Source organism: Microchirus variegatus, assembly GCF_963457635.1.
Source record: "Microchirus variegatus genome assembly, chromosome: 3".
NCBI lineage: Eukaryota > Metazoa > Chordata > Actinopteri > Pleuronectiformes > Soleidae > Microchirus > Microchirus variegatus.
Genome location: NC_139804.1, coordinates 23,802,663 through 23,871,459, shown reverse-complemented (window position 1 = coordinate 23,871,459; position 68,797 = coordinate 23,802,663). Strand labels below are relative to the sequence as shown.

General features: G+C 39.8%; 2 protein-coding genes across 2 annotated transcripts; both read left to right on the top strand.

Moving 5' to 3' along the window:
• The first annotated feature begins 18,539 nt into the window (after positions 1–18,539).
• Positions 18,540–22,885, top strand: rbm7 (RNA binding motif protein 7). The gene is made up of 5 exons (XM_083886230.1): positions 18,540–18,690; positions 18,958–19,120; positions 20,010–20,085; positions 21,767–21,860; positions 21,993–22,885. The coding sequence occupies exons 1-5, from the start codon at positions 18,598–18,600 to the stop codon at positions 22,347–22,349; spliced, it is 783 nt and encodes a 260-aa protein (XP_083742356.1). The 5' UTR covers positions 18,540–18,597; the 3' UTR covers positions 22,350–22,885.
• A 3,528-nt stretch (positions 22,886–26,413) lies between these two features.
• barx2 (BARX homeobox 2) lies at positions 26,414–37,557 on the top strand (the record flags this gene model as incomplete). The annotated part of the gene is made up of 4 exons (XM_083886677.1): positions 26,414–26,600; positions 31,359–31,674; positions 35,950–36,034; positions 37,270–37,557. 4 exons carry the CDS (start codon positions 26,414–26,416, stop codon positions 37,555–37,557), a joined length of 876 nt encoding a protein of 291 aa, XP_083742803.1.
• Positions 37,558–68,797: the final 31,240 nt, after the last annotated feature.

Below are 68,797 nucleotides of genomic sequence, written 5' to 3'. Positions count from 1 at the left end.
GTCCAGTGTTTATGTATGCAGTAGTAATTGGACTATGAATCAAGTGATTTTAGTCAGACTTGTGTGTTTACATGACATTAAGAAAAAAGAATCACTGTATGCACTGGGGTAGAGATAGGTGTGGACACAAAAATCAGAATGACTGCCAGATTTGGATCAATTTGACTGATACTCTACCTGGCTCAGGTTAGGTTTGGACAGGAAAATGTGACACAAGCTATGGTCACAGTAGCTTTGCATTTGGTCATTCTGACCAAGTGGCACAGTCATTACATCACCCTGAAGATTCTGATTTTAAAGCCTCCAGAATATTGATTTGGCCAGTAGCATTTTGACGTTTTATGGGCCGTCTATGGGCCCAACGGTGTGGATGATGGTCAGTTGTTTGTCTTTGTGTGTGAATTAACTTAACGCGAGAACACTATCGCTCAAATTCAAAAAATCATCACTAACTCCGGGTGATTTTTACCCGCGATAATAAATACACCCAATAAAAAGTAGCTGTCATCAAAATATATCAAATCACACTACTACAAATTTGAGTAGTGTTCTTTTATTTTAAACTGTGTCTAACAAAATGACAGAAAAGCATCATGAGGGGACCATATAAAAATACTCCAAAATTACTGAAAAATTAGGAATTTGGGAACAAAGAAATTCTAAAAAAAAAATAATAATAATGAAGATGAAAACTTGGTTTTCATGAAAATCACATAAATGTATTTGCTCCCGGCATTGGTGTTCTATGGTTAAATGTGATATTTCTCTCTCGCTATTACAAATGTGTATCACGTTCAGTAACTTTATGGGAAAGGTTTAAAAACACTTAAGATAACTTGTAGGAAAATTCCTGTGCTGTTTGCAAGAGCCTTATTATGCAGTCACTGGGCTTGTTTTGGCAGAGATGCACATAGAGGCAACATCAATTTGCTAGACTCCAGCCTGCATAAGCAAGAGTTTGAGTCTCTCCATCGAAGTGACATGTATTGTTATCTCCATAGTCAAGTAATGGGGGATTTACTGGCAAAGGCATATTATTTGGGGGATTTTTCTCTTCCTGGACAGCTTGCTGTCTCTTTTGCTGACAATGACTGACATTACTTGTATAATTCCTACTGTTCATTCCTCTTGAGTGAAAGTGAGTGGAGTGAGACGACAGTGGCTACAGTACAGTATTTTAGTACATGTATGGTTTTGGCTATAATTCTATTTTACCACTGTATATAACATTTTTTGAAATGTGAATTGAGATAAATATTGCACGTAAAATGTGATGTATTCCATTGACACCGTCTTTATTTCCCTTTTAGCATTACACTAAACAGACATGCATGTCTTGTTTTGTACCATCTTCCATCTGGTTCCTGTCAAACTCTCACTCCCTCTCCCTCTCTCCTTCCAGTTTGACATATCCCACTTGCCTCCTGTCTCCACACTGCACTCTCTGCAATGCATTTGACAAGCTCTCGCAAAACATTCTTTCCATCCATCTGTATCCTGCTCTAAATCCCACCTTCCATTAAAATACAGATCACCGAGGTTATAAATAGATATGAACAGTAGATATATGTGCACATACTGCACAATGGGGTCCAAAAGCCTGAGATCACTTCCCCATTCACTATAGGTTTAGTCTCGACTATACCAGGGCTACTGCTGAATTGAAATAAGCAGTTGATTAAATTCGACTGGCATGTGTCAGACATTGAGTTCTCATACTGGGGAACATTCACTGCTGACTGGACTGACACAATCAGTTAGTCATGTTTAATAATGACAGGATCAGCCAAACATCTAATTTACAAATGTGTGCTGGTTTCATGACCAAATGTGATAAATAAATAATAAATAAGGGCTGGTATAGGTAACTGGTGTTTCACTGTACCTGTAAACTGTATTATAGCCAATTAGCTTGTTGCAATAGAAAAATGTAGCTGAGTAATACCACAGCGTGCAGCTTATTACTAAACTCACAACTTATAAATTAAGTAAATGTGTGAATAATTGGCTTGTTTAACGTCCATATACAGGGAGGTGTACAGTAAAAACACAATAACCTTAACACATATGCTGGTTCTGCAGTTACCATGGTGTTAGCTTGGGGTTAGCATTGTAGTTCAAACTAAACCTCCCAGTTTTGCCATTTTAAGACAATTCATACAATATTTCTTGTCATTATTTTTTAAAAGCAGTACTAAGACGTCAATGAACAAAGAAGTGTGATGCTCTCACATAGTTTTAAAGGATACAGAGATCTATAGTGAGAGAACTAAAGGAGACCAAAAACAGTAAGAAACAGCAGAGAAGAGCTAGCTTCTTGCTACCCAACCAAAGGCTAGGTGGAATACGTGTGGGTGAACAGGCAGTCTCTGCTGGGGTAACAGAAGCGAGAGACTAGGGGTAACATTGCATGTCGCTTATAGTAGGAGGTGGAAACTGGGTGTATGGAATATGAAAAGCCCTAACAATGTTATCGTTGACTGTCTGCGTGTGCGAGATGCGATGTGACAGCTGAACAAGACTGTGAGGCAGAGATGAATTCACAAATGGTAGCCCCAGGGACCTGTGGGATGGGGGGGGGGAGGAGGAGGAAGAGGTGGGGGAGGTGGGGGAGCATGCTGCGGAAGGGAGACATGGTTATCACGGCCTATAAGGGGTAAGCTATCTGCAGTGCAGACAGAGCTGTCCCTCTGACCTCTGTTGTTATGTCTAAACAGGACCGTCGTAATGAACATTGACAAATAACCATTCATTATGAAAAACAGCTGTGTGAAGCCTTCATAGCATAAGAGTAACACTCAAGGTCAACAGCAAGGTCAGTCATTAATGGTCCTGCCAAGTTTCTCAGCTTAGTGTAGTCGTCGTACATATTGAAATAACAAATAAAGTATAACAGTAGATGTGGTTTTCTGTTTGTCCACAGACATCACCTGCAACCAAGCAGCACTCATTTAACAGTACCAGCTGTCAATCACAAGAGTGTCCACTCATAAATGCCATCATCTATTTTCTTCTTAATGGGAACATCATTTACAAAATTGACACAATCTACGATTGAAGACCTGAAACTAGTTATTGAGACCATTAACTCCTCAGGACAGTGTTTACTGACCTTATTATTAGTAAGAGGTCGGTTCATTTTCCCATAGACTTTCAGTATTTTCTTTCCAACCTGCAGAGTTACTCCAGAATTAATAATCCTGGGGAAGGAAAGGGAAATAAAGAAAGAAAATAAAAGTTATCATAAAGAAAACAACTTAGTGGCTTTATCGCATAACATTTCAGACCCCCGGCGACATTTGTTTTTCTTCTTCAAAATAGTGATTAGTGACCAATCTAGCTTCTGTGAAAGTAGGTTTTGATTTCTCCTCCCCTTTTACAATTCAGTTTCGCTGTTAATCTTCAACACTTTTTCTTTGCTCCTGTGTCTCATCTTCCTGAGGACAGAATATTACGTTCTAGTGATATTTAGCTTATTTTTGATGTTTATTTTGTCCACAGAGAATCCCTATCGACATGTACGTCAGCTTCATGTGCTATTATTACAACAGGAAACAGTAGAATACAGAGCTTTATACACGTTCATAGACATAATGAACTTTCATGAAGTTTCCACACTTCAAAAGTTCTCATTTACATTTGTTATCACATTATTACCTCTGCCAAAAAGGTCTATTGAACAAGAAAGAGGAAAACCAGACAAACCATTTACCATTTATGCACCATCTCCAACTCAACCTAGACCCATTAATTAAAAGGACATCTTCTGTCATTGAAGCTCGAATAAAATCTAACTCTTATTCACTGTGGAGGACGTCCGTGTGTCATAATTGGATGAGGATGATTTATGTCAGGTAGAGAGAAATGATCAAAATACCTACACCACCACTTCACTCCAGTTTCTTCCACACTTGCATACATAATTTAGCTTTGGAGGATGGTGTTTACTACTGTATACACTCAGAGCTCTTTGCAGCAATCATACTGAGGGAGGCAGACATATTTTTGAGTGACATTTTCATCTCATTGGGAGATTTGTCGTCACTCTTTTTTTTTGGCATATCTGTGTAATTTCAGTGGGCTCACTTTGCACGCCACTTGTCAAGTTGGAAATGAACTTGGTCACCAATCTTCAACTGCATTTGATGATTGCACAGCCATATCAATCAGGGATAGAATTTCAGTCTATACCCTACATGTGTAGGTCCTTTAAAGCTCCTATAGAGTGGTCCTAACGCACATATATGTGACTTATGGAGGTCTACTTACATACATTAACTTGTTTTTATGGTCAAAACCTCCAAGTTGCTGTAAATGAATGAATGAATGAATGAATGGTTTATTTCGGGCATGACAAGTAATCAACATCTGCATACATCATCATTTATATTCATACACATGACCGAAAGGGACAGCGGGAGAAGCAAAGCTTATCTAGTCCCGCCCCCATTACCCATACAATTTTATTACTTCTTTATTTTTTTCTTCCTTTTTTTTTTTTTTTCATGTTAACTTTCGACATTTTGGACGACGCAGCAACAATAGCATAAGGCTGCAGTTCATCTCAAGGCAGTCAACAGGCTACATGCACGGCCGTACATGTGTCCCTGTCGAACCATCACGAGCGATCACAGTCTCAAGTTGTTGCCTCGGTTCCGCCGATTTATTCATCCCTCTCTCGCATAGCTCTCACCACGCTTAGTTTCACCAGCTCATCTCGTTTGGCTGCATCCACTCCCATCTCAAATGAGCCGATAGAAATCTCTCCTCACTGAAGCTCTCGTCAGTCGCACTGTTTCAGACTGAAATCTCACTCCCAGAAGACAGACTGTGTTGTGATTGGCCAGCCAGCTAAGAGATTTCCCAACTGTCTTGTGATTGGCCAATACCTGGAAGTGACGTAATTAGCACACCAGCTCTCAGAAGCGCAGCTCCCCCCTCTGGGACGGTGGAGGCACTGCTACTCGTTATCAAAACATTGTTTTAACAATGTTTAAAAATGGCTCCCCGCTGTAGTCTCTTTTACGCCTTTGACCCGGAGTCGGAAGACACTGTCGCTCGTGAAACACCTCCACAACGGACGTTCTTCTTCTTCTGCTGTTCAATGTACGCACCTGGATGTGGACCAGACTAGTGCCCAGAGCAGGAGGAGCCGCTGTTCAGAAGAAATGCTGTACGTAACCAGAACAGGTTTTTTCAGAGATCTCGCTGAGCCCGAGATTACAATTCAACACAGCGAGTTCAGCAGAGTGTGTTTTGTTTTTCTGTTTGTTTCGAAACTTCAGGGCGTCATAAACGAGGTAATGGCGCAGATACACACCAAAAAAACAACGGTAATTGGTACTTCCGTTCTATGGGAGCTTTAACTCATTGGATCCTTGTGAAAAATGAGTGTAATGATAAAGACACACTAGTTTCTCATTCATAACATGATGAGCTGAGGGTCCCTAATACAACCTCAACACATAACAGAAGTTTGGTCGATTGGTTTCGATTTTATTTCAGCCTCTGTGGATAAGGGTGGCCAGAAAAACATTGTTGTTTTACTTTTCTATGAGGAATTTTGTGCATTCTGTACAAAAAAAAAATGTGACATACTTTTTCTCAAGGATTGAGGCAAAATTACCACCCAGAGGTAGAGGGGTTGGTGGGGATGTGCACTTTGCAAAGCAGTGGATCACATTTCGACACCAAATGTTGCGCATTTCTCATTACATTTTTATGGTGCTACAAGGATATCATTGCTTTTATGAAGAGCTTTTTTTTTTACAAACGGAGGGAAAAACATGATCATTTCTGAGTCATTTTATGCATAAACCTAACCACGCTCATAACCAGGAAAGAGTTATCATCACCCTTTAAGTGCCACAAATGGCTAAAACACAATAACACTAATATAAAACATCTGTAGCCAGGTAGATGTCATGATTTTAGTTAGCGCACAGGCGCCTGTGGTTTGCAGTGTGACATATAATCATGAGTTGGGTTGTCAGTAGCATATTGTATAGGTTGAATCTCATAGCTATATATTAAGTCATCGTCATCCGTGAATCTAAAGTACACATTAATTAAGTCTGAATTATTTTTTTGAGTGGACTTTAATTAAAGATGAAGCAATCCATTCAGCAGAATAACAACCCGAGCACCCCTGAATCTTAAAACAAGCAGGTTTCTTAAGTCTACTTTTGGTTGTGAGTGTGCATGGTTAAGTAGTGTATGCATTTGCATTTATGTTTTTATTCATGCGTTAGTAATGTACCCTGTCTCCTGGAGAAGAGAAGGGTAGAGAAGAAATATAAAGACGGCACAGGGCAGCTTTACTAATATACCCATGTATGTCAATGATATTACTAAGGGGAGTGATTGATGTGGCCGACTAGAAAACATCATTAATTCATGCCATTTTATGGAAGACAATGGAACCAGACATCTTGTAGAACTTGCGTCACAGATACATAGAGAACAAGCCGTGAATATAAAACATAACTTTTGTTAACCTCCAACAACTGTGCTGTATTATTCATCCACAGCCTGTTAACTCCTATCATTGATGATATAATGAAAGGAAAGGAAATGGGAGAGGGGGTGGTAATAATGGTTTCCCCATCATATACTGGGAGCGGATGCGTAGCTAATGAAATGGTCGACACAAAGGACATGTTGCTGATACAGAGGTAATTACCAGCTGCTGCCACTGCAGTGCCGACACTGCCTCAGTCATATGCTCATGGCCATGAGCATGACGGAGGCACCTTACTCTGCTTGTTACTATCAGTCTCTGCCTCTCTCCACCTTCGTTTACTTCACTATCTTATGTCTTCCCCCCCACATGCTTTGTATTGCATTAGAATTCCCAGAGTAACTTTGCCAAAGCAACAGCACAGTTAATGGGTTTCCTTCTATGAATATTGCATGTATACATTATCTTATGCATATCATTACTTCCAACAAAAAAGCTAACTGTACTGTAGGTGTGCTACCATCAGGATGTTTTAATGATCATTTTTGATTTGCACATGATTGAATACACAAAATACAAAAATAAGAGTTTTTACACTTGAGGGAGGTAGATAAGTAGGCATTTAGACAATAGCTAGGTGCACATAACAACAGAAAGTGAGGATATTCAGAAATAACTTGACTGAAGTTTTTCTCCCACTTCCATATTTTGCTGTGCTGAAAAAAAAAAAAAATGCTGAAAAGGTGGAAACAGCAGGCAAGATGAGGAATCTGCCGACTGATGAGATGAACTATAAAATTCCTGATTTGCTGAGTCTTAACCGCTACACAAATAATAAATATTATATACATAATATTATCTGCATGCCCAAAGGCTTTAAGAGACAGAGGAGGAAGAAGAAAGCAGTAATGCAGCATTATGGATGCCAACTGCCATTAACACTACTATCAACCAACCAACCCATCACTCCGTATTTTCAGTGCACTGAATTTGACCTAAGTCAACAAAAACACACATAAACCCAATGATGTATTGCACTATTAAAAATGTTTTTGCGCACCACTGTTTGCCTCTATTATGAGTAATCAATGTTGGCCCTAGAGCTTGAATTTGCATTACAATGAAACATGTAGCCTGAGATAAGAAACCCTGCCATCAAACTGCTACATTTATTATCAATTCCAGCTACCAAACGGTCCTTTATATGAGGGTTTATTGGCACAAAATGAATATACTACCCATAAGTAAGCCTGTTTAATGTTTCGTTACTGTAAAATGAAAATCATTTGGTTTTTGTGGCCATTTGTATAGGTAAGGGTCATGCTTTGAAGAATCTACCATCTTGCACCGCCATGTTTCTACAGCAACCCGGATGGAGAAACCTACCAGAGCATGTGTTTCACACTTTGAAGCAGAAGCTTGAAAGAATACTTCACCGATAGGGGTAGTATTTTTGAGTCGAGAAATTTTTGTTACGTGCCCACCAGTGACACTTGGTCCGAGGCTTGAAATTGCAACGCTAATTCCACACTTTTTAGACCCACCCATAGGGGGGCAGGACTTCATTTCCAGTGTCTGCCATCTTTGCTAGCAGTTATGCTAACAGTGTCACTGGTGGGCAAAAAAATGAAGATATTTCTCAACTCAGGGGAAACTGAGGCTGGGAAGCACAATTGTTCAAAAAAGTCTACCCCTATTCTAGTAATACAAAGCTAAATGCAAATCCTGTATTCCTTTAAAACACAGAAAGAAGAAATGCTCCACCCACATAAAGCTGATGCATAAACCAAAAAATAAAGAATACATTAAAACATCTGTAACTATGGTAACCCCGTCAGTTGATGGACAAAGCAGAACACTTAATGATGACATCCTATCTGGTATGTGACGGTTACCATAGTTCCCATCGCGGTTGAGAAAAGGAGAGGTGAGCTGAATTTCTTGTTTGTTGGAATCTGTTATAATCACACACACAACTCACTCATCCAAATATGATTAAAATATGGTAATATGACGAGGTGAAACACACTGGAATAATTATAGAGTCATAAAAGACAGAACCTATTGATTATCTTAAAGAGAAAATAAACGGTTGAATGTGGGTCGCAGTTGATATGACAGACGCTTCAGACACTTTTTTCTCTCAGTGATTGCATCGCTGGATGGAAATGTAATTGCACAATGTAACTGACAGCACTTGGTCAGTCCTGATTACTTTGGCAATCACAACAGAAGGCTCATTAAGCGAAGAAACGCGGCTTAACAACAAACAAATATGCACAGAACCCAGCACTGCAGGTGAAATTGTAACACCTGCAGAGACCCTGAAAGCTCATTTGGAAGAAATCCTTTGAGCGAGACATTAACTTAGCAGAAATGATACAAGAGACTCAATAAACATTTAACCAAGTGATGAAATACAACAATACGAACAAGTGAGCCTCTGGGCACAATGAAAATAAGCCTTCGTTAGCCAGATGGAAAATATCAAAATAAGATAATGAGACCCCCCCCCTCAGTGCAAGGCTCCACAGGGTGAAAAAAAGTTAAAGATGTTGTTTTTATTTACCGAAGAAAGGCGTGTTATCAAAAAATATTCATGAGGAGGAAAAATGTTTTTCTCGCATGCAAATCCAAACCAATTAGAAGAGACACACAAACTAGAAAGAGAGGTTATAGTGTTGTAGTGTTGAATCATTCAACTTAATAATGCTTGTGTCCTTTTCCTGTTGGTTTCAGTCGCTGGGCTGCTGCGTGGTAGAAAACAATATTGATTTGAATGTTGGTTGGTTTTTGACCTACCAAATAGCTTCTTATCTCATCCCTTAATCATAATGGAATTAAAACATTGGGAGCAGAGGTTGGGATTCTAGAGGGGAACTGTTGCTGATGATGGGTCCAACCTTTTCCCCTCTTTCACGTGTCACTTATTAATTTAGTCGTATATAATTGCAACAGGTGGCGACCACTCCGCCTGGCACTCTCCTGACCCTGATAATGAATAAAGAATTTGTTTGGGATTCGTCTTTCATCATTAAAGTCTCCTCACTGCACTCGTCAAACAGTGCATTCCTGAATCTGGTGAATTTCAATTTCACTCGGTTACCGTCAGTGATATATTCAGTGTATCCGCTGCCTGACAGTCTGTTAATATATATTCATGCTACAGTTTATGACTTTGTCCGGACTGTTTGTGAAACACAACAAGGAAAACAATAAATCTACTATTTACATACTATTATGCTCTGTGACACGCATGCTTGTAGCTTCCTGGTTGTAAGATTGGATCGCAGTACCATACAGCCGAGGCATGTGTTTCTATTAGAGAGACAACACACGTATATGATTTATTGAGCACCACCGTCACACCTTCGATTCCCATCTATATCTGCGGCAATAATTACACTGAACCGCATTTTCCTTGTGCTTGCTGCACGGATTGATGTACATAATTTATTTACTTTCTGACAGATTTGAAAAAAAGGGAGCGTCGAACCGCGGAGTAACCTTGGCGACTCGTCCAGGTGCAGTTACATCGTTGTCACTTTGAAGAAAACAAAGTGCAAATACGCAAACATATCTCTCCTTTATCCTCACAAAGGCTGCAGTTAGAATGCAATGACTCCCTCTGTTGTTTTATGACCGATAATATCAGAACACAACAATGTCCAATAAACCTGCACGGCGTGAAAAAAAGGCAAAAAAGTATTTTAGTACACCAAGATGCCCTGCCATGTATTGCTTACAGGGAACAACGAAAGCAACAAAAGTAATTGGTAAACTTTCAATCTAATGCACATGTTGTGGGGTTTGAATATATGGTTGTATAATACACTCTATAGCAACATCTCTCTACTAACTAGGTCATCTTGTTCTAAAATGTGTATGTAAAATGTGTCCCCACGCTATAGTGTACGCACATAAGCCTGTGCCATCAATACGGGTCCTACTTTGCCATATTCCGTGAGCATTATCCACTGGTTAATGTCATGAGTCATTGCTTTTTGTGGCCAGAGGGACAGACCTTTCCCCTACATCTAGGAACACCAGACAGAGAACACAAAATTAATGTTTCATTGTGCTCCAACGCCTGTCAGGCAAATTTATGTGGACATCCCATCAATAAATGGTTGGAAGATTGATAGAATATGATCCCTGAGTGGAGCATGAAGCAGCTGGTGGGAGTTTTCATACAAGTGCTATTTTTGGGAGATCCCCAGTTCTTTCCTTTAATCTAGAGGGGCAGGCGACTGATGCATTGTTGCATGCATCAGTGTGCTCTGGGGAAATGGAAAGCAGAAGGGCATAATGTCACAGGAATGTCCCTCCTCTGTTAAAATGTGTGTACTTAGAGTCATAGCTCACTTGGATGGTAAACTGTTTTGACAGTAAACACTGTGTGGATTTATCAGAACTGGATTTGTTGTGTTTCCAATTTATATACTGGAAACACATCAGTTTTCAAATGTGGGTACAGTCTTTTATAAGCATACTTGCCACAGTAGAATGCCCAAACTCAGTAAATCACATTTTAAGATTCTCACGATTCTTAATTACATCAACAACACATCCCCCAAGTTAACAAAATATAATGGCACTACAATTTTATCCAACTGTTTTACACTTCAATAACAACATAGTAATAATGTGGCAATAAGAGGATGACATTACAGTATACCACGTCATTTCCAAAGTAATATCATGATCATGAGATAACTGTAGGCTTCCAACAATGTAATCCCTTCACATGAAAATGTTTGTAAATCAGATGGATGGATAATTATCTCCTTATACTGTATATAATGTTACTTGGTGAAGATAGCCTTATGACAAGTGTTAACAATGACTAAGCATAGACATTAAACTTTAATTATTCAACCTAATTAAGCATATATATGTATATTATATAAATTATATGAATATTTAGATATACTTACAGTTCTCAAACTCGCGGCCCATGGGCCAAATGTGGCGCCCCAGTTCATTTCATGTGGCCAGCCATTTAATATCAAGTTAAAATTTGAAATTTCTGTATATCTATTTATATATATTTTCTTTTTCTAGTTGGAGGCTGATTTAGCATCAGAGGTAGTTTTATTGTGAATTACATATCATTCCATCAACAAAACCAACACTTCATTTTGAAATTCATGATATAACTGTACTCTCACCCCTACTAAACAATGGCTTTTTCTCAAAAAAAAAACTCCCACATGCCAATGAGCAAAGGACCACACAATATTAGATGTGACAATAATAGATCCAAACCCCTGCAACAGCCTTCAATGGATTTGACACAGTCCCATCTTGCCAGATCTGTCAAAATTCCTCTTGAATTTTTTTCTATTATTCTGCGGTGAGGAACACAGCACAGCCCAGAGCAGCTCCTGCATTTGTTTGAAGTAATGTGCTTTATCCTGACAGTGCTGGATGAGGCTGGGGGTGAGGAAGACGAAAAACAACCGTGGGGTCTCCGGAGAGATACTTCCCGGGAATTTTAAGGTTATCTCTGCAGTTTTATGCCAACACGAACGCAGTGTTTGGTTTGCGTCTCGAGAAAGCAATCAATTCATACAACACATATTAGACAAGAAACAAATATTGACCTTTTTGTTTACTCACAAACACCCAGACCGTTTCTCTTTGTGAAATGACAGTGGTAAAGAAATGTTATTTCATTTGTATCGTTGACTTATTGGGAGCTCTTTAGCTGGGGCCTAAGGTCGTTCAATAATCTCTTAACAGTACGCCAATGATGCATGTTTGAGTCTCTTTTTAAACTACAGTAAACATACAAGAATAATGACTCGACCATTTCGTAAAACAATACAATTTCAGCATCTAAAGTGGTACTCGATCAAGAGGAACTCCTGTTTGACTACAGCTGTGCTGTCTTGCATAATTGGTGGAATTTCCTCCTGTATCTACCGTTGTTACTATACTATAATTATAAACTATTATCTAAACCCATCCAAATCCATTTCCACTGTCATATCTTTAAGATACTGAAATTACAATGATTCTGACTGACTTTTGGGCTCTTAAACCAATCAGTGTAATGTCCTCAGTGCAATTACATTGTAAACACTGGTCAGATTGTGAGCCTGAAGTCAAGTGAAAATTAGGGGAGGAGTTCTAATCTGGAAGCTTCTGTGTAGAGCAAATATTTGCATCAGAGGATGTTGGCAGAAAGTCATCCGATTATCATAGCAATGGCAATTCCCCAAAGGGAAACTTGAGGGGTTCAGCCTTATAGGTAATTAGCTGCAGTATTGATCGTCTGTGATGGCATGTTCACTCAGCAGCCTTCACTGCTGATTGATTTTAGCTAATTAGGCAACACATAACTGGAGGAGGAAAATAAAGAGAAGCTCTTTCTTTTTGACGGCGCTCCAATTCCTCTCTAAAGACGAAGGCTTTAAGAATAAGCAGAAAATGGGAGAGTAGTTTGATTTTAAACATCCAAAGAGGCTGGAGATTGGTGATGTGATGAGCTTTGTTCTTAATCACTCCTCCAGGACAGTCATTTCCGCTCCATTCCTCGACTAAGAAGCACCTTCCATATGGCACCTTTGGCAAGGGGTATTATTCTGCTCCACTACAGGCTGGTGTCAGGGGTGAGCCTGGCTATCAGAAATATGCTGACACCTCACTTCTCGGAAACACTGAAAGGGGTGGGGAAGGGATTAATGAATGTAAAATAAATCTTGCAAAAGGTGCTCCTGTTTGTGTGCCCTATATGGAGGGATCTAGGGAACAAAGCAGCCGTTTTAGATTAGCGATGGAAAGGAAAAACAGTTTGGGATGCCCTGCTGCAGTCACTTCTGTGGTGTGGGGCCGACGCCAGAGATTCTTCTTTCAACTGCTTTTTCTGATACTCCTACTCAGCACTGCAGCACTGTAACAAGCGGGTGGTTCTTTGCCTTAGTGTGTGTGTGAAAGAGAGAGAGACAAAGAGAGGAAGATAAAATGCAAGAGGGCATTCCGGAATGAAAAATTAAGTCACAGTGTGTCAGGGCAGCAGCAACATGCACTAATGTAGGGATGACGGAAACGTACCATTGGGAGATGCAGCAGTTTGGACGCCCTTCAGAAGACTTTTGCATCCATTTGTTCGAGGAGGGTGTTGAAATGGGGTGGCGTGCTGCCAGTAATGAGCTCTTGTGTGTGCGTGCGGGGGAGCCTCTTCATCAGATTTGTTTTATAAAGCGAGGAGACAACATGTGCCTCAAGTGCAACAACTACAGTAGTATTTAAAGCAAACTCACTGAAAATGATTGATAGAGACGATTATGACTCAAATGGGGAAAAAGCTGAGTAATGCCTAATTTTTGAAAATCAGTGTGAATACTGTAACTTTGCTCTAACTGCAACATCATGCTTTTGCTGTAATGTAACAATCCATCTTTGTCACCTCGTCACATGCGGGACCACTATGTGGACATAATGGCTCATATGCATATTGTATAAAGTCCAACTTTTGTTGGAGAGAGGTAATGTATGCAGTATGTATATGGCACATATCCAACGATCTAAAAGCAAGCTATATGTATAGACCACAGTCCTGAATTATTGATGGTGTGAACCACAAAAGTGATTCTGCTATCCTAAGTTAAGTATGATTGTTCCATGTACACTTTAGGAACCACTAAGTCACCAACAACAGCACAGGTGGTGTAAAATAGGACCCCATATAGCTGGGGGTTGTTACAGTATAAGCACTTATCAAAAAGCATACTGGCCATCCTGGATACACTGAAATGGGGAGCTGCTCTGTGACATCGGGAGAGATGGCGCAATTAAACTTTCATTCGACAAATATTCATGTGCATTTAATGATCTTAAATCACTTAATTCCATGTGATATTAATATTAATGACCAGGAGAGAGAGCCAGTGGAAGGGTGTGCTGTGTATAGGTTTGAGCCTAAAGCAAGGGTGGCAATTGGGTGAAGGGTGTCTCACCACCAGTCAATCACAACAGGGTTCCACCAAACCTATAGGCCAAAAGGTCATAATTGGAAGGGAGTGACGGTGTGTGTAGGCACATGACAGCAGCCTTGTATGGAAGCATTGAACCGCCATAATATTTCAGCCAGGTCTTTCCACAGCAGAGTTGGCTGATTGTGGCCTATTTCTGAGGTCCTTCCTTGTCACTTTCCTCCTCACTGGCCACAGACTTGCCCTTGAGTTGATTCCCCGCTGTGGGACTAATAAATAATTATCTTATCTCAAGCATTGCTCCCATTTTGTCAAGTTCTCCCCCCCCCCCCATCCTCCATTTAATTATGTTAACACAGCCCAGTCTTGTGTGCAGGCATCAAAGAACCCCATTGTGATGCATTCATGTTCATGGTGGTGAGCAAAGGATGTGATGTGTGATGTGAGTTAATGTGCATACATCTGTTTCATATTTTGCCAAAAACGTGTTTCTCAGATACATAAACATAATAGCTTTTGGACAGAGAACTACAGATTTGAAGGCATGACAGTTCCTTGATCATCAGATAAAACAAACGGGATATTTGCTGATATTATGCACAGTACTGTGCAAAATATTTGTTGTTGTGCCAATGCTATGACCACAGAGTATAATTATTTCTCAATCACTGCATTGGAACACATCTATAAAATGGAGAAAAAAATGGATGCAGTTTGAACGTGAGCGTGAATGGTTGTTCGTCTCTGTGTGTTGGCTGAGATGTGGAGGATAACGTGATAGACAATGAATGAATGAATGAATGAATAAATGAATGAATGAATGAATGAATGACATCTTTTAGAAAAAAAAAACACTTCTTCAGGTTAAAGTGCTGAAGTATTTTGCGTGACCTACCCTTAAACCTGGAGTGCAGACCTCCATCCATTGTCTACCGCTTTAGGGTTGTGGGGGGTGCTGTGCCTATCTCAGCTGACATTGGGCGATAGGCGGGGTACACCCTGGACAGTTCGCCAGTCCATCGCAGGGCCACACACAGAGACAAACAACCATTCACTCACACTCTCACACTTCACCTAATCCCCAAATCCCCAAAATGTTTCTGTGGGAGGAAGCCGGAGAACCCGGAGAAAACTCACGCACACATGGGCAAACTCCATGCAGAAAACCCCTTGTTCCAACCGGGGCTCAATCCCGGGTCTTCTTGCTGCAAAGGCAAGAGACCAACCGTGTGGCCCAGAGTGGATATTGGTGAATGTTGGAGAATGTTATTGGTAAAACCTGTGTTTCTCTTACTATTTCATGTTAAGAAAAATCTGCTTTGAAAAAGGACTCTTATGGCAGGCTTTAAGACATGCTTGAGCCTCACATACACATGTTGAGTATGTATGCTAATATATAATACATACATAATATTCGTATAAGAACAACTTTCAGTTACATAATTTTGATCCAAATATCAATGGTCACAGCATTTGACAAATATAAAAACACCAAAGCTACTGGTACCCTGAGACTTTTGCACAGTACAGTACTTTAGGCTGTGTTGGCAAACTGTGATTGAAAACTACAAACTGTGGAGGGCAGCATTGCACCTCTCAGGGTAAAGCCTGCCAAACTTCTTTTTCTTATTATTATTATTATTATTGTTATTATGACGAGAAGAGGATTAAGCTATTCATAACATTTTAATGTTATTCAAAAAAAAAAAAAAAAACACTTAACCTGGGCTACATGCAACAAGAAAACATAAAACGAGGATATACCTTTGACAACTGAATCCAACTCCACTTTACATTTTTCGTCTACAGTCCACAGTAACTGCCTCATGTCCCCGAAGAGAAAAGGCCTCTGCTTGTGCAACGATGATATATCTAGTATCACTGAACCAATGCTGCCATCTACTGTTTCTTTTCAGACACTTCAGTATAACACAGTATCCAGTACAACACTGAGGAATGTATCTGTGTATAAACACAGCAAAGCAGTCACTGCATCACAACTGTTTAAGATGTCGAGGATGGACAAACAAAAGTTATAAAATATACTGTTTCCTGTCTTCTTCATCTTGTCAGACAATGGTTGTATTGGTTACTGGTAACGAGATTACTGTGAAAGCAAAAACTGGCTACAATGATAGTTGTACATATTTAGCAGGTTGGCCTGCTTTGTCTTCTATTAACTGCTTGACCTCATTTCCAAACTGCAGTCCTGTAAAACAGCAATTTTATAGTGCTCCCTTGAAATTCATCCAACGGTTATAAAATGGGAGAGGCAAACACAGGGAGAATTATGGGCTAATGGCTATGTGTGAACCCAAAATAGATTAAAAAGCATTAGTCATCAAATAGTATACAGCACAGGTGCAGTTTTACGATTTACCTTTTCTTTTTTTTAAACTACTTCCATTGCAGTTTTGCAGCATTTTGTGGTTTAAGTGCTGGTACATGCAGTGCATTAGGTGTTAACAACTGTGAACAATAGCATAGTCAACTATAAAAATAAATAGCCAGTATTTTGGCATTACCGTGCTGTGTGATTTTGCACCAGGATTAAATACTTAAGTGTTAAATATCTCATAGAGAAAAAAAAGTGACATGGCAAAGTGACCATTCCTCTGTTAAGACTGAAACAGACAGTACACTTAAATATTTCATAAATTCAAGAGGGGCACTCAAATTATGGATACAGTGTCCTCCTTGTTTCTCTTTGGGCTTTATCAGGCCAGAATTGGGAAGATATTTCCCCTTCATCCATTCCTCTTCTACCACTTTACCCTCCACATGAGGGTAGCAGGGGGCGCTGTTGCCAATCCCAGGTGACAAAGGGTGAAAGGGTGAAAGGGTGACACCATGGACAGGTCGCCAGTCCATCACAGGGCCACATAGAAACAAACATCCATCCACTTTCAAACTCACATGTTTTTGTAAAAACCCTCATAAAACAGGGAAAACATAAAGAAAGGCCGTTGCTCATGAAGAAAAAATATAATTTCAGTTTAAATTGATGTAATTAGTATGGAGGACAGACACAACGGTCCAGCTGATTGGAGTGGAAGTCAAGCCTCTCATTCCACTCATTTGACTTACACATTCAGTGATGTTGCCAGAATAAAAAAAACAATTGGTTCCAGGCTCTTGGGCCACTGATCCAAAGAGAGTGCACAAAGAGACGAGTACAAAGTATGGGCTATGAATAGAAAGAGAAACAAAAAAAACTATAAAATATGTTATAGGAATAAAAACCATGCTGTCAACAGAGCACAGGTACACAATAATGTGAAAATATTAGGAAATGTTCATTATTTTCTTTGACTACTGTTAGCACTTCTTCTCCTCTCATAATATATATATATATCAACATTATTTGTTAAGCTAGTCCAGTTTCATGGCCCCTGTATTATTTTAAGCTGTTTATATCTTGGGGTGATTGCTGAGTCAACATTCATACTATTGTTTTTCATTCTTCATAATTGTACGTTATTTAATCTTTAATTTGTGTGCTATCTGTCTAGCAAAGGTCAAAGGCAATGACTGGAACAAAAAAAAAACTAAGTGATTTGTTTGGTTTTGAGTATGGAACATTTAGTGTTATTATTAGTAATACGTTGTTATTTCCCAACGTTGACAAAACATGTCTAGTGTGAAAAAGACTTTCAGAAAGAAAATGTAAAGGGTAAAAAATATTATAGCTTCGAGTACAAAGGCGTTTTGTTGATAAATTAATCCACCTCTGCATCCTTTAAAATGTGAGGACTTTGTTTTCCTCTTTCACAGGTTTTCATCACTAAAGTCAAACTAAAAATAAATAACACAATTTGTAGATGTCGGTTATCAAGTCTAATGACTAAATTTCAAATGTTACCATTTAAACAATAGTGTCGTTGAATGTTTGAGGAGCAGCTCTCTTTTTACTTATAATTGGGAGAGAAGGAAAACAAACGTCTCACTTACCACATATGAAATACGTATGACCAAGTATTCATAACGAAAACGTGTTACTAGGTTCACAATTTAAAACAAGAGCCGTCGTATTGTGTTCAGACTGTCGTAAAGCAGCAGTTAATCACCACTACGGAAGTCCAAATAGACGCCACGGTTTCACTTTCCGGCAAAGTGGGCCTACGGTTTATATTAAGCTGAGCGCTTTCGTTTTTTACGCCAACCGACTGTTTCAGTGCAGCTATCTGCAGAAAAACGATGGGGATAGAGGAAGAAGCGGACAGGACGCTCTTCATCAGAAACTTGGACTCGAGGGTGACGGAGGAGCTGTTGTTCGAGCTGTTTATACAGGTGACTTTGCCGCAAATGCTAAGTGTAAAGCTAGCATAACACACGCACAGCGCGAATGCACGGAATACTTAAAATGCGAATTTGAAATGTTCCTCTATGAATGAGCACACTCACGTTGCTTTTCTTCTACGGCGCTGTATGTTTGTGCACAAACTGTGCATGATTTTAAGTGAAAATGTTAACAACGTAGGTAGTTAGCTTTAGTTAGCATCAGCTAGCATCAGCTCACTGCTATTTTGCTATGGTATTCATTGATTGTTTTAACAGGCTGGACCTCTCGTCAAAACTAAAATCCCCAAAGACCAGGATGGGAAACAGAAAACGTTCGGTTTTGCCGTTTACAAGCACGAAGTGTCTGTGCCGTATGCCATGCAGCTTCTCAACGGATCAACGCTGTTTGGAAAAAATATCCATGTGCAGTTCAGATCAGGCGAGTTCACACAGGCATTGGATTTAACAGCACTGCTATTCACCTTCTACATTAATACTATTGGGTTTAATTACTGTATTTTATGATGTGGGAAAATATCAAACTAATAGGTGAAAGTAATACAATTATAGTATTGTATGCATTATGATTGATATTGTTCATTAAATGGGTTATATTTTAATAGTGAAATCAGTAATTTGCAAAATGCGCAACTGAGGTGAACAAATGCATATTTGGGTTTCATTACTGTAAGCATAAAGAAACTACTGCAAATCAAAAGCCAGTCACACCACCAAACTAGCCAACAAGTTATAACATGTAGAACACTTATTTGTCAACTGACTCCAATCTAGTGTAGTATGATTTATAAAAAATCACAGTGAAACTATGGCAAAGTGTTTTCAAGGCTATAATTTAGTAGAGTGAGTGATTTAGACATTTTACATTTGTATCCTTGTTGCTGCAAACATTATTTTTGTTGCTCTAGAAACTGTTTTGTATAATCCAGCCCTTATCTTGAATGTATGCTACTGTCTTGATTAAGTAGTCAGTTTGCTCTTAACTGTAAGGGTAGCACTGCACATATAAACATCTATTGTCTTATTGTCATGGCAGTGTTGCACATTTGCTATTGCATATCAGATTTGTTTTCATGTTTCTGATCAGATGGCTTTTAATCTCAAAACAAGGTGGAGCCATGCTTTCTACTTGCAATTGCAATAGTGTCAATACATTAGTCATCTTTGCACAGATTTTTTTTTTTTTTAAATAACCAACCAGTAACCCATATTTCGTCATATATTAGCTTAGAATGATTCATAAATGTCACACAGTGGTTCATAGTTTTCATACTAATGGTTTTCTCCTTCACTAAATCTCATCATCATAGGTAGCAGTCATAGCAACAGTACAGGAAATTCTCAGAATTCAAGTCCTGTAAATACTCCAAATCCCCATGGTCAGAGGTAAGACTATCTCTTTTTAATATATATATATATATATTTTTTTTTTTTCAGCAGAATTAATAAACTAAATCTGATAAACAGGTGCATCAGTCACATCAAAGGGAATTGCCTCTCACCCACAAATTGGGTTGTTCTTTATGTCGTTCCTTGCTTTTTTAATTAATCTACAGCTTCTCAGTTTCACCTACAGGTGTGGATTTACCGCAGTGCTGAGCAGTAGTAAATCTCTGTGGATGTTAGCCACATTTGACAAGCCACTGTTAACCCCAGTAATTTCCATACATTTGAATACCACAGTTTCAAGATAAAATAACAAATGTCTAACCATTATTTTCACCATTGTGTTGCTCAGATGACCCCACACACTGTTCTGAGTTTTTCTCTGAATCAGAAATCTGTCTTTACCTGTTTTTTAATGATCTTTAAAAACCAAACAAGCATTTTTCGGGGCCCTGAATGTAGCCTTCTTTTTGTTACGCTTGCTTGTATTTAATAATTTGGACGTATGATTTTTATTGTGTGCTTTTCGTCACTTCCTAGTTCCTACTTATTGAACATTACTTAGGCACGCACGTTTTTCATGCCCTTGGCACTGCTCTGTGGACTTTAATTGGAGCTCTGACATAAAATGTGGCATGAAATGGAATTGGACTGGGTTGTATTTACACACAGACGTTTCTGTATGCTGTCCTTTCCATGTTTTGTGCCAAATAGCACCGACTGGAAAACCTGAAGCTATTGGCACCAGAATTTAATTCAGACCAATGCAATGTATATGCAGAATGTTGAAATTCTTGCATTCATTGGTTCTTAAATACCAAGCATACATTTGTTCTAATGAGCTAATTAAGATTATTCTCACACTAAAGCAGAAAAAGCACTACAAAACCATTCAGCAACATAATGACACCATTGTACTGATAATTAGTTGGTGGCTTGGATGTTAAAGTGAGACGGTTACAGTGAGGTTTGACAGTTTCATTTGGCTATAATTCATCATAGAGCTGGCTCACAAATGGGGTCAGATGGTATCACCGACTCATACTGTTTCTTATTTTCTCACTAATTTGGCATTTAAATGTTTTTGTCACTGTCACTAATTCCCACTGTTTTGAAGAAACATTTGATTGAGCAGCTATCGGCAACACTACGAGGGGGGAGTATATGCAGAATGCAACTACCCACCCACCTTAAAAATGACACACTTTGTCAAAAACAGTCCATTGACTGAAGAATTATTTGCAGGTTCATTTCTTTTTGAATTTGATCTGTCAGACTTGGCTGACTGTCAGTGCTGCTGGACTCGTTTGTGAGATATTCCATCACAGATCTTGGCACAAAACGCTTGAAAAGAGAAGTCATTTGGCTTATCTGTCTGGCTTTTCTTGTCATAATTGGCTGATGTGGCGAGATGAATAATGTGTTGTTAATCTATGATCTTGGAGGACTTTGATGTTTCAGTTTGATTGACAGGTTTAAAGAGTTTAAAATGCTGTGAATTGTTTTCACAGGTGTGAAAACATAAGAAAGTGGCTCTATCTGGTGTCATCATCTGTGTTTTTGCATAATTTACTGTTTGTCAAATCAGCCCTTGGGTTTTATATTGTATGAAATGTACACCTGCTGTTGTGTAGATTGTTTTGGGGTTTTATTATTTTAAACTCTTACTTTACTCTTGCAGGACCCCAATCCACTTCAGTACTCCTCCGTATACCCCTCCGCCCCAAATGCTGAGGTCCTTTTCATCTCCCGATAATCTGCAAAAACATGTCGTGGTAAGTGTATGCTTTAAAAATGACACGGTTATCAAATTATTAATAGTTCTTCTACTTTGTGGCTCTTTGTACATGCACAGCAACAAATTAAATGCTTGCACTTCGATGAACTGTCTTTCTCTTCATTCACAGATGAACAACATGATGTGGCAGCTCCAAATGCAACAGCTCGAGCAGTTGAATGGCAGCATCTCCAAGCCGCTGCAGGGCCAGGGGCCAGCAGGTGGAAATTCTGGGAACTCGAGGGCGCACGACAACGCCCCCTATCGGCAACATCATTCCAACACAAACAGCGGGGGTAGAAACCAGCGCTACTCAGACGAATTTGGCTCTGGTCGTAACCAGCAACACAGTCACGGTTGGGACAGCTATCATCACCAAGGCGACAGGAGCGGCAAACGTCACCATGACAACCGAGGCGGACACAGACATCATGAAGACAAAGGAAACAACCGTGGCTACCAGGAGAGTAGATGGCGGCGGTACTGATCGCTGCTAGGGTTCCCTGCAAAGACTTTAATTCTCCACTAATGTATGCACAGCTTCCTGTAGAAGAGTATGGAAAAATGTTGAGAAATTCACATATATGCTCAGGATGTTTGTATACGGTCATACCAGTTTGGAGATTTAATAACTTAAGCCTTTATAGTCATTTTTGTTAATTTTTAAGGCGTTTTTAAATTTGTTAACATGAGTTTCTCCTCATAGATGCCCTTTTAAGCATTCAGAGGCGAAGACCTTTGTTACCTCAAGAAGAGGGCAAAAAAAAAAAATCTGATTTTGACAAATTGGAAGACAAATGACATGTAAAAAAAAAAAAGAAAAGAAAAACAAGAATTGAAGACATTGGGCCAGTTTTTATGTTATGCAAAATTGTCTTTAAATGGTGCTGTCACAATTTTAAACTCTTCAGGTATTTTGCAAAAAAAAAGAACAATGTCATATAAAGATTTCACCAGCACCACTTTTACTACAATAGGAGCCATTTTTATTAGATCAGTTGGCGTTGCTGTTTATAAAAAAAAAAATGCTTTATTTTATTTTTTTTATTTTTATTCCGATTCTGTAAGACGGTGTGTTTAAATGAACATTTTCATTACTATAAAGCTCCTTTCAGTGATAGTTGTGTTGTCATTCATCTGGCCGCATTACAAATTCCTCAGTCTTGGCTGAACATCATGAATGCTATTTACAGGTCTTTGTCTTGCTCATGTGACCGAATTAACAGAGTGAGCTATTGTATGTTGATGCTACACACTGTGCTGCTTGCACACATGGCCTTATCTGCACCTATAAATGGCCCACGTGTAACTAATACACTTGTGCAGCGGTTATGAAGTAATCTACAGGTGGCGCCACACACATCCTTTCATTGAATCAATTAAGATGTTAAATATAACTCTGCCACATGATGAGCTCCTACATCTGACCTTTCTATTTAGGATTCTTTTTAAGTCTTGACATGGATTTGATCCACGGTCTGTTCACTTTACAGCATGCAGCTATGTTTAGGTTTCTTCCTTCATCGTGGCACTTAAAACACAGTCATTTCTTATTAGACCGCGATAGATTTGACTTTATTAAAACTGGTTACAATAAAACTGCCAGTGGTGAGTACAAAATGGGAATAGATAAAGCAACAAGGCAAGAATTTAAAAATACAAAATCAGAATATACCAGCACAACATCTACTTCAAACACGTTAATTCCAAATAAATACAATATTATAATAATATTTTATAATAATGAGATCAGAACTTTGCCCACTCACGATGCCACAGTGTCTCACTTCCAACGAGTGGCGATCAGTGTCCCTTTTAATGTCCTGATTGAGGTCATAATCTACACTTCCCAAAGTGCTTAGGCCACTAACAGCGGCTCTCGCACCCCTATCGACCACTTCATCCGACTTAATAACCCCCCACATCCATCCGTGCTGTGGTGGTGGAATGTTTTTGCAGCCTCTGCTGTAATCTTTTAGTGTCTGCCCTGTGTCAGATTGCACCCCGCGATGCTTCCAAATGGTTCTAATAGAGAGTATCCTCTGCTGGGTGTCAGTACCAGGAGGAAGGCCCTTATTACGCGTATTCTCTCCATGGCATAACTCTTTTAATTTGTTGATCTGCCTGGCGTCTCCAGCCCCGGAGCGCGTGGATTAGAGAGGCCGATCAGTAGCCGCTGCTGTGTGGACTTATATAGAAGCGTGTCTCCTGAAGTGATCCCCATCCTAATAACACCCAGCAGGGACCTCGCTTCCTCCCTTCCCTCCCTTCCCTCCCTCCTTAACTGCTCCTGCAATCCACAAGTTACCACACTCATCCTGATTTTTGGCTCCACCTCAGGTTGTTGGGTTCACTGGTGCCACATCAGCTCCAGATAAACTGTATGTATGCTTTTTTGTGCATTTTTAATTACTAGAAATGTCAAAACCCACCATACTTACAATTCAATTCAATTTGATTTTCTTTTTTTTTTTATATATATATAAAAGTCAAAAAGAAATAATACAAATAAACTTATTAAGTAATTAACACACTGAAGTGATTTCTTATTTCGTAACCCGGGCCTTCTTAGTCCGACTATTAAAAAGAGGGTGGGTTACACACAAATGATCTATTAATATCATACATTTTATTCGCAATAAAAATGTTTAAAATAATAATAAAGCACACTAGAATGATCCGTACAATTACATTTGATTTTTAAACATTTGTTTCAAAACTCTAGGGTTAAATCTGTGACACCACCTTTTCGATCAAGACAGTCGCCGAGCCTCCTCGTGCAGAGCTCACACACTTTTAATCCTCCCCCACACACACACACACACTTTGAACGCGACGGACACGAGCCACAACAACGGGGTTACATTGTTTTCCAATTCACCGATGATGATGAGGAGGAGGAAGGAAGGCGGGGAAGGTGGTGATGGATGAAGCGTTTGTAGAAGTTTGTAATTGAAAATACTTAAAGCAATAACGAGGAGGGAAGAGAGAGAAAAAACAAATAAGGTGCCTTTTATTTACTCACACGACAGTAAAGAGTAAATTAAAAAAAGTGCAATAATTTGGTTGGCTCAGCTGTAAAAATATATATTATAATAAGTATTTGTAAGAGGAACAGACTCAACATGGTCAAGAGAAGTGAACTCAATAATGTCACCAGCCTCTGCCAACACTCACACACTAAATATAATATATATAATATATATATACATGTATTTGACATTACATTATTATTTCCCCGCTGAATATTGAGAACCTCGTGTGGTCATTAAAGCACAACATTGGACTCACGTGTTTGTTTGCTCCTCATCACCATCAGTATATCTCATTGAAATATTCATATTTGATATTTTCTTGTTGAATCTGTCGGCTCTGAATTAAATCTGCACTTGATGTTGATTCAAGATTTATTACTCGTTTGTTTGGACTGGTCTAAACTGTTGAGAGAAGGACACGAGTGTCGTGGCCTTTAACCGCAGATCTGAATATCTGCGCCTTATTATGTATGTTTGAATATATTCTAATTAATTGTCAGCAGTAAATAACGTACTTTTTTATTATTAATAGTATTGTTCGTAGTATTATAAACAACATTGCTCTGTAATTTAAAACAAAGTGCTGTTTGAAAGAAAGAAAGAATGTTTAAATATTAAACGCCACCGTTTTAGATGTTGATTCTGTCCAAAGTTTACCATAAAATAAAGAGGAAAAAAAACAACAATTCAGACAGTAACATTAATAAGTTATACACGTTTATTCACAATAATTGATAAAGATTATTCAAATAAAACGTTGGAAACAAAGATACAGTCCAGCCTAATAAATTAACAATACAGATCTCTTTTTATTAATATTGTTATCATTATTATTATTATGGATCTGATTAGGATTGCAGTTAATTCTGAGTTAAAAATCTCTCTATATACTTTTTTGTGTGTTAATATAATTTAGATTTTATTCTATAAAGTTTGTCAAATTATGCCCAAACACAAAAGTGGAGTCGTAATAATAAAACGTCCAATTTGTTAAAAGAAATTAACGGAAGAAAAAAAAAAGAAGTTGCTAGTTGTTAGTGGTGGGGGAATATTTGGGAGGTGGCCATGTGATCATGTACAGTGTGTGTGTGTGTGTGTGGGAGAGAGAGAGAGAGAGAGAGAGAGAGAGAGAGAGAGAGAGAGAGAGAGAGAGCAGCGATAGGAGGATAGATGGAGCAGCAGCAGATAGATGTGTTCACAGATGGTTTATATAGCAGTGGGTGTGTGAGCGCAACTCACAGTCGCTTTATTCCCACTGTGGCGCTCCGCTGCGCGCGCTCTCTCAAGTTCAAGGCTGCCGATCTTCACCGCGAGCCTCGAGGCGAAGCTGAACACTTGTGTTTTAGAAAGATAAACCATGAGTTACTTCCACGCGTGAACTTGCATTCGTCACACATTCGCGGTTCTTCTGACCTGGCACGGACACTGAACAGACACACACAGACACACACAGACACGCGCGCGCGCTGTTGCAGCAGGAGAAGGCGGGCGCAGTGCGCACAGTCAGCGGCACATCATGCACTGTCAAGCCGAGCTGAGGCTCTCCTCCTCCGGGCAGCTGAAGGCTGCCAGGCGGCGCTACAAGACGTTCATGATCGACGAGATCCTCTCCAAGGAGACTTGTGATTATTTCGAGAAACTTTCTCTCTACTCGGTGTGTCCTTCACTCATTGTCCGACCAAAGCCTCTTCATTCATGCTCGGGTAAGAAGACAGTTTTATTCATTCATTCATTTACTTGAGTTAAATAAAGTCATTTGTAAAGTTTGTGATCAGAATTTTTTGCTTGACATGTGATTTGCTGTGTTCTGTTCAGACCAAAATGTGGAATTTAGGTTCTGTTTTTGTCAAGACAAACTTTCTTTAGTGCCATACATTTGTTATTATTATTATTATTATTATTATTATTATTATTATTATTATTATTATAATATTTCAACCATAACCCCTTTCAAATTAACATATTGAATTCTGAACCTATAAATCATTTGATTAATTTCTCCCCTGACATGTCTTTTTTTTTTTTTTTTTTAAGGAACAGCTTAAAATGAATAAAAAATTTTTTCCATTCCAAATCATTTCCTGCTAAAAAACTGCTCACTCTGTACTTTCTAAATTACAGCAGCTTAAGTATTTAGTGTTGACAGTCAAAGTGTCAGTGATGCTTCAGGGTAAGAGGATAAACTCCTGAACTAACAAGTGCAGGACATAAAATAAAAGACAATTAATTCAAATCCCATGATTGCTTTAGTTTACTTGCTATAATTAGTTTTTATTAATGAGTCTGTTGATACATCAAAAGTCTTGTCGAATAGGTGTGAAGAGTTGCAGATGAAAGGACCTTTTTGATGAATTCTGTGGAAAATATAAGAAGAACGTGTTTCGAAAATGCCCATAACTTTTGATTAAGAAAGCACCTTTGAAAAGTAAGTCAAAAATCAAACACATTTAGCTTTAACGCTGATTGTTGTGACGTAAAGTGTTACATCTCAATACAATTCCCACATCATACAGTCATTCATTCACCTCATTTCCCATTAATGATAGATAGATAGATAGATAGATAGATAGATAGATAGATAGATAGATAGATAGATAGATAGATAGATAGATAGATAGATAGATAGATAGATAGATAGATAGATAGTTTGGCAAAGTTCAGCTGGCCCTGCATATGTAATCTTGTCAAAACAAATGCTCTTGATTGATTCTTAATTGTAATTCTAGATGAATTCAAACAACTCCGAGGCTACTGCACGCTCTAGTAACCATTAGGATAATTGCTCCAAAGTCTAAAATAATAGTCACTGCAATTTGATGATGACAGCGATGGGTGAATAAAAATAGGGCGAGCGATTCCCTCATCCCTCTGATATGAGCTGTGCTGCACAGGCTGGAGGGCACTGTGGTCAGGCCTTGGCAGCCCTCTGTTTGGATGGATAGAGTAACCTGCTCTGCATATCAGAACACTGTGCCCACCACTTATTTGTAGCTGCGGGAGTGTGAGACACTCTATATTCCCCGACATCAATGGTTTTTTAACTTGCTTGATATAGAAACTGGCAGGGTTACAGGTCCTGGGCCAAAGGGAGGCGTCTGGTCTCTCTGGTAAACGTGGTCGCTTTGAACAATGAAAACAGACGTGTTCTTTTCTGCAAAAGGAAGCCTTGCTGTAACCTCGTGTTACCAGAGGAGGCCACTGGAAGACAGTGGTGTCAATAATGTTTGTCTTAAAGAGTGGTCATCCACTCAAACACCTGCATTTGTTGCATTTTTGAGGTACTTAACATTTCTCTTTTTGGGGGGTAATTCCTCCCATCGCTCACTCTATTTTCTGTCTGTTTGGTAAAAAACGCAGACCTTCATTTTGTACAGTCATCATGGCTCATTCTCGTGGAGCTAATTCCTTGTCAGTTTGAGCAGGATCAGTAGACGCTGAGCCCTGCACTGGTGGTGAACACTGAGTGACGTAATGGCAGCTTATAATATTTAATTTAGAGTCCTGTCTCTCAGTAGGGCTTTTAGCGAGGAGGCAGATAGATTAGGATCACCTGAGGTATAATCTCACCTGACAGCCTGATGAAAAATAAAATAAAAATAAAAAAAAAACAGCAAAAAAGAAAAGTAGGAGTGTGGGCAGCCTGCGGGCCACTGCTTAGTCGTCAGGTTAGCGGCTGAGTACTTATATAAATCCAAGTGAGCAAAAAAGGGTTTTCATCGCGTCTTAAACCCTAATCTGCTGCAGACAATGAAGCCGCCCATTAGGCATGAAGCCATCTTGAAAAGGCTGATTACACCCGTCAACACACACACACACACACACACACACACACACACAAAGAAATCGGTCCACGTCCACGGTGAAGCATAATGCTTGACGACCTGTCATCTTACCCATCATTTTGTACACAATCACTGCCACCAGATTTTTTCTCCAGCAACAAAGGATCAGTAATAAATCACTTCTGAGAGCAGTTTGTGCTACAGGCTGATTTTAGCTGCCACGGGAAGACCTGTATGGCTCGGGTTTCAGATTAAACAGTTAAGGATTATGTTTAACCTAATTCCTTTTTTTTTTTTTTTTGTTGCTATAAGCACAGCCCAGAGTGAGTCAGGCAGTCAGCCTGGGAAACGACTGACAATTAAATGGAAACAAGACGCTCTTGATTTGTTGAGAAATTGGGATTAAATTGCAATCATGAACCTGCTCGAAATTAAAGTGGTCACAGATACAGAAGCTGCATAGCCTTCTCCACTCTGCAGTGTGTTTTTTGTTGTTGTTTCTTTTAACTATTTGCATTAAAAGGGCAAGGCCAAAAAACAAAAACCTGTTTCACTGAGACACTCTCAATCTGTCACCAGGCACTTTTATACCCATAACACGGCAAACGTTCACATACACTCATCACTGAGCTATGACTCATCTGTTTCAACTTCCCATTGAAAAAGTCAGAGAGAGAGAAAAATGCAGATGTTATAGTTAAGACACAGGCAGTGAGCGAAATAAACTTCTGTTGTGATAATGTTCTCATAACGTCCTTGCATAATTACAGTGATTGCAAACAACAAACCACAATGATTATGTGATCTATAGTTTGGAAATTGTTGGTCATAAAAAAAAAAGGTGAAACAAAGGGCTCTCTTCTTCTTCTTCTCGATCTATTCTTAGTCTTCTGTAATGTTTCCAAGAAGCACTTGTGCTCGTCCTGGCATTCCAACTGTGATTATCAAGAGTATCAATGTGCTTCAGCGTGGGCCTGAACTGAACTGCAGCTACTCAAACAGTTTATTTGTAGATTATTGACAGGATTCTGGCACTTGTCAACAACATGTCAGACAGACGTCTTCTCTGTCAGTGGAAAGTCGACACGTGGGTCGACGCCTTGTCTCCGTCCTCCCTCTCCCTCGAGTGGAGCTGCGTGGAGATAACTTTTACCCCGTTGTTGACAAGAGACTTCCTGACACTCCTGAAGAGAAAACGGCGACGTGACACTCTGTCACTTCACTTTTAAATGCTACGTTTGTTCCACAAATCATATACGTCCAACGACGTTCACACAAACCCCTCCTCCTATACAGTAATAATACACGTAGTAAACTCTGCGATTCATGGATATCAAAAAAAAGCAATACAGATTTAAAGCCACATAAACTGAGAACATACGAGAGGGGGGGGGGGGGGGGGGAAGGGTCTCCTTGTCCAGACCTGTTGGAACAGCAGGATTCTAACGCTGGAGAGGTTTTGACGACCTCAGCTCCTAACTATGATGTCATGATGAGCCCAAGGCAGTGTCTGGTGTGTGTGTGTGTGTGTGTGTGTGTGTGTGTGTGGAGCAATTGTGCCTTCCTCTGTGTGTACATGCATGCAATATATTTTGCTCTTCATTTTGCATTAAAATCCAGTTTTAACATAACAATTTTTATCTCTCTCAAGTGGACCTTAGTGCACATCTGTGCGTCTCTGTAATGTGTGTGTGTGTGTGTCCATGTTGTGCGTTACGGTCGATGAAGGGATTTAGGGGCCAACCGCACAGGAACACACATGCTGTGTGTGTGTGTTGGTGTGTGTCAGCCTCGTAATTCTTCTGCTCCGTTGCAAGCCTTTTATCTCAATCCACATCTTCCTCCTCTATTGCCCTATAATCCCCCCCCCCCCACCACCACCACCATACCGCCGCCCCTGGCGTCCTCTCTACTGCGCCCTTATCAGCCCGCGCACTACAGTTTGCACTGCGTTCCCTTGTAAATTTGAGTCCAGGGATTTGTTTTATACATGAAGCTGTTAAGATTTTTTTTTCTGGCAGATACTTCCACTTTGGTTGACCCGCCACATCCTCTCCCGGCCAACCTCCTGGTCTCCTTCCCTCCCACCGCGGCTCCAGACAAGTGTTACTTTTTATTGATTCTGGCGTCTTTCTGCTTCTGTCTGCTCTGATAAAGAGCATAAATGTGTGTGTGTGTGCGTGTGTTAAACTGAGCAAATGCACAGGGGGTGTTTCACCAGCGTGTGATTTATTTTTTTTATTTTTTTTTATGATTACAGCTCAGTCTGTGTGCGACCGTGTGTGTCTGTGTGTGTGCAATTTCTGATTCATCATGCTGTCAGGCTGGATGTGTGCTTGCGGTTTTCGTGTTGAGAAACCAGTTAGTATTTAACAGCCTCTGAAAAATAATCATTCATCTGAAGAGTTCAGGGGGAGCTGTGTAAAACACAGGCTGCGTCATCCAGATCACAGCCCTCTTCATGCGCGGGGTCAAAAGCATAACACTTTCCTACTGCAAACACGGCGAGATTAAAAATGAACCTGTCTAAGCAATTATAGCCGGTCGATATCGGTACAATAAAGGTGACTGAGGAGCTCATGACATGAGAGCTCACTAAAAACCGTCTCTCTTGTTTTTTTTGCTCTTAATATATTTCCGTTCCCCGTCATGTGACGCACTGTCTCTGCTCTTCCCCAGGCTCCTCTTCGCTACGTGCTCACCCGCTCCTCTCAGTGATCACACGGCAGCCTCCCAACCTGCCCCCCCACCTCCCCCAGCCCTCGTCTACGGGCGGGCTGCCCGCGCACCTGTCCCTGCTCTCCCCGCAGCATCCCCGAGGGTCCGAGGCCTCGCCCAGCCAGACGCCCCTCAGCATCAGCAGCGACTCGGACACAGAGCACGGCACGCCGCGCCTGAAGAAGCCCCGTCGCAGTCGCACCATCTTCACCGAGCTGCAGCTGATGGGCCTGGAGAAGAAGTTCCAGAAGCAGAAGTACCTCTCCACGCCAGACAGGTCAGTTACCATTCAAACACCGATGTCTGACCATAGGCTGTAAAAATGTAGTCTTAAAGGTTGAGGAAGTGGGATGGAAGTAGCAGTTTGCAGTAAATATTCTCCTCAGGTGTTAATGGTCTCACCTGCTGATTTCATGTCTTCCTTAATAAAACATGGCGTCCATTTTGTAAACTAGTGCAGTGCCCGTAGGAAGTATATGTATTCCTATAGTGGGAGCTGAAGAAGATTTTTCAGTTATGGTAATGCATAGTATCTCTTTACGTCCACCTTAAAAAAAAGAAAAAGGGAAAGAAACTTAAGGGACAGGAAATGACATCAGCCCCAGAGGCTACTGGGAGCTAACAGCAGTTAACATTTGGAAAAGTGATCATTTGCAGGCTCTAGCAGGCACATTGCTGTCATTATAACATGTATCCAGTGGACAGATAAATCCTCTGAGGCTGGAAGTTTGTGTAGGACTCCGTGCTGCACTGTGGAGCCAAGAATAGAGCTTTTCGCAGACTTCGCGGATTTCCGGTTTTTGGACCGATAGCTTGAAAATCAAGGATGCACACCATCGGGCCATGCTCAACCCATATCCAATATCTTAGGGCGATCCGACTAATGGTCAGTGAGATATGCCCATCACAGACAGACAGTCACAGACACAACTTGCTTTATAGATAGATGATGTCACCATTTAGAGGAAAATACATGATAAAGCACAGCATGTGAGTGGACACCAGTGTGATTGACACAGTCTATATATCTGACTAGACTAATCCAGAGAGATTAACAAACACAGATCATCACGTCCCACATACAGCGAGCGCTGAATGTGCAGGATGTAGACCGAGACATCGCTGACCTCATCGCTCCCTTGAAAATGATTTTGTGACTCAGTCATGATTAAAAAAAACAAACTACCGATTGTGTTAAAGTTAACCAACATCACAGTTAATCAAATCTACCAACCAGAATCATATAACTGTCAGTCAATTGTGACATTTTGATAACCTGCATACTTGGCATTGAGTGCATTTTCAAAGTTTTCAAGCATGCACACACACACACACTCTCAAAGCCACAAGTGCAATTATCAAGCAGTGGTTTAACATCATCATTTTTGATCCATCTCGTGGGGAATGTTTCATGTAATGTGAATTTGTTGAAGCCAAAGTCTTACCTCAACATTCTAGTTGAGACAAGAATAACGTTTTTAACAGCGAGTGCTCAAAGAGCAAAAAAAAGCCCCAACAAAAAAAAACAGTGCCTTATTCAAGAAACCGGGGACGGTGGCCAACGCAAGCAAACACAAATGTATTACATTGATTTACTGCTAATCATTTCACACATGTGCAGGTGCATATGAAGTCCAATAAGCCTTCTACAATAAAATGAAGTAATCTGCATGTTAATAATTATGTCTTAAGTTCCAGTCTGTGGGTCATTTTTGGGACCTGACATGAGGTTAGACCATATTTTTCCAGTTTTATTGTGTGTCTCACATTTTTGGCCCGCAGGCGACTTTTCCAGTGTAACCCAGAATAGCGTTGAACCATAAATGTTGTTAAAAGCTTTCACATGTGCAGTAAAATTTAAAGCTGCTTGTGAACTTTTGTGTCAGGTGCAGAGTCTGGCTGTTGGTACGCTCCACCCAGGTTACTCAAATATGCAACAGTGGCAAGAACAAGCATCAATACCCATTAGGGGGTAAATGTGTTTAAATATTATTACATGTGATGTGTTCCTCGTCTTAGTCACAAACACAAAGCACTTAATCAACACAACAACACACAACCAGCTATTATATCCTTTGTTTCTTTATTGAACACACCCAGTACAATACATTCACAGTGCTGTTGGTAAAAGTAAGTACACATCCGGATATGGTAACCAGTTAAACCTCTTTGAGCAGCAAAGTATCGAGTTAGAACAATGAATTGCATCTTTAATAACTTGAACATGCTAAAAAAACTCACAAGTGCCACATCCTCTAATAGATGGTGGTAACATTTTGAAATGTAAAGCTATTCTTCCAAATATCACTGAGGCAGGGATCTTACTTTTTCACCTTGTTAATCATAAGTGGAGTCATTTTAGCTCGGTAACCCCTCTAGGGAAAGAACTATAATTATTTTGTGTGTCAGACTATATGAACTGATAAATATCTAAACCTTTTGATGTTGCTCTGTAACCCTTTTCAGGTTTATGCAAATGAACCACTCTCAATCATAAATCTTCCGAGGCTGAAACGGTTCACATAAGCAGATGCGTCTAGCAGCGAACTGAAAATCTCTAAAGTCGACTCCACACGAGTCCCTGTTTCTTAGCATAGTGGCGTTTTGATCTTGTGTAGCCCTCTCGTACCGCTCACAGGAAGTGATTTGTTTTACGTTAAAACAGACAGACGAGCGGAACAGCTGCAAAACAGATTGGCGGATAGAATTCTATGCATCAGATTGGCGGGATAAACACTTCTTTGCCCTTGCCCACCCCTGCAGTGCAGTGCAGCTCTATACACAAAACACTCCCTCAGTCATGTCTGACAGTATTGCTTGACAGAGCACAAGATGACCAAACAGAGAAAGAATAAAATAAATAAAAGAATAAAAACAGAAGTGACCCACTGCAGTTTTAAGTCACTCCAACAACTCCAGCTGCACTCACACGTGACTGCGATTAGCTTTCATTTATGTTCATTATCTCAGACGTTCAAGTACTTTTCCCAACCTACACAGATTTGACCACATTTTCAGTTGTCTTTCAAATGTAATATATGTCGTCATGGTGAATAAATCAGCAGCGATTAAAAGCCCCATGTACAATTTGCACTTGGGTTTGCAAATAGTAACACTTTCCCAACAGATGTCTTAAACATTATATCATATCTGATTACCACATCTAATCCGAAAAGTCGTTTGCATATTCAGAGTAAATCAAAACGTATAGGTCTATCTAATTCCATCCCATCGGTAGTGAAAACTCCCACGATGTGTTATTAAATAGATCCCATCTTGGTTTGCCTGGAACTGTTGGAAAAGCACCAATGCCTCATTTTAAAGCAGGCGCCCCAAGGCAGAGAACACACAACGCTATGATCAAAACCAACCACAGTATGGGGCGGCTGTGCCAAAATAATGTGTCCCATCAAATATCTGATTCTGACACTTTATTGAAAATTAATTAAATACCCAGCTTGTGGAAAAGGAAAAACATCAACAGAGAAAATCCCCCTTAAAAACCCCACATCAAAGGTGTGACATGCTCCCACTTTAGTTTGTTATGATCCAAAGATAACTTCACTTTTCCCTTGGCTTGGAAACTCTGTGGTCAGAGGTGGGGGCGGTGTTCAGAAGGCAAACAAAACCAAGATTATTAATTATTAAAGAGTTTAACTGACTTGCATTATAGGACAATTTCATGCAGCTTTTAATTACATTGAATTATAATCATTTTGTAATTGTAACTGTCATCATCATCATTATTATTAAGTATAGGTTCATGATAAGTTCATGAGGTGCACCCTTATGTAAGTGTGGAAGCGGAGCAAAATGGCGGCCGTGCCTGTTGTGGCTTGAGAAATATGAATGACCGCAAACGAGTGTAATGTTTTTGGTTTTTTTAACTTCAATTTTCTTTTACTATATTTTCTTCCGGACACATGCGCAGCCCTTCATGCAAAATAAAGGCTGTGCAGATGATCCCACGAATCTCAGGGATTTGTTGTAGCTCTGCTGTTTTTAGGTTCTTGTTACAGCTTGTCTCTGTCTCGTCTTCAACGTTAACCATCAAATTAAACCCTGATTCTTTCACTCGGGGCAAGCGGGAAAGAGCTGCCCTTCATCTGATTTAACTGCTAACGGCTGAAGGAGGAAATCTCTTCACAAATAAAGACTTGATAGCGGACCCTCTCCTTCACAAACGGCTGCCTTTCTCACTTTATCTGTCCCTCCCTGCTGTATCACATTTCAGACCAACCAATAGTCCTATTAGTCATGGATCAACACATGTGGTGGAAGCATTTAGAGTTTTCTCCAAGAGCCCTGATTATCCAGCTACTAGAGCTGTGATTGGGTTACTGAGCTCGACACAAATTTGACATTTAATGCTTCAGACACTGTTGGCTGCAGGTGTACAGTGTCAGACTCAAACTCGTAGTAGCAAATCAGCTTTGATGTAAGATTCAAAGATAGTCAGTTGGCAACACCAAACTGGAATGTGATTACTCGCAGCATGTTTATATTATATTATATTTTAATTGTGCAACTGGTTCTGTTTGTGATTCTGCAGGTTAGACCTGGCTCAGTCACTCGGCCTCACACAGCTCCAGGTGAAGACATGGTACCAGAACAGGCGTATGAAGTGGAAGAAAATGGTAAGTGACAGTAAGTCAAGCCTGACATGTCTTCCCTAAAAAAATGTCTCTTGTATTTTTCATGCTCAGTTTTACTAAACCCGCTGAATTTCACGGCCCTGTTGTAATTTGTTCAGTTCAGCTTGATGAATACCACCAAATATTAGCACCCATGATATTGTCATATATAAGCCTATTTGTTTTGCTGTCAGACCTCACAATACTGAAATAAGCCATCATTTAATCTGAACCACATGGAATGACTCTCTGTGTGATCACTAACGAACCTGTCTTTCCGCACACACCCTGCCTGTTGCACTGCATGACCACAGTCTTCACAACATGCTAGAGGCACACACACACACACACACACTGCTGAAGCAGACAATAACTAGAAGTTAGCGAGAAAGTGCAGCCAAAATTCCTCACAGACAATGACTTTCCAGGAGGCCAGGTCGAGGGGATGGAATGTGTTACTTGCATTTTTTACCTCCATGCAGGAGGTTTGTCTGTCAATGTGAGAGCAGCGTAACTCAAAAGGTCAGGGCGCATTTTGATGACATTTTCCAAGGATGTACGTTTGTACGGCCAAATTTAAGAAATGACCAGATTCTGGTGATGATTGGGTAATGGAACTGAGCAGCCTCTGTGGAGGTTTGCACTTTCTCTGTGCTTTCTTTTGTTCGATCACAGAACAAACCGAGACACAAGTTAAGAAGGATCAGTAGCTGTGTTTGAGGTTCTCAAAATAATAATAATAATTATTAATCTGTTTTGCACTGTAATTGTCATGGCAGTCAGGGGTTGTTAAACAAGAGCTTTCACAGCACACATGAAAATAATTCTGAAAGGCAGACTCTACTTACTTTTCTAAATAAGAAAAAATAGTTGGATGTCACTAATATGCGCAAATTGGATCTGTTTAAATGAGTATTAATTACACGTTGTGTGTCATTTTTACCAGTGTACAATGTACTGTTGGTTTGCAGTATGGATGTGAGAAAGATGAGGGCGTGAAAAGCGTAATGTGAGGTGTGACTGACGATGACGGCACAGAGAGCAAACACTTGGAAGGGTCAACAATTCAGGGAACAAAAAAAAGGGGCTGAAATCGTTAAAAGATAAATGAGTGCACAACGGGCAGCCAGCAGCAATACATCTTCTCTTAATTACTATAATAGCACGCATTTGCTTTGACTTATACTGTCATTTATTACCAGTTGGAGTCCACTAACATTGCTTATGTGTCATTCTAGGTGCTCAAAGGAGGTCATGAGGCCCCGACAAAGCCCAAGGGAAGACCCAAGAAGAACTCCATTCCCACCACGGAGGAGATCGAGGCTGAGGAGCGGAGAATGCAGATAGAGGAAGAAGAGAGGATGAGGAGGGAGGCCGAGGAAGGAGCGCCGGCTCACGGAGGAGATGTGTCTCAGCTGGAACGTCAAGATCTCAGTTCAGAAACTCACAACGCAGCGGGAATGATGGAAGAATCTGAGCGAGAGCTACCACTCCTGAATCAATCAGAGACTCACACTGCCAGCTAAGCGAGGAACAAAGCAACCAAAGACTAATGTCAACCTGAAAACAAATAGTGCCTCAGGATCACCTGTGAAAAACAAATTGTGTGGTATTTAGTGCCATTTGCTTTAGGGATTTGACTGGAAACACACGAGTGGTATCCAATCTTTACCTAATGTAGCCTTTTCTTTTTTGTGTACTGGAAAATGTACCATTCAAAGAGCTAACACGTGTAGACACTGATTGCAATGGTAAAACATTGGCCGCTGCTGCACAGCACACGGAGTGTAAATCTGTCAAATCCAAACAGGTCAGTCAAGCCTTAACACAGCGACATGTATCACGACATCAACTCGATGTACTTTTCAACCGTGAAAGATCCTCGAAGCTGCGTCGCATAGAGCATGTGCCAAAAACTGCAACTTTGCCTTGTGTCTTCTGTGTATTAATGCATCATAAATCTCGCTCCACTGCCAAAAAAGTAGAATATTGAATGGCTACAGTGCCTTGTTGATCTCAGAGGAAAGCTTTTGAACTGTTCATCAAAGTAACTTTCAAACACAGGTATATTTTAAGAGCGGTTGGAGTGAACGTCTCTACAGCTTTAAGGCACAAAATGTATTCATTATTTGTTCAGTAAATCAACCTGAAAAATCAATCTCTGCCAAGCCATACACTGTATCATAATGTAGAAATATGTATATAGTATAAAATGTATGATCTTTCAGATATATATGTAAAGCAGTATTTTTAAGTGCTGTTTTTGAATTGGATTACAATAGTTTTTATGTACAATGTTTTTTGTTTTTTTTCTTCCGTCTTTGGCTGGAAAGTAGGATGACCCTGCTTCCTTGCTGCAAGGCCACAGCATTTTTCAAGTTGCCACAGAATCTCAGAGGGAATAAATTATACAGCCTGTGGCAGAGTTACACAGAAAGTGCCGAGCAAGACCGTTTGAGCTCGCAGTCGTTGCATGAGTACCCCCAATTTATACGTTGCTGTCTTCACCTGCATGTCACGGATATAAATCAAAGTTCTCTACTCTCTTACTTTTGAAACCGTCTGTAATTTGAAAGAGTTTCACCTTTTGAATCCTACAGATTTATTTCTATTTGTCATTGTTCCATTATGAAAAGTGCAGTATTTTTCTGATGTAAATAACGTGTGTTTGGTAAGTTTGTTTGCTGTATGTTGTTGTGTTTTTTTAGGTTTGTGTAAAATCACTTTTACCATATACTATATAAAAGTGTGTGTTTATGTATTTGAATACACTTAATAAAAAAGCCATAATTTAACTGGCCTTTGTTTGTTTTTTAAATCCTGTTTTAACCCTAAAGACAAGCAGAAACTGAACAAGTGTGCTTTGAATCACTAGTGCAAATATGTACATCACACAGAACTTGACTATTTTACTTCCATTTCTGCCACAACTTCTATTTTGACGAGGCAGCGACATCTGAGAGATTAATTCTACTGCTTTATCCTCCACATGAAGATCCTGTGCCAGCCGATCCAAGCTGACATAGGGCTAAAGGCAGCAAAGTCCTACACTCTTAGAAATAAGAGTTCAAAAAGTGTTCTTCTACAAGGGCTGAGGTTCTACCTGGAACCATTTGCTTCTGAAAACCCTTTTCCCGAAAAAGGGTTTTAAAAGCATTCTTAGTAACTCTAAGGATTCCAGACCTTTATAAAAAAAAGAAACTTTTTATAAAGGTTCTCCCATGAGGACAAGCTTAAGAACCATATATGGTTCTACTTAGCATTTTTATTTCTAAGAGTTTAGCTATGAGGAAACAAATGCTAACCATTCCGCCCTGTGTCCCATGAATCACAGCTTCATTTTACTGAAGTGAGTTGATAAATCTTAAGTAAAAGGCTTGGAAAAACCCAAAATAAATTGTGGGTCCTGACCCAGTCTTCGGGGAAAGAAAGCTGTTGTACACCACGACTCTCCAAAAATACTTTTATAGCACTGTCACATCATGCTAAGTGTGAGTAAATCAAACAGTTACAGTAGCTCTGGCAGGTTGAAGTTCAGGCAGATCCATTACCGAGTGAGCTTTTTGAAGATGTATTAGTCGTAGTCAAAGTTTGCCATGAATCACATTCAAGGGAACAAAACATTTAAGCATTCCATGTTGTGACATTTATCATCTTTATCTGCTTGGCAAACAAGTTGGCCTGTAGTGCACCTGAGGGCTTCTCCATGACCATGACCGAGTGCTGAGCAGTCTAAAGTGTATTTTTAGTGCCTGATACTGGACATGGATGATTTCTAAAGCAAACTGCAGAGGTTTGCAGTGAGTGATGTGTTACTGAGCTTAAACGCCTTGTGTAAATACTCACAGTATGATACATGCGTGTGCCTTCAACGGCAAGGGCCTCAACAGGCACTGTGTGGAAGTGTGTTCTCACATCGTAATGCTTTTCAATCTCGTAGAGTAAATGTTTTATTGTTGGAAAATGCCATGGTTAATAGTTAGTTATATATGGATCAAATATAAAACAACGCAACATATCCTTAGTCTTTTGTTTGACACATTTTTTTTAAAAATGTTTATTGAAATGTGTCTTTTATCTCTCATCACAAGGAACACTTTCTACGGAACTTCTACGGAATATACTGTGTCAATGATTGGCATGCGCCATGGTTATTTGCTAAGAATGTACTGAGCTTTGACTAGTTAGAGAAAGGCTGTGCCAGTGTTTTTAGCACATAGAGAGCGAGAGCTGCCTCCACCCCAGCTTCACCACCTGGTTAAAGTGAGACTAAAATAACAAAAAACCTTGGGAGCAGGTAAGTGTATATCTGCATTAATTGCCGAGATCGAGTGCCAACATTTTCCTATTACATATCCTTGTGAAAACAGAGGTTCTGGCAGGTAAAGAGGCAGGTCTGCAAGGATCCGCACGTTGCAAGTTTCCACTGGCTGGTGAGCACCTCCAGGCTAATTGTTGTGTGGCGAGGTAAGGACGACTTCCAGAAACAGCCCTGCGGTGAGACACTGGCGGTCTAATTGGAGAACCTGTTATTTTCTCACAGGTCCAAGTTCAGCTGTGGGTCACAGGAGTGGAATGGTGTCAACTACAGCCAGCCCTTTCCCCCCCACACACTACGACATCCATCGCGCGCCTTCACCTGTCATCTTAGCGTTCGCTCAGGTAATTAGCAAGGGGCTGATGTGAGGGGGGGTGGGGGGGACAGGGAAGGCGTAGCTCATGCCGTTTCACCTTTATTTGTGTTATGACAGCCGAGGTTATCGCTAAACGTTGAGTGTAGGAGCTTACCTGTGTCAATAAAGGCGGATGCTTTTTAAGACACACGCACAATGCTCCCCAGTGTCTTCCACAACAGAAAGACAGAGAGAAAGAAAGAGAGGCAGTCGTCGCAGCATGAGCGGCACCACGTTCAACAGCATGTGGAATATGGTGACAGTTGCTCTGATTCATCTGTTGTGCAAGACGTGGGTTAAATCAGTTCTCGCACTGTAGGATATTTGAATTAATGTCAAATAATTGTATATATTGTACATGTTAAGTGTTAAATCTGCAAATACAACACAGAAAAATTGATTTTGTGAACATTAAACAGGTGAAATCATCATCCAGGTATAGTTTATTATTATGGACTGCAACATGCAAAAAGTCATTAAGTTATTGATATCATTCACGTAAAAGTAAAACCTTATTGAAACTCACAACATCAGAAAAGTAAATGGATGACACACTGGCAGTTTCAACGCCAGTGGAGTCGTACATGAGAATAAAGATATTAAAAATGTCAGCTCAAGTTAATCAAACTTGCCTGTCTGTTTTGTCTGTGACACTGAAATGATCAAAGACTTTTACAGTAACTTCACCCTGTACCTGGTGTTCACTTGGTGTTTCATATATACCCGTGAGATAATGAAATATGATTCTGACGAGAGAAAGCGATCCACAAGTATGACGGCTTGTCAGAAAACTGGTTGCTAGAATTCGGATTTTACAACTCTGGAAACTGTGTCATTCATATTACTTTACATCCCAGTCATAGTCAGGTACATAGCAAAAGTACAGTGTCATTCAAATGACTTTATTATCAGTGCATGACACACTCATTATTCTCTCTCTTGCTGTGTACGTGTTGTCTAGATCCGTCTACTCTGGCTGAACCCACTGATTTATTAGTCAATAATGTATTTGTGTCATTAAAACTCACTCATTTTTTTTGAACACCACAACCATGAATATCAAACACTGTCTGCTGTTGTGGTCTCTGTGTGTTTGTGTGTGTCTCTTCTGGATCTGCACAGATTTATTACTCAATAAATCCATTCAGATTTCCTCACTTTTAAAAACCCTCAACATCACACATCAAGTGCCGCCTTTTGCCCACTAGAGGTCACTACCAGCGATACAAGGAATCCCATTCTATTGATTTCTGAAGTTATGAGTAAAACCCCACAAAACTCCCACACACTACTCTCAACAAATGATTTATTCAGAACATGTCAGCGCAAGGACAGGTTTTTTTAAAATAATAATTGGATGTGTTTTTTCATGTTACAGAATAAGCATCTCTAAATTTAATTTACAACAACAAAAGAAGCATTCATGTGATGCCAGGATTCACTTCCGTCATTTACACAATCATCCCTTAACACAGATGCTGTAGCACTAAGTGCTCCTGTTGAGGTTCTATGGGCTCTTTTAGACTAATGTATTTAGTGCGATAATTACGGTGCTGCCCGCCTCCCTGTCTTCCCTCGATAGCTCATTCTCTGGTCAACATGTCTGGGAGACAATGACACTGCCTCCCACCTCCAGGCTCTCAAGCTCATAAATCAAGCCATGAGCATGTGCGTGTGCTCCACACTATATGCCCCGTGTGTCTGCATGTGTGATTTTGCTGCAGGGACACTGAAGGGCTTGTTCTGGAAGTCATGATCACTGACTTGAGACTGGATATCCGCCTACTGAGGAGACGGGCTGTAATTGACCTGTCAGTTGTGTTTTACCCAAAAGCCACTGTGTGATGCTATGTCCTGTTCCCTGCGGAGACTTCACAGACTTCCATGAAGATCTGAGACTGTTTGGAACAGCAGGATGCATTAAAAAAGTTTTAGAAACATCTTGAAAAACTTGACCCACTGTTTTTTCCACACTGGCAAAATAATAAATTTAAAAAACCCGACCAATATCATTTATAATGATGCTGCATTTACTTCTCGTTCAAGCTAAAAATAAGTGCTTTCTGACAACTGTTGTCACTCTGTTGTTGTTGTGCAGAGACTAAACTCATGTGGACGTGTTCTCAAGTTAAACAAAATGTTCCCACAGCACATTAGAAAATATTCCGTATATCACAAAATGGAAACAAAACTCAATAAAAAAAAAGAAAAAAAAAGGAGAATGAGACAGAAGCGCTGTGGGTGGTTGGTACTATCAGAGTGTGGGTACTTCTCACTGCGACCATAACTCATTCTCAGGCACAGCTGAGGACATCGGAGTCATCCATACAAAATCCAGAAAAGCCTGCAGCTCTCTCTTGTTCTGTCTTTCTTTTTTTCTTTTTTTTTTCTCTCCAGTGACCCGGTCTGGCCTTTGAAAGATATACTCTCCTTTGCCATTTCAGACAGGGAATTTTATGGTGCCGTTCCACAGTTTGCTTTAAAGTAACAAATCAAAAGCTTTCAGGAGGAAAGGATGGCTTACAGAGGAGAACATGTATAGCTGGCAGCAAATCGATAGCTGACAAGATACTACTACGACGCAGAAGGGTTTAGTCGCAAAAAAAAACACATCTAGTGAGGCAGAAAGTTGCAAGTTCAAACAGGCCTACTTTATATTCAGTTAATTTAAAGTTTTAATGTAATGTTGTCCTTTCCCCTCAAGTGAAAAAGCCACAAGCAACACACAGCTCCAACAGCCAACTGATACAATGCCTGTATACATATCCTGCCCTCCCTCCCTCCCTCTCTCTTTTACTTAGGGTTTTCCCTGTGGCGAAAAGCAGATCCTAATGCACTTAATTTAGGCTACATGAAAAACCCAGCTCAATAGGCTTGTAATCCACATTTTACACAGAGAACGGCGGTTTATAAGGGAAGCCACTCAGGAGGCCAAGGAAACGTCAAAGGCAGAGACAAAGTGCAATAGAGCTGGCTGTGTAATGTGGGATCAAGTGAATGGCAGAATGACTAAGCAATTACGTATTTGTTGAAAGTCCATTTCAGAGGTCCGTGCCCAACTAAAATATAATGAACTGAACCAAGGACACGTTTCGCTCCGTGTGTGTGTGTGTGTGTGTGCGCTTTGTGTACTTCTCGCCTTCTCACAGTGACTACGCTATTGTGTGTTTTGTGTCATTTCTGTCAAACGATGTTTTCCTCTTCGTCCGCGGGAGCAAAGAAAACTTCCTCCATGTCAAAAACATGTATAAATAAGATTTCTTTTTGACACAAATCCGCACTTTCCCGTGTTGACAGAATCAACTTCCCCTTTCGCAAGCATGTGTGTGTGTGGACTTGATGTCACTTAAATGATCTGGTGTTGGGCCAGCACGCTTGTAATGAGCTCAGGTGAGCATTTTTTTCCTCTCTTTAAATATGTCCTTGACTCAGGACAGAAAAAAAAAAAGAAGAGTATAAACAAAAGGATGGGTACGTGTGATTGGCAAGTGGCGATGAGCTTCTATTTTCTCAACATGTTTAGCCTCTCCTCTGTCAACTGCTCTGACAGCAGCACATGTCAGTGAAAGAGTGAAGGGGCTCAGCAGGGAGCAGCCAGGGGTCAGCCGTCAGCTCCAGATGTGGAGTTAACCGGTTCAGGGGTGCAGCTGGAAAAAACAGCAACCCATTACTTAACGCCATATTGATTTTATTATGAATGAAATAAGCAGATTTCTTTTTTTTTATGTGCGCTGATGTTCGATTAAGACCATTTTGCCGCCGTCACTAAAAATCCAACGTGCAGTTGTGCTGAGGGCCAGGGCAAATGCAAGCTGCTACATGTAAGATGCGCAGATGCGCGTGTGACTCATCCGTGGGTTATTCAAAGGATAATATATAACATATTACTCAAGATTGTCATAAATTATGAGTGAATTACAGATCAGGGGCTGACATGGTACGTTTTTGTGGGCAACTCCAGTGACATTCATCATCGTTAGACGTTTAGGTTTCCATTATAGGAGCACACTTCAAAAGAACATATAGTGCATGCTGCTGTGTCTGAGATAAGTGAAAGGGAAAGATAATAGTCATAAAACTGTAATAACGTTAACATACAATTTGTTTTGCAAAGCGAAGAATCAAACATAAACAGAAATATGTTTGCTTTAAAGTGTTAGAATAAACAGTAATGGCTGCCGTTTGTAAAATTACACTACAGTAACACGAGAGCAAGCACATTTTTCAAACTGCTCTTTTCAAAACCTTTCCACACTGGAGACAAAAAAAATAAGAAAAAGGCTTTTATATGTGACACATTCAAGTGAGTCAGTTCTTCTTGACTTGCTGTCACAAGGCATCAGAAACCACAGCTCCATGAAGAGCAAGAAGTTTCAGCCTGCCAAAGGTTCATCCCTCTCCACCTGTTGTGGCGCTGGTTGCTATAAACATCTGAGTAATTTGAATTGAGTATGCAATACTGTAATGTTTCCTTCAAGATGTTATCTGCCTGCTTCTGGCTCCGCGCCATGCACTCGGGGGTGTAAGTACAGGCCGTAACACATATACAGTTAGTCAATTGCGCGCAAACACACACACACACACATACACATACACCTATATTCTTCTTAGGACTCTGCGTTGACTTCCATTCATTTGGAGAGCCTAAACAAGGCATTATTCCTAAGTAAACACACAAAGATGCATTTTTGAAAAATACAAGCTGGAGGGGGCAAAGGGTAACATAAAGAGAGGGATGTGCAGTGATGATGAGGAGGTGATATCTCTGTCCTTCGCACTGACAAGGTGAGCTCTCTCTGCCCCGGGGACTGCACAAACAACATTGCTGGCTGGTGAAGCATGAGGAAAAGGCTCTAAGCCATCACTTAATATAGATAATTTCATAACCACTTAAAGGTGATGAAACACAAGGGCATGGCAGATGTAAGAAAGATATGTTGTGTTTTATGTACTAGAATGTGTGTGTGTGTGTGTGTGTGTGTGTGTGTGTGTGTGTGTGTTAATTGACAAAAAGACAACCGCACTCCATCACAGTGTCAAGCTGTGCCAAAAGGAAAGGCAAGTGAAAGACTAACAAGCTTTGACAATGCATAACATCATGAGACAATGGAGCTATTATTATTACTTTTTTTTTGCAAATCTTGGCCCAGATTATTGCTCAGTTTTAACTGTTGAAGTTCTGTTCACACATGTTTAGGCATAGTACGTGATTCATATCCTCCTATTTATTCATTGCCACCTGCTTGCTTAATTCTTTTTGTTTATCAATTCTTTTCTGTCAGTCAACTTAATCCATTATTGAAGACCAGGGCCTATCCCAGCATGCACTGGATATATGGCAAGGAAACACCCAAGCCTTGTAAACGGTGTGCCAGTGGTCTAAGACTGAAACTGGCAGTGTCAAATCTGCCCTCTGAGGAGCAGATGATGATCCCTGAAGATGTTCCAAGTAGCTTTCAGTTGATCCGTCTGTCACTAATCTGTTTTAATGATTTGGGTTACTTAAGCCGCACTCCAGTGTGCTTCTAATGGCCCATTACTGTAACACTTTGATTGGCATTAAATTATAAGTTATGTAAATTATGTTTTTTTTCATGGTCTCACAGGGCTTGGACACGTTCAGTGTCATCGAATAATTCCCACGGTGGTTTGTCATCACGGGTCAACCCAAATCTTATGTGTCTTAATCTTAATGTGTGTGTGACTCATGAAATATCCAAAACATTCTGAAAAGTTTCACATAAGGAAGGAAGGAAAACATTAGGATTGTTTTATTTGTCATGACTTTGAATTGAAAAGTCCACTACATTAATTATGACACATGACCCACTTTTTGTCATCAGCAGCCGATCATTTATTACAGATAAACTGGGAAATAGATCGACCGATGGTGTTGCTGGTCTGTTCCATCAGCTTGAATGAGGAGGATATGGAGCTAAAAAGTTCCCCTTAACTTTTTATGGACCTGTGGAAGTTGTGCTGTAACACCACTGTTAGAATTTTTCCTGTAAAAAAACAGTAGAGAACTGGCAGCTGGGTTGCCATTATGTTACTGTAAAATATAATTATTCCTTTAGAGGTTTGCAAATATCTTCAACTGATCCTTGTTCAGGGCGATGCTGACAATTATGATGGTAAATTTCAAGTCAATCCGAGATACTTTTTGTTTTTTTGAAGAAAGTCAGCTCACTGTCAAAGTGCATCAGGGCAAATGGATCATTTCCTGAATTTCAAAAATTCATAAAAATTATTCCTTAAAGGTACAATATGTAGTATTTATGGGTTTCTATAACCCAAAATCCACTTTTTTATACATATTATGTGCTCCTGCATTGTCTAGTCGCTGTATAATAGTTTTTGTTTCATTTTCGTAGTGTTTCAAAAAGTCATGTTAAATAACATGACCGCGGACCGCGGTTGTATAGCCACCGTTAGCAGCGAGACGCCATGTTTCTACCGGAGCCTGTAAGGACAAACGCGAGAGAACAAAACAAGCATCTCTTTACTTGTAGCGGAAGTCCCGCCTCCTCTCTCTCCGCTTCGTCTGCTATGGCCGCGGGAGCTCGTCCTCTCCCTCACCTCACGAACCTCATCTGCTGACACGGAGAAAGACAACGAGGACGACATTTGACCAGCTGCGGATACCGTAGCACTCAGGGAAGTGAGGGGGTGAGCAAAGCAGCAGGTCTTTGTTGTAAATTTCAACCTCTCCTCTAGATGGCACTATAAACTACTTATTTCCCCTTTAAGAGGTTTGCAAATATTTTCAACGGATCCTTGTTCAGGGTGATACCGACTACGATGATGGTAAATTTCAAATCATTACGAAATACTTTTTGTTTTTTTGAAGAAAGTCAGTTCACTGTCAAAGTGCATCAGGGCAAATGGATCATTTCCTGAATTTCAAAAAATAATTACAATTATTCCCTAAGTGGTTTGCAAATATTTTCAACGGATCCTTGTTCAGGGTGATACCGACTATTATGATGGTAAATTTCAAGTCAATCCGAGATACTTTTTGTTTTTGAGAAGAAAGTCAGCTCACTGTCAAAGTGCATTAGGGCAAATGGATCATTTCCTGAATTTCAAAGATTCATTAAAATTATACCTTAAGAGGTTTGGAAATATTTTCAACGGATCCTTGTTCAGGGCGATGACAACTACAAAGATGGTAAATTTCAAGTAATTACGAGATAATTTTTGTTTCTTTGAAGAAAGTCAGTTCACTGACAAAGTGCATCAGGGCAAATGGATCATTTCCTGAATTTCAAAAATTCATTATAATTATACCTTAAGATGTTTGCAAATATTTTCAACGGATCCTTGTTCAGGGTGATGCCGACAATTATGATGGTAAATTTCAAGTCAATCCGAGATACTTTTTGTTTTTGAGAAGAAAGTCAGTTTAAAGTGCATCAGGGCAAATGAATCATTTCCTGAATCTCAAAAAATCATTAAAATTATTCCTTAAGAGGTTTGCAAATATTTTTAACGGATCCTTGTTCAGGGCGATGCCGACTATAATGATGGTAAATTTCAAGTAATTACGAGATAATTTTTGTATTTTTGAAGAAAGTCAGTTCACTGTCAAAGTGCATCAGGGCAAATGGATCATTTCCTGAATTTCAAAAATTCATTAAAATTATTCCTTAAGAGGTTTGCAAATATTTTCAACGGATCCTTGTTCAGAGCGATGCCGACTATAATGATGGTAAATTTCAAGTAATAACGAGATAATTTAAGTTTTTTTGAAGACAGTCAGTTCACTGTCAAAGTGCATCAGGGCAAATTGATCATTTCCTGAATTTCAAAAATTCATTAAAATTATTCATTAAGAGGTTTGCAAATATCTTCAACTGATCCTTGTTCAGGGCGATGCCGACAATTATGATGGTAAATTTCAAGTCAATCCGAGATACTTTTTGTTTTTTTGAAGAAAGTCAGCTCACTGTCAAAGTGCATCAGGGCAAATGGATCATTTCCTGAATTTCAAAAATTAATTAAAATTATTCATTAAGAGGTTTGCAAATATTTTCAACGGATCCTTGTTCAGGGCGATGCTGACAATTATGATGGTAAATTTCAAGTCAATCCGAGATACTTTTTGTTTTTCAGAAGAAAGTCAGTTCACTGTCAAAGTGCATCAGGGCAAATGGATCATTTCCTGAATCTCAAAAAATCATAACAATTATTCCTTAAGAGGTTTGCAAATATTTTCAACGGATCCTTGTTCAGGGCAATGCCGACAATAATGATGGTAAATTTCAAGTCATTACGAGATCATTTTTGTTTTTTTGAAGAAAGTCAGTTCAAAGTACATCAGGACAAATGGATCATTTCCTGAATTTCAAAAATTCATTTAAATTATTCATTAAGAGGTTTGCAAATATTTTCAACGGATCCTTGTTCAGGGCGATGCCGACAATTATGATGGTAAATTTCAAGTCAATCCGAGATACTTTTTGTTTTTGAGAAGAAAGTCAGTTCACTGTCAAAGTGCATCAGGGCAAATGGATCATTTCCTGAATTTCAAAAATTCATTAAAATTATTCCTTAAGAGGTTTGCAAATATTTTCAACGGATCCTTGTTCAGAGCGATGCCCACTATAATGATGGTAAATTTCAAGTAATAATGAGATAATTTTAGTTTTTTTGAAGAAAGTCAGTTCACTGTCAAAGTGCATCAGGGCAAATGGATCATTTCCTGAATTTCAAAAATTCATTAAAATTATTCATTAAGAGGTTTGCAAATATCTTCAACTGATCCTTGTTCAGGGCGATGCCGATAATTATGATGGTAAATTTCAAGTCAATCCGAGATACTTTTTGTTTTTTTGAAGAAAGTCAGCTCACTGTTAAAGTGCATCAGGGCAAATGGATCATTTCCTGAATTTCAAAGATTCATAAAAATTATTCCTTAAGAGGTTTGCAAATATTTTTAACGGATCCTTGTTCAGGGCGATGACAACTACAAAGATGGTAAATTTCAAGTAATTACGAGATAATTTTTGTTTCTTTGAAGAAAGTCAGTTCACTGACAAAGTGCATCAGGGCAAATGGATCATTTCCTGAATTTCAAAAATTCATTATAATTATACCTTAAGATGTTTGCAAACATTTTCAACGGATCCTTGTTCAGGGTGATGCCGACAATTATGATGGTAAATTTCAAGTCAATCCGAGATACTTTTTGTTTTTGAGAAGAAAGTCAGTTTAAAGTGCATCAGGGCAAATGAATCATTTCCTGAATCTCAAAAAATCATTAAAATTATTCCTTAAGAGGTTTGCAAATATTTTTAACGGATCCTTGTTCAGAGTGATGCCGACTATAATGATGGTAAATTTCAAGTAATAATGAGATAATTTTAGTTTTTTTGAAGAAAGTCAGTTCACTGTCAAAGTGCATCAGGGCAAATGGATCATTTCCTGAATTTCAAAGATTCATAAAAATTATTCCTTAAGAGGTTTGCAAATATTTTTAACGGATCCTTGTTCAGGGCGATGACAACTACAAAGATGGTAAATTTCAAGTAATTACGAGATAATTTTTGTTTCTTTGAAGAAAGTCAGTTCACTGACAAAGTGCATCAGGGCAAATGGATCATTTCCTGAATTTCAAAAATTCATTATAATTATACCTTAAGATGTTTGCAAATATTTTCAACGGATCCTTGTTCAGGGTGATGCCGACAATTATGATGGTAAATTTCAAGTCAATCCGAGATACTTTTTGTTTTTGAGAAGAAAGTCAGTTTAAAGTGCATCAGGGCAAATGAATCATTTCCTGAATCTCAAAAAATCATTAAAATTATTCCTTAAGAGGTTTGCAAATATTTTTAACGGATCCTTGTTCAGGGCGATGCCGACTATAATGATGGTAAATTTCAAGTAATTACGAGATAATTTTTGTATTTTTGAAGAAAGTCAGTTCACTGTCAAAGTGCATCAGGGCAAATGGATCATTTCCTGAATTTCAAAAATTCATTAAAATTATTCCTTAAGAGGTTTGCAAATATTTTCAACGGATCCTTGTTCAGAGCGATGCCGACTATAATGATGGTAAATTTCAAGTAATAACGAGATAATTTTAGTTTTTTTGAAGAAAGTCAGTTCACTGTTAAAGTGCATCAGGGCAAATTGATCATTTCCTGAATTTCAAAAATTCATTAAAATTATTCATTAAGAGGTTTGCAAATATCTTCAACTGATCCTTGTTCAGGGCGATGCCGACAATTATGATGGTAAATTTCAAGTCAATCCGAGATACTTTTTGTTTTTTTGAAGAAAGTCAGCTCACTGTCAAAGTGCATCAGGGCAAATGGATCATTTCCTGAATTTCAAAAATTCATAAAAATTATTCCTTAAGAGGTTTGCAAATATTTTTAACGGATCCTTGTTCAGGGCGATGCCGACAATTATGATGGTAAATTTCAAGTCAATCCGAGATACTTTTTGTTTTTTTGAAGAAAGTCGGCTCACTGTCAAAGTGCATCAGGGCAAATGGATTATTTCCTGAATTTCAAAAATTCATTAAAATTATTCCTTAAGAGGTTTGCAAATATTTTCAACGGATCCTTGTTCAGGGCGATGCCGACTATAATGATGGTAAATTTCAAGTAATTACGAGATAATTTTTGTTTTTTTGAAGAAAGTCAGTTCACTGTCAAAGTGCATCAGGGCAAATGGATAATTTCCTGAATTTCAAAAATTCATTTAAATTATTCCTTAAGAGGTTTGCAAATATTTTCAATGGATCCTTGTTCAGGGCGATGCCGACAATTATGATGGGAAATTTCAAGTCAATCCGAGATACTTTTTGTTTTTGAGAAGGAAGTCAGTTTAAAGTGCATCAGGGCAAATTGATCATTTCCTGAATCTCAAAAAATCATTAAAATTATTCCTTAAGAGGTTTGCAAATATTTTTAACGGATCCTTGTTCAGGGCGATGCCGACTATAATGATGGTAAATTTCAAATAATTACGAGATAATTTTTGTTTTTTTGAAGAAAGTCAGTTCACTGTCAAAGTGCATCAGGGCAAATGGATAATTTCCTGAATTTCAAAAATTCATTTAAATTATTCCTTAAGAGGTTTGCAAATATTTTCAATGGATCCTTGTTCAGGGCGATGCCGACAATTATGATGGGAAATTTCAAGTCAATCCGAGATACTTTTTGTTTTTGAGAAGGAAGTCAGTTTAAAGTGCATCAGGGCAAATGGATCATTTCCTGAATCTCAAAAAATCATTAAAATTATTCCTTAAGAGGTTTGCAAATATTTTCAACGGATCCTTGTTCAGGGCGATGCCGACTATTATGATGGTAAATTTCTTTTTGAAGAAAGTCAGCTCACTGTCAACGTACTGTACTGTGTTGAAGTCATATTGGCAGGAGAGTTACGGCTCACTCAAAGACACCAGGTTTCTCAATCCAGCCTGTAAGTAGCAGTGGTGAAAACATCTACTGCATCTGCAATATCAGAGAAACGTGTCAAAAAATCCAAATACGAATGAACAGGTAATTGCACGATGCAAGACGGAAAAACAGTAAAGGCTGTCCAATGTGTACACACAGCAGCTGCCAAGTGAATTCATTATCTTTAATGTCTTGTTGTATTAACAGAACATAAGATTCTAAACTGTATTACCCTCAAATCAACTATATTTTCCATTACAAAAAAATAGTATAATTTTAACTGTATTTGATGTATTTTAATATTGTTCATGTATGCGGGAGAAAACAATCAGTTATATACAGAGCTAAATCCCTGTGGGGAAATTATAACGGAGATAAAACATGGAAATGTTCCGCCAACTCATTTAAAGAAGATCAAAGCATTACCATTAACCCTTCGCATCTGTTAAATGCATAATGACAATCACTATAAATGCACTCACAGAATGCATTAGGCAATGATGATGTTTTTCTTTCCTGTGGTGTGGGTGGTAATGATTCCATTTCCGTGACAAATAGGGACAAGGTGCTTCCTGATTAGTGACCAAACTGGAGGAGAAGAAAAGAAAAGGAACATTTATGAAAATGGCCTCGCTATTAGGTTTGAGAGAGATGGAGAGGAGCAGCGTGGCTCGTCGATCGCCGAATGAAAGAACAAGACAGCGACATAAAGAGCGAGAGAAAAAAAAAACACTGCCCTATTTTTCCTCCTCTAAAGCAGCATGGTAACAGAGCCTCAGGGGGGATTTTCCTTGCAGTTGAGGGGCTTATTTGAATTGGATCTGCTGTTGATTGAAATGAATCGGCCCAATATCACAACTCCTTATAACTCGATCCTGGGGACAGATGGACGAGACATTTGAGAGGACACTTTCTCTAATCCTCGGTCCTCTCATGTGCTGTGGCATTCGGAGACGTCAGACGGGGAAGAAAGAGGATGGCAGAGACCAATGACCCTTGAGCACCTCTACACAATACACAATACACACACACACACACACGGAGAGAGTATAGATTGATCCGGGACACATATATATGCGACTGTCGGTTCTAGCGCAACCTGATTTCATGGTGGACAGAAAAATGAGATCAAAAACAACAGCGAGGTGAGGAGGAGAGTGTTTTCTTAGTTTTACGTCTCATCCAGGAGTCAGAGTGGCATGGTGCTGGTGTCAAAGGTCAGCTTGTTTCTAAACATGGCTTTGACCCGGGTTCACCTTTGACGGGGTCACATTTCACTGGGTCTCAAAGAAAAATGCTTTGTCAACTTATGAAGGGGCGTGAGAGGAGCTAGTATTGTTGCTTTCAAGGCAAATTGATTTGTCATATAAATTAATACATTTGAGTTAAAATTATCAGAATAAAGGACTAGTTTTCTTGCATTTGTGTCCTTTTGTTTACATTTATTTTAAAACTATTTATTGGGGGTAAATTAGACCTTTAAATGTTCCACATATAACTGTGTAGACTTTGCAGATACTCCTGTGTTTCTCATTTCTGATCCTGGGGACCGACTGTCCTACACGTTTTAGAATTTTCCCTGCTCCAACGGGTGTGTTGGAATGTAGAGCATCATTCAGAAATTACTGCATCAAACATTACCTAATTTGGGTCTGCCAACCAAAGTATCACTCTCATGGTAAAAAACAACAACAACAACACAGGTAAATAAAGTTTTAACCACTTTGGCTCCATATGCATGTTCTAATGCTGAACTTTTGCCCTAAGGCCTCAGGTGATCAAACAGTCACAAGACCTTCTTCCTGTTCTTGGATCAGCTTCCAGTGATGTTTTGAATACTCACATCAACTGTATGATTTATATACAGTTGATAATAAACAGTACAAATTAAAAAAAAAAACGGCTGTGGCACTGAAAACTATGCTGTTTTCCACATGTCAGTCAGAATTATACTATGTATGTTTTGATACGTTGCTTTCACTTACATCGTTTGAATGTTCAAACTAATCTAACACGAGATGCTGTCAACAGCAATGCACCATTTTTTTTTTTTTTGCTGTACTCGGTGTGAGTCAGTGCGAGAGAAAAGACACAATGGGGACTCTTGTTTGAAGACGGCCTTAGATACAAATGTTGAATGGTTGCTATCTTTATCAACACTGGCTCAAAACACATAAATTTCTGTTAGCTTGAGTGGTTGCGCACAAAGAAAGCCAGTGTTCTGCGATGACTGACAACATCTGCGAGACATAAATGATTTACTCAGCCCCTAATACCAGGGCAGGGCACTGTGCATGTCCAACATTAGGCTGCATGACAGAGTACACCAACACTCGCAAACCTCATTTACTGCCAATATACCTGCAAGTATTCAGTACACACGTACACTGCATGCAGACTGTGACCCATGCACAGGTAAAAACACCACTGCATGCACCAATTATTACTTATTACATGCATGGTGCATGCACACAGGTTTACTTACATGCTAATGCATTACACACACCGTGCTGTCCTTTTCTGGAACACATGCACACTTCATTGTAGATAGTTGTCCGTGTGCAGGGTTACACAAACACAGCAGCAGCCAAGACATACAGCGAAGAACACCTGATACTTCTGTGTTTTCCATTAACTGTCATCTTTGACACTCAACTCTTTCTGCACATTGAGCAAAACGTCTTCAGACAACGTTGCTGCTGTCCCGATGTAAACACACAAATGGCATTCATCCCTTTGTGTTTCTCCCCGTTTTGCTTTTACTGTGCTGCAAACAGGACTCGACTTTGTTTGCCGCAATGTCTTTATCTATTTTACTTGACTTATTTAAAGATTGAATTAAAAAGAGCAGTATGTTGAGCTCCCTAAGTGTTTTTTTCAGTGCAATCAGTAAAAATATTCCTGAGCTAATGCAGCGCTCATTTATAAAAGTGGCATTAGGTCTGAGTCATTGAGAACAAAGGTCTTGCTGACTCATGTACACATTGCAGACATAAAATATTGTTTTTTTAATTGGATTAAAACCTCAAAGTGAGTTCGGAGACCTCCCACGTCCGTGACAATGGAAAAAAGCAACCTGCATCACCGTAGATTCACATCTCATAAGGTCTTCAGTTACTCAATTGTTATTAGACAAGGGGCCTTGTTACAAATTCTTTATTTTATTGAGACAATAAATCTGTCATCTCTACAATACGGTGGGGGGGGAACAACCCCCTTTTTTTATTTTACTCTCTTCCACTTGGAAAAGATGTTCCATAAAAATAAACATTTGGTATCATCCCCGTCATCTTCCATTCATTGTTTTTCCCCCTTCCTCTCTCTCCCCCTCCTCCTTTGTCCCCAGGTAAAATGAAATTGTTGGCACATGTACGTGAATTGCCCAGTCATTCGCAATGAACAATGTACAAACCTCTCTGACAGTAATCCTGGGTGATGTGTGTGTGCGCGTGCGCGCGCGTGTTACTGAATAGGTGTGTGCACTTGCTCTATGTGTGTTTATTTGCGTGTGCTTAGTTCAGGCACTCGTGTGTTGACAGCAACCTGCTGGGTGAGCTTAGTGCTCGGGGTGAGCTGGACGGATGACACTGTGACACATGTCAGCAGAGAGCATCCTGTTCAGTCAGCAGTCATTTGTAACTATTTACTGACACACACACACTCAGGAAGTCAGACATACTGTGAGCATTCACTCGTTTCATTCATGTTCGAAATGACAGTCTCATCAAAGTAGATTAGTGGGGGGAAAAAATGCTGTGTTGTTTTTCCAGCAGCTTTGCTCAGGACAGCTTTCGGTACATTTCGACGTGTACGAGCACCTGTGGAACTTTTAAACCAATAAAGAAATAAACATTGACAAAAAAACAAGTGTCACCCATGGAATTTTAGTCCTCAATTCTTTCTATCATGAAAAGCAAAACTCTGTTGAACAGGATGTGATAGAAAAGCAACAGAGGTAGCTGGATTTAAATGAAAACAATGTTTTTGTTGATTCTTTTAAATGGTCTCATTTTATACCCTAGTTAAACTAGTTTCCTGATGTCCTAATGAACATGTCTGTGACATGCTTTGGTCAAAATACCATAAGGGCGAAGCACCACAGCATTTCAATCCTCCAGCCAAAACGGCCCTGTTCAGAACGCTCGGTTTAGTAGTATCTCTTTAAAAAAACAAACTAACAAAAAAAAAAAGTAAAACTAAACTTAAGTGACAGGAAATGACATCAGCCACAGAGGCTACTGGGAGCTAACAGTAGTTAGCATTTGGAAAAGTGATCAGGCTCTAGCAGGCATATTGCCGTCATATATGTATCCACTGGACAGATGAATCCTCTGAGGCTGGAAGTTTGTGTAGAACTCTAACCCTAACCCTGTGCTGCACTGCGGAGCCAAGAATATAACTTTTTCGCGGACTTCCGTTTTCGGATACCGTTGCCCTCGCCAGCGCTCTCGCGTTTTTTTCACGGACAAAGCGGAGCTCGGCGAGAAAAAAAATCCAGGAATTTAGTGTCTTGTGACGTGCCAAGGAGCGCGGAAGTCAACATCGCGCGTTTTATCTCCTGTACTTGGACTGAGGAGGACCACAAAAACATGAGTGAGTCCTCTTTTTTCACACTTTGCCAACTGATAGGGCCTTCAGAGTCCCAAATAAAAGGATTAAAATGATTAAAACGTTGAATTTGCATAATATGGGACCTTTAAGGGACAACACAAATAAAAAATCAATTTTGAGCAAAACTGGTGAAGGTGGAAGAAATGCTTACATACATGACGTTTGGTGCAGGGTTACACAAACACAGCAGCAGCAGCAGCCAAGAGATACAGTGAATAACACCTGATACTTCTGTGTTTTCCATTAACTGTCATCTTTGACACTCAACTCTTTCTGCACATTGAGCAAAAAAAAAAATATCTTCACACAACGTTTCTGTCCTGATCTAAAGAAGTGCAGGGCGATGCAGCCCTTTGTGTTTCCCTCTGTTCTGCTTTAACTGTGCTGCAAACTGGACTACAGTTGTGTTTATCTTCAGGTATTTATCTCTTTTACTCTGGTGTCTATAGATTAAAGGCCAAATAACTGAAGCTCTTTGTAGGCGTTGTGAGTTTGTATCGCGCTGTATGACATGGAGTCTAATTCTGGCCGTCTTCCTCCTCTCTGATGCATTACACCGTATATTAGGTCGTCTCTGGAGATCAACGAAGCGAACGGCACAGTCACTGCAACTGCGAAACATTCATCTAATAAAACATTTCTTCCATTGCAGGAAATCCAGCTGTGATTCACAGCTGTGTAGACACGGTTAACGACGATCGTAAACTTTGTCATCGTCAACTTTTTTTTCAGCATTTGAGAATACCAAACAAGACAAAAGCTACTCCACGTTTATCATACGGAATGCTATAAGTCATTCTGTGAAATACAGAGAAATTAGCTTTTATATTTTATGTTCTAAGGATCTCATCGACCACTGTCTTTGCCGAAGCCAACCTGAGGGTAAAAATATATCGAATAGCCAGCAGGGGGCGACTTCCCTGTTTGGTTTGATTGAAAGTCAATAGGAAAATGTGTCTAATTCCCACTTTATTTACCTTGTTAACAATTTGTTAACACGATGTTGTTTTTTTTCATTTATGTTTCAGTTTAAAGGAAACTTAATGATAAAGCATGGCATATATGAGTAGAAACCAGTTCAATTGACAAATTATATTGTCCAATAGGTGCCTGGTTGCATTTGATGTCTGTGAATTTCCATTCACAAAATGGTAGCAGACAAATCTCAGATGTTCAGATTCTTCTGGGTCATGACCGGTTGCCACTTGCTAAAACTGCTCTACGCATGACATAGTTTCTGCCATTGTATAAAGAATCCATCAACTGGTACTTAACATTCAAACTTTATAAACTGTATGCATTATTTATTATATATACACACACAAGGGTGAATAAATCATGTTTACACAGTAGCAGCAACACAATAGCTCTTGCTTTTACAACCAAAGCTCTGAATATTCATTTCAACAGCTTGTAAAAAAAAAAAAAAAAAAAAAAAGATGTGGCAGATGTGGTTGAAAAAACAAACCCGTGCTTTTTGTGTGTGGCCAATTTAGACATATTCAGCTCTCATACAGAGCAAAGGTTTCTACTTGCTCATCTGAAGAACCCAATCCTCCCTGAATTAAAGGGAGATTAGGGCTGGATTATGCTGCCTCTGAAAATCCCAGCCAGAGAGCAGCTATTATATCCATCAGAGGAGACAGTGGGCAGCACCTGTTGCCACGCAGCCGCCGAGAAGGGGACAGTTCAGACCTAATTTCACGAATACTGTGGATATTTTTTTTTTTTTTTTTTAAAGTAGAAAAGTCAAAATTATTAGATGAAATTCTATGTTGTTTTAAACTTTCTTATTTCTTCTCCAAAGGCAATATTTTATTTTTAAGCACCGAGTGAAATGTGTTTTGAATTTTACACCATTACTTCATCCTCTGGCAGACGAATATCTCCAACTGTACATGAAATGTGTGCAAGGCCCAAAAGGTTCTTTATTGTCCTTGCAAGCACTTTACAACCAGCTGTATGTGCAATAATTCACTTGAATGCAATTATCTTGAAAAAGTGGACTATAAAAAAAGGGCCAATTTCAAGAAAATGGTGTCGAAAGAAGTTAATAAAAAAGAAAAAGAAAAAAAGAGGGGAGTTATTATTTACATGTATAACTGTGCAAATGACTGCTAATGTCGCCGTAATGGAGGGGAGGCAGGAGTGAGTGCTCACAATTAACTGCCTCTCTTAAAAGTGCTGCCGACTTGCAGGTGCAACAGGCGAAGCCCAATGAATGTGTGCATGATGTGGAAATAAAATCTCACTGCTGCTCACGACAATGACTTAATCTTATTACAGATATTTTAAAGTGCAATAACCAATGTGTATAAAATAAAATCTAGCTTCACATGACTGTCCCACCGAGTGACAACTGACAAATTGGGGTAAGGGATGAGTTCAAAACAACAACAGCATTAAAAGGGAATCAAAAGGATCCATTGCTGCTCACGCCCTTCTGCCTTCACCAGTCCACAATCCAAATCACTCAACCTCAGAATGACCGCACCTACGTCTTGTAAAAACTCTGCTCGGCAGAGATGTACTTACGCGGACAATGGCAACCCTTTAGTCATGCCAAGATGGATTGAGCAAGCATTTAATGGTTTAGCGTGAATGAATTACTGTTGAATCAGCAAGCACCGCACTCTTCACTGTGTTTTGATAGAGGGGAATAAAAGGAAATGAGACGGTTTCTTCGTGGTTAAAGCTCTTATGCAAGTATCGAAATTACAAGGCACTTGTTAACTGAAACACTGCAATTACCCCAAGTCAAACGGCACCAGTTATTCAACAGAATATGTAATGTGTGTCTGCATGTGTGTGTGCACCGCTCAGATAGTCAGCATGTGGCCTTGAATGCTTGTCATACTGTCCCCAAATACAACAATGCTATTATTGGGCAATAAATAAGATGAGACAATTTAACGATGTTCACCGGGAGACAAATAAGACAGGTACCAGTACATTAGGAAAACAACCTGCAGTTGCCAAGCAACTGGAAAACAAACAAAAAGGAAACAAAAAAATGGCTGGGTGTAAATCAGCCTGAAGGGACAAGAGCCCAGTCACTGAAGCACAGAGAGCCAGTTTCACAAGGGAGCCTCAGCCAAGTATCATCCAGCATGAAATACCAGCAACTAATCGTTTACCCTTTTTTTTTTTCATTCTCTCTATGTCCCTCTTTGTCTTGTTATCCGTCCATCTATGTCTTTTGTCCATTTCATCCAAACAGCAACCACAGATTATCAGCATTTCTTTTTAAAATGTATATTTAACCCTCTGTTTCTGTTCTCTTCAAAAATCAGACATTTTAGTCACTGCCCTGTTGACCTGTTGTTCAGCTCCTAAAAACACACAAACACAACATGGCTTGTGGGAGGTTTGACACACAGTGAAACATAAGAGCATGAACTTTACACGAAACTTCTCTCAACTCGAAGCGTGTCATTTCCTCTCGGCAGATGACACACAAGTTAAAAGGGTTAAGACAGTGGGAGATATTTGTTCTCAACGATAGCCTCTCAGTATCAGTGCTCCACAGAGGTGATACTTGCTCTTGCGGTTTCGATGCAGTTCCACTTGACCGGGTAGACTGGGGACATTCCTCACATGAACAGGGCCACGCTTAAACACACTCGTGCGCACACTTGCGCACACCACGTGTCACATGCTTAATTCATACCCACAGGAACAGCAGCACCTTGTAATGTGCTTCTTTTCTTGACATGTTAAGCTGAGGAATGTCAGCGGAAAGACAGGCGAAGGCCTCGATGAGGTCTCGGTGGCCCGCGTTTCAGCGCCTGTGGTTCACTTCACTGTGACGTGCACTTACAGGACGTTAATGACTGCACATGCACACGCATGCATGCGCACGTGTTTGCGCTGCAAAAGAGGAAACCTCTCTGTTCAGAATGCTCTTAGAGCAGCAGAAAAAGAACTGCGCACTGAAATAGTGCATTAAATTACTTTAAGTGACTTCAGGGAGAGAAAGAAAAACCTGACTGAGAGTCTTTTCAGTGTACAATACACACACACACACATATAAAGTCAAGTACCAGATAAAAGTTCAAGGAAGTTAAGTCTCGGATTACAAAGGAAAGCCATCGTATAAATATCCTCTATTTATAGGCAGGGTACAGATAGATTTTATCTGGCATGCAGGAAGCTTTAAAGAAAAAGGCCAGACCAGATATCCCCAAATGTTTATTTACTGATTTATACTCCCAGATGTTTAACTTTGCTCTTTCGGTTGAAGCGCATGCACACACGGCGTTTCTGGTGGTGGCTTTTCTTCGTCACCGTATAGCTCCCGAACTCATGCAGGCTGGATGTTGTCAACCCAGCTGCTGGTAATATCACTCGGCACCAGCGGCGTGGTGCCGTGCCGCATGGTGAGCTAATGGGCCTCGCGTTACTTCATCGCACTTCTAAGTGTTGCTCCATTTAAGAGAAGCTGGAATGACTGCAGAGGCACTAATAAAGCCATTCAGAGGAGAAAGTGTCCCTGGAGGTTTCATGGCTCGACTTGAACACTGACAAGGCTTTCCTAAAGGCCCAGGTGTATCCTTCAAATGGAGCTTTCACTCATCTGCTGCTCATTTACATGCTTTGTAAAAAAAGTGACTTTCCCATATGCAGGAGCTCAGCTGAGTAAAGTAAAGTTTCTCTCTTTCACTGTATTGTTCATTTGCGTCTCTCTTTTTTTCCCCCGAAAAAAAGTTGCACTTTAATCACAATTAAATACAGACAATAGGCTATGTGATGCACACGTTTGATTTAATGTAAAGTTTAATTTAGAGAAAAATTCGAGCCACCCAGAGAAATAATTTTTCATATACTCCACTGGGTGCGCACCCAACATTCTATTCATCTCGATGGACCTAGGACAAATTCTTCAAGTGCCTTAAACTAGAGAGGAACTCTGAAACTGACGTAAGGATCCATGTGGATGGAGATACCTGTCTGCGTGTAACGCGATATTTATTTTCTCTACAGGGACAGAAACATCGATCATCCTCAGCTGAGGAGATCCGCGCTGAGCGTACATAACATGACATACTACCATGCATAAAATCCTTCATCACTACACCCTGCAAACGCCATGTATAGCCATGGGTCTGCAGCTTTGAGTGCTGCCTGCGAGGCATTTGTGTCTATAAATTAAAATAGCAATTATACAACTGGTTGACTGAGCACAGAGTTTGTGCATCTGTGTGAGGCCTGTCGTTTTTTTGTTTTTTTTTGGCATGGCTGTCAACACATGAGGGCTGGGTGTGAACGGTGGTTTGTAAATCATCTTCTTGGAAGAAAGGGAGATTGCTTTGCTTACAACAGAGCTTTGCATAATACACACACACACACAAAAATAGTTTTCTTGTTCATCAATATTTAACAGTAGCTGCTGTTGATTCATCATAAGACTACAATGATTATCAAAGAGTTACAAGGAAACTATCCTGTCTTGATGTTTGATGCAGCACCTCAAGGCAATGTATCATTATCATATCATATCATATAGAAGTTTTAAGTGTTGTCCAAGAGCTTGATCAGACACGGAGAGATGACTTAATTGACACTGATCCTCAGGACTGGACATGCTCTGCTCCATTCCAGGCAGATGAGGTTGCCTTTTCTTTTTCTTTTTTTTTTTTAAAGCGGGAATGCTGATTATTTTACTGCAGCTGAGCATTGTTTTCTCTTGTCACTCCGATGCCAAAACCATTGACAGAGTAGATGGGAATTTATTTATGAGTGTTGTTCGGGAATGACTTCACAGTATAATAGCACATATACTGTAAAGACCCTTAGAGTCGATTTTAACCCGTTTTCCCCCCTAAAGGCGTCATCGTACATCTCAACTGACAAGCTTGAAAAAAAATAATGAACTTAAACAAGCCTTGTCAAACTGTGATTTATATTTGCTTTGCGCAAACGCACATAGCTCAGATTATTTAGTACAGCCTTACAGTATTAAGGGATAATGCTTATTTCGGTAAGTTCGTTTAAATCCGCTGTGAACAGACCGATGCTTGGATATCTCGCTGTTCAAACAGATTACAGTTAAGATTTAACCTCAGTCAACAGAATAATTTATCACTGTGGCGCTTCATCAATGGACAGTTGTTACAGCAAGTGCTTTTTAAGACGGTGAAGAATTTACAGTGGCAAATGTTCAGCACGGTCATGGCATCGCTCGAGCGCGCGCACACACACACACACACACACACACACACACACACACACACACACACACACACACACACACACACACACACACACACACACACACACAGACAGACTTCTATTTTATTGCTGTGTAATAAGAATATAATGAAAATCTCATATCTGAAGCTCTCATTGTTACTCGAAAATTATATATTATTCAGAAGAGAGCAACTGAGATACATTGTGTTCTGGAGGAAATGTGAAGAACTCGGTTCATAAGGTTTAGTTAATTTCACAGCTATCAAATGAAAACAGACGTGCACCTGATTACATGTACTGTGTGGTACATACTTCACTAATCCATATTAATAAAAAAAATGAAACATTATTATTATTATTTCCAAATATTTTACAAAAACTAAGTAAAAAAGTAAACAAACAACTTCCTAGGAAGAGTTAGTATCTACTTGGGCTACACCAAAATGATTAGTTTGCAACTAGTTCTCTGTTTAGGAAGAATTTACAGGCAGTTGTAATGTTTGACAACAAAACGTTTGTTTGAAAAGCTCCGAGGACCCCGTAGCTTAAGATCTTTCACCAGGCACAGCAGCTTTATTTCCCCAATCTAACTCTGCTCAGTTCAAGCAGTGACATCTCGAGCATCAGCCTCGGGGCAGAGGGTTCAAGGAAAAGGAAGCAAGAAAAGCACCTATTCATAACAGTTAAAGAACAGGGCCCTTCCCAAAGGCCTTACCTGCTGATAGACTTACGCCCATTGACTGATAAGGAGGAGGGCATCTTTCAGCATGCATTCTCCTGCGGGGCTTACTTAGAGAGACATACATTCCACCGTTCAGCAGAGAATCTGGTGTTACACACGTCTCTCAAGTTGCACACACACACGAGGTGAGTGCTGGCGTAAGTAAAAGACAACCTGTTAGCTTCGAAGGAGGTTTGTCAGACTGTCAAAAGTGTGTGTGGGGGGGGGGGGGACGTGGTCGGCCACTGGGCAATAAAGTGCATAAAAGGATGTTAGAAAAGCTGTAAAGAAACATTTGCATCTGTGTGCAATGTGAGAGACAAGAAATACAGAGGAAGCTGGCAGGCAGCCAAACGCTGTCTGGCACACGTCCAGCTGAAATGATGTAAGAGTAGGTAAAGTAGTTCAGCAAGCTGAAGGAGTTGGTGTCTTTGCAGCAGGTGAAACATAACAATCGCGGGATTCATTTACCACACACCCGTCAAAAAAAAAAAGAAAACTCTGAAGTGCTGGTGGACCATGAAAGCTCATTTTCTCCCTGCTTTCTCTTCTCATTGTCCCCAGTGCTTCAAGACTCACTGTTCCTGCCTCTCAACCGCAGCTGAAAAGCAGTGTCAGAACCCAGTGAAAAACGCTGAGAAATACAGATTCACCATTCGAGCTACAGTTAACTTGAAAAAGCTAACTTTAAAAAAAACACAAAAGCTACTCTCACTGAAATGCGGTTACGACCAACAGGTTGCCATGCCGGTAACACTTTATAATAAGTACACACGATTAGCATTGGATAAGCATTAATAAATATTGAACTCATCATTGATAACACATGAAAACTCATTAGTATGTAGTTTATAAACACAGTTATAAATGTTTTACTCATCCCATCAGCTGAGGAACAGTGTCCAAATTCTGATGTACTCAAGCAGCCAATCAGCATCCACCTCCAACAATAAGCTCTTTGATCGACTTACAAAGGACTGCTCTCTCACCTCTCTGTGTGTCCAGCAGTCGATCAGTACATGAGTAAAACATTTATAGATGTGTTTATAAACTACATACTAATCCATGTATCCATGCGTTCATATTTCAACATTTATTTTAATTCAATATTTGTTAATGCTTAACTAATGCGAATTGTGTGGACTTATTATAAAGTGTTACCTGCCATGCCCTCTGCCGCCACACTGTGAAAGAAAGGGGGGCGAAAAACAAAAACATTTCAAAAACACCTTTACTCGTTTAACCAATAAATCAGTCAAAAGTGCAATCAGCGGTGATTCAATTCCGTCATTGAGTCCATCATTAAACAAATAAATCAGTCCACACACTATAATGAAAACATGTGTGACACATGCAGGCTTTTATTATCTATGACATTTAAATGACAGAATCTCTTGCAGGTGCATGCACAAACAACTGACGCTTAGCTTTTTTTGATGGAGTAAAATGTGCGAATCACAAGTGAGGAAAACTTCCACCACACATTTTCTTCCTTGTAATTTTATCTTGGCATTGGGATGCTTAGATAATGCATCCCTCTCTGTCATGAATGCCGGCCGGTGTCAGTTTAAACAGGATATATTTGATGCCAAACCTGAATTACACAGCGCAGACTAAATGAGTCACACGGTCTAAGTGGAGATGTTTATACAGCAACTGAGAACACATTGTCTATCGTTGAAGTGTGCGATCACAGTGGGTGTAATTCACAATTAGCTTCTTCTGCAAGCTGCGTGATGTGTTTGTGAAGAAACGCACACAACCCGTGGATCTTCAATTGTTTTTCTTTAAATGTCTGTTGACAATGTGCAAAATGAGCAAGTAAATCTGTAAATATGCAAGAAACTAATTCATCAGCTGATGTTAATTGCAGTATTAAAGGGGTCATATTATATCCTATTTCTCCAAGTTGAACTAGTTCCCTGGTGTCCTAATGAACATGTCTGCTAACAGCAGCTAGCATTTGGAAAAGTGATCATTTGCAGGCTCTAGCAGGCACATTGCCGTCATATATAAGGGGTGTACATGTATCCACTGGACAGATAAATCCTTTGAGGCTGGAAGTTTGTGTAGGACTCTGTGCTGCACTGTGGAGCCAAGAATATAACTTTTTGCGGACTTCTGGTTTTCGGGTACATTTGCCCTTGCTAGCACTCTCGCGTGTTTTACGGACAAAGCGGAGCTCCGCGAGACAACAATTCCAGGAATTTAGCGCATTGTGACGTCCCAATGAGTGCGGAAGTCAACATCGCATGTTTTATCTTCTGTACTTAGACTGAGGAGGAACACAAAAACACGAGTGAGTCATCTTTTTTCATACTCTGGCGACTGGTAGGACCTTCAGAGTCCCAAATATAAGGATTTAAATTATTAAAAAAGTTGATTTGTATAACATGGGACCTTTAAATAATTCATTTACATTAATCTTCATTTAGCTCATCTTCCTTTGAATTTTTTTTTAACGATTTAAAGATTGAGCATTTAATTGAAGACATGCATTACAATCAAGTGGCAGCCAGTCATGACATCACTAACAGGAATCTGAACTCCAGATTTGTGACTTGACCGGCACCATGTTGAGCTTTTGCAAGTTCACAGACGTCACCTTCAACCGGGCTTCAACCTTTTAAGTCAATAATCACACTGGTGTCCACACATCATGTGCTGTAAATCTATTCTCCACAAAATGGGAACATAATGTACCAAGATTGATGTCATGATGTATTGAAGAAGGCCTGGAACTAGTGATTTAGCCCCATTAACTGCTCAAGGAAATATTTTCTAAGGTCATAATTCAAGTGGGAATCATTTTCCCACAGACTTCCATTCAAAGTGATCTTTTTGCGCCCCTGTTTGCAGTTTATTCTTACTTACTGATTACTGACTTCCACTTTTAATATACGGCCCATTGGTTCCAGTGCAGTGCTAGATTTTATATGATTGTTTTGAATCTCTCCTTCACAAACATCTGGCCTCATGTGACACTGACACTGCAGAGTCACTCCCCCTGTGACTCAGTCGCACTCGGTGTGTTAGCAAACAGCGAGCGTTACTAGAGAAACGTTTGTAATGACGACATGTAAGCACTGAATAAAAAAAGTGATTTATTGTCAACACCGAGAGGTGCCAGATAGCACAGCATTTGGTCAGAGAGACTCCGCAGTATTTAAAGCCACTGTTATTAATGAAGGTATAGAGGGAAACATTATACTTAAGTCCGTGTTTGATTTGAGCACAGAGACCACGGGCCTGCCAATACACATGCAGCTATCCCAGCCTAACATCCAAATTACATTATGGCACACTCAATCACGCCGAGGGCCATTATTGGTCACAGGAGAGGACACAGGCACTTTTTGTGGAGAATGGTTTCATTTATGAATCATGTCGTAAAGAGCTGGATTTGGGGGTAATGCCGCAGGGTACCTAAAATATCTGAACAGGGGGACATGTCTTTGCTGTAATAGCATTAAGTTAGTCCTTTAATCTCCATTGAAATATGTTTACTTTTCATTTATGTTGAAGTAATGGGCCTCAATAAGTCACACTTGGACATTTAAAATATACTTAGACTATTTCAGACGAAAAAAAACGAACCTGTAGAGAGTATTTATGGGCTAAAAGATTCAACCGCGGCCATTACGCTGAAGAAAATGACTTATTCAAATGCAATTTTCAGTTTGAGTTAGACGTTATTTTATAGTTTCTGATCCCTTCCTGAACAAAATTTGCCGCGTGCCTCATGCTCATGAACATTTGAAGTGGTACAGGAGCCTTTTCAGCAGGCATCACAAGAGGACATTCACGGAGTAAAAGTGTGACATCACACTTTTACCGACATGATTTTGAAATCCTTAATTATATCAAAACATCCTGGACAGCCGCCCCCCCACCCCCGGAAAGCCCTAGCTCTATTTCAAATGAGCATGAGACGCGGCGATAGCCCCGATGCTGTCGTATGAAAGTTCCCGCGCAGCGAAGAGAGGATTTGCAGTGCATTAAACCATTTTTGCTTCACAGTCATTTCACAATCATGTGTCTGTTGTGCGGAAGTAGGAAAGATATCCTTGTGAAGGAGATGAAAGGCTCTGGCATCAGAAGAAATTGAGCTGAAACCCAGGGCTTGGGTTAGCCATGGTGGTCTCTTTTCTTCTTCCACAGTTTCTCTCATTCCTCCCTCTCACACTCTCACTTTCTCTCTCCACAGTGTTTGCCAGGAGCATATCCCAGGCTCTTAACCCCCCCCCGCCCCCTCCCCAGCTCCATCTCGGGTCCTGCAGCCGTCTCAGTGGACTATCAGCAAGAGGCCACCTTTGAGCGTGGCACTGAGCTGCTGTGATCTAACGGCCATAAAATGCCAAATAAAACTTATGGACAGCCATTGCGGCGGAGCAGAAGCCTATACAAAACAATGGATCATTGTTATGGAATGGATGATGTCATGGTAATACTGTGCACAGTCCTGTTCTTCTTCATTTTCTTTTCTTTTTTTTTCATATAAACAGAGTCAAACTTCCTTTTTATATCTGTATCCATCTTTGATTATGTCATGGGTCTTAACACAAAATCTGTGACTGTTGAGATGGCAAATAAGGGAGATGACTTAAAAAAAATATATATTTACTTGAAAATATGTGATGACATAAACAAGTTAATAACCTGTCATTAAAATGTAATGTTTGACATTTGACGGGCCTCATAAAACTTTTTTACAAAACCAAAACTCATTGCTGATGACTAATTTGGGAGCATCTGAGGAAAATATGCTCCTGTATTTCATATTGTGTGTCAGTTTCGAGTCAGTTTTGTTAAAATGTTAATATGTTTGTTCCCCTAAAAAGCTAATGCACCTTAAAGTACATTTACTAGTGTTTCTAAGGTGAAGTATGGATGACACATGCTTAGAAGGCACTCGTATTGACCCACATTACCAACAAATATCTCCAACTTAAAGCCCCAGTGAGTGTGAACAATATACTATGATACAATCCTGGATGTAAAGACAGCTTTATAGATTAATAATGAACAGTTAGATAAACGCATATTTCCCCGATGTCATCATTGCTGCAACAAATCATAGCAGTGTTCTTGTCAATGCTCATTTGGCCAGCTGAATAACAATTTGAAAAGTTGCCCAGATATGGCTAGAAATTAT

Bases quoted from the DNA above. Each gene is read 5' to 3' on its own strand.
- rbm7 (XM_083886230.1), top strand. From the start codon at position 18,598: ATGGGGATAGAGGAAGAAGCGGACAGGACGCTCTTCATCAGAAACTTG. The intron at 20,086-21,766 runs GTAAGACTATCT...TTACTCTTGCAG, and splicing joins CCAAATCCCCATGGTCAGAG to GACCCCAATCCACTTCAGTA. The intron at 21,861-21,992 runs GTAAGTGTATGC...CTTCATTCACAG, and splicing joins ATCTGCAAAAACATGTCGTG to ATGAACAACATGATGTGGCA.